The sequence below is a fragment of the Callospermophilus lateralis genome, chromosome 14 (genome assembly GCF_048772815.1).
Source record: "Callospermophilus lateralis isolate mCalLat2 chromosome 14, mCalLat2.hap1, whole genome shotgun sequence".
Classification (NCBI taxonomy): Eukaryota; Metazoa; Chordata; class Mammalia; order Rodentia; family Sciuridae; genus Callospermophilus; species Callospermophilus lateralis.
Window position 1 is genome coordinate 13,771,952 of NC_135318.1, and position 72,089 is coordinate 13,844,040.

Genomic DNA, 72,089 nt, shown 5'->3' on the forward strand with positions numbered 1-72,089 from the left:
CACAGGGGCTATTTTATGTCTGCATCTACCCTCCAACGTCTGGCATTTTGAAATTTTGTCATTTTAGCAAGAATAACAAGTACAAAGTTGCATCATGCTTAATTTTCACCTCTTAATTTTTTTGTTAGCCTCTTAGATTTTTTTCCCATGGTAACTTGATTGCACATATTCTTGGTTCTTTATCCTAGAACCAATCCTAGAAGCATTCCTGTCTTTTACATAGTGATTCCTGAGAATTCCTTTTCTGTCCTAGGTATGAATATCTTATCTACAATAGACACTGCAAGAATATTACCTCAATTTTTAAGCTGTTATTGATTTTATTCATGATGCCCTTATATCTAACATAATCAAATATATCAATTTTTGTCCCATACATTGCATTTTAAAGATTTTATTTAAGAAGTTCTTCTACCTCCTACTCTTCAAAAACATTCTTCTCTATCTTCTTCAATTAACATTATAGAATTTTCTTCTACATCTAAGTCTTTAGTCCACTAAACCTCACCTTTGCTAGTTGTCAGGTTTATTTTTTTTATATTATTAAAAAGTTTTCCCAAATTCAGCTACTGAACAACTAACTATACTCTTCACCCCTATCAATTTGTTCTGTGGGCTTTTTGTAATATTATGTTCTCAGAGATAACAGATTGTATAAGTATAAATATAGATGATATAGAGAAACAGGTATCAGGTCTCCATTGTTTCATTAAATTATTTGTTTCTTGTATGCAATACCATGCTTTGGAACATGTCTTAATATCCAGCTAGAAAAAAAATCCCTTCTTTTTTCTATTTTTTTTTTTTTTTGGTTGTCTTAGCAATTAATGGACCTTAATTCATTTATAAAATTTTTAGAATGTTTTTTGCAGATGTCTCAAAATATCTCACTGAATTTTTTTTTTAAACTGGGAATGGAAGCCATAGAACCTTCACCACTGAGCCACAACTCAGTTCTGTTTAAATTATTTTTACTTATTTTTTAATTTTATTTTAATGTTGAGACAGGGTCTTGCTAATTTGCTGAGCTTCTTGCTAAGCTGCCCAGGATGGCCCTGAACTTCAGATCCTACAGCTTTGTTTTCTCAAGTCGCTGGGACAACAAGTACAAAGTTGATTTTGGTTATTAATTGTCACTTAATGTTCATCTCTTCATTTATTTATCAGCCTTTTAGGTATGCACTATCACGTCTAGTTTCCCACTGAAATTTTAAATGAATTGTATTGAATTTATAAATTAATTCTGGGAGAAAACAGCCTGATGACACTAAGCCATTCCACACAACAACAAAGAGAGTCTCTCTCCATTTAAATAAATTGTCTTTTAAGTACTCTAATAGAATTTAATGGTTTTGCATGTAAATCTGTCACATACTGGGTTAAGCCAACTCCCACATACATTGTAATGTTATTGGTGTTATGAAACTTATATTCTTTTCTTATTATCTTCTATTCTTATTTATTTGATAGCTAATTATTTTTGGAGAAAATAGTATTGAATATATTTAAGTTGATGTAGAATCCTACAAACTTATTGAAATTTCTTATTCTAAGTTTCTAATTCTAAGTGCCTGGTTTTTTTTCTATATTTTTATGGAATTTTCTTTTTGTTTTATTTAATCAATTACTTCACTGAGTTACATAAAATATTCTTTTTGGGAATATTTTTATCTATATGGAGATTATAGATTTTTTAAATGAGTATTTTTAAAATAACTATATGGTAAATTATGGGAACCAAGAAGAGAGATCCAACTATATTTTAAAATGCAACATGTTTTACAGGAAAGCTACAATTGGAGGTAGACATTCCTTCTGGATCTTAGAGGGTTTTTGAATTCTGCTGACAACAAACCTATTTTTATCTCAAAGATGTATTCATGATGTTTCACGTAGATGATAAAAATGAGACATAAAGGTTATAGTAGGGTTTAAGAACTTTTCACAGCTTATGTTAAAGAAAATGTTGTATGAAAAAGGTGGATGAACATTTGTTACGCAGCAGAACTGACAGTTGCAAGCAGGAGAGTCATCCTTCTGAGTCCTGAGGACTTCCCCCAGTGCTCTCCTATCAAAACATGTCTGATGCCACACCGTGTCTTCTTCTCAGCTCTTCAGTTCTACATCCTTCATCCCTCGTCCTATTTACACCTCTGGCCACGGTACGTTCAGGTTAAAGTTCCTGAAACTGGAAATATTCATGGAAACTGTTCCAAGTTCATTGAACTTTTGTCCTTTGGGTAATGTGCAGTTTGTACAATGGCAGGTGTTTCCCTGTGCTATTCATAGGCCCCCTCGTGTTTCCACAAACCGGAAGAGCCCAGAAGTAATGAGAGCTATCTCTAGCTGAAGGCAGGAATATTATATCCTAAAATTCAAAAAAATTCCATTCAGAGGAAATTTGTCACAAGTTTCAAAATCCTTCCGTGAATTTTAAAGTGATGGTAGTGACCCTCATCACACAGAGGTCATTTGAAACAGTCATATTCTTTCACACTACTGAATCCTTTTCCTGCGTTTTTTTTTTTTTTTTTCCTTACTATCAAAGAACAGCTGGAAGACCTCTGTGGTTCCACCCAGAAGCAAACATGCCATGAGATTCCATGCCAGTTTGGACAAGCAGCCAAGAACCACCCCACTTTGGAGGAAGCAGAGGGGTCTGCCACCATCAAAACAGCTCTGGAAGGAATGAGCTACAGCAGGAGGGAGGGAGCAACTGGGTCTGGAACATGAATCTCGTTCAGCTCTTCTGAGACAGGCACATGCTACCACCTGGTTCCCATTACAGCCTCACTCTAGCGAGACTCACCCACTGAGGCACCCAGGTGGAGAGTGAAGCACAGGCGCTATGTGCTTAGAGCCCAGAGACTGTTCCCAGCATATCACAATTACAGAAACATCTGTGCCCAACATCTTTCTGCTGAACTGCTGTGAAAATTTACAGTGTTCGATTGCTTTCAGAATTTCTCACTTCTCAGCCTAAGGCAGGGTGGTCCCAAGGCTGCCAATGAATTGCAGCAGGAAGAGAGAGATCACAATTTCCAGGGTTTGGATGAAATGTGGCATAAGGGTGCGAGAGGTGAGCCTGGAGCCCCAAGTACTGTGGGCTTCCATCAGCTGATCCTGTTTTCCTTCCATTTTCAACTGACGTACACTTCCTAAGCATAATGTAAACTGACTTTGCAAGGATAAAAATCTAAATGTTGGTCCACACAGAGCCAAAGGCTTAGTGAGAAATGACCAGTGGGTGAAAATAATTCAAATACAGTGTATGATTCAGGTTGAAACTAAAAGACAACAATTATACAATTTATATAAACTTGGAAATAGATTCTATTGGTTTTAGAAACTCCACTTATAGCAGCACTAATCAAATAGAAATCCACAAACTAATCACATGAGCATTATCTGGCACCATGTCAGAAATGCAAATCTCTGATCCCTCCCATGTGGACCTACTATGTGAGAATAGGGCCCAGGAAATTGTGCATGCAAAAGCTCTCTGAATGATGCTCACTAAAAATTTTAGAAACATTGACCCAGAATCTAGACAAAAAAAAAAAAAAAAGCAACAATTCTGAGCATAAATTACCCAACACAACCTAACTTGCTTTTTCCAGAAGACCAGAAGAGACAAGCAATGAGGATGGACTGGTCAGGTCACTGCAGCCAAGAGTCAGAGCACGTGAGGGTAGGAGTGGACAAGGAGCCAGGCAATTAGGTTGCAGTAAGAGGCAGCGAGGGGTGAGTTGAGATTCTTGGAAAACCATGGATATTCTGCAAGAGAGTTCTTTCTTTACACACTTAGACTTTGTTAATTCTGATGTCATACGAAGACCTCTGGATAATTAAAAATTAAACTATGTTTAAACTTGTGCTTTTAGATAATGTCTGTGCATGGTTGGGAACATTGGCCGATCATGACCTCTGTCCCCAGTTACCTAATGTCCCCACAACCATGCCTACATTAGGAATCAAGACATTTTACTTTTCCCCTCTTTTAAATGTTGGAACCTTGTGTTAAAATGGTATTTGACCTGGAGGCAAACTGGGTAGTAGGGAGGCCAGCTGCTCCAGTTGAGGAAGGAACTAAGCCATTAAACCCTTTTATTTCCAGCTTTGAGAGGACTCATAAGAACTCATTATAACATGAAGTTAAAAGAAAATTCTGGGTGCTCTTCAAATACTCTGGTTCTGTCTTCAACCAACCCCCCACCCACTCAGTTCTATCCTGGTCAACCCTGAGGAAACAAGAGAGGCTGCCAGTTCCCAAATCATTCCACCATCTCTCCTATCCTCCCCATGGAGACCAAGTGCAATTATTTCACAATTTCACAAGTACAATTTATTTCCAATGTATTTCTAGGCCTCCTTTGGAAGAGAGAGGTCAATAATCCAGTTTTGTTTTTTTTTTTTTTTTTTTTTTTGAGGATTGGGTCCAATTCTCTGTTTTGGTCTCCATCTTGGTTCTGAGACCCGCAAGAAGCAGAAGCAAGACACCATACCTCTGGTGCAGAGTAGAACGTCATCCAAACAGAGTGTTTCCAAGAGACTCTTCAACCTCCACCACCCCCAACCCAGGCAGGATAACTGCTGCCCTGATGCAAAGCTCTCATCACAGGCATTTAGCAATTTTACACTAAATACAGCCTCACAAAGGATTACTGCACGCTTAACTATGGCCAAACCTCGAACTTTCCAGTTTCTCATTGCACCACCTTTTTCTTCTTTGCCTCCGAGTCCTAATCTAGTAAAGTGGCAACAAGGAGCAAAAGCTGGAATTGTGCAAGGAACGTTAGTTGCTGCTGGGTCAGCTCCTGACCTAGACTTGGTTCTTTTGTGGAAGTTCCGGTTTTGTTTTCTGTTGACTGGTTGCTTCACTGGTTGGAGGATTTTTGTTTTGTTTTGATTTTTTTGTTGTTGTCGCTTTTGAAAAGGTTGATCTGAAGCCAATTATGAGTTAGAGGCAATGATGAGGCCTCTAATAAATTAGGCTAAAAAAAATAAGAAACAAGAAGGATCTTTGTAAGTTTTGCATTTTTTCCTTGATTCTACAAGGAAATGTAGTAATAAAGAGAGAGACACCCTTATACAGCTTTAACTGAAAAGTCTGGATTCTGCCTGGTTATCAATACGTGCTCAACCTATAAATATGTGAGGGAATATATAAAAGAGGAAAAAGGAGGTCTTTTTAAAATATTGCCAGTGGAAATGTTAAAATAATTACTTAAAGACAAAAAATTCTCTTGGGCTCCTGTGGGAAAGACCTTTTTATACTGTTCTTGTATAGTGACCTGAAGGACAGGGCCTTGAACCTGTGTCAATCCCTGAGGCATAGGAAAGTATCCTGAAAAAAAGAACAGCCACACAAAAGAGCACAGCATTGGCTGCATCAAAATATCAGTTTGAATCTTGGAGCACAAAGCTGTAAGCCTCACTAAAGTGTTCCAGAACAATCTCACACTTAATAGATGGGGGGAAATGATACTAGAAAAGAATCAGGTAAAAAAAAAAATTAAAAATAAAAAAATTTTTAAGTAAAATAACAGGCACTTTACCTGAGAAAAAAACGCAAATAACCATAAACATGTAAAGTTGCTTAATTTATTGGAAATGAAATTTGCTAGTTAAAACAGCAATTACATAGATAGATAGATGATAGGGTTTTTGTTTTTTTTTGTTTGGGTACCGAAGATTGAACCCAGAAATGCTTTATCACTGAGCCACATCCCAAACCCATTCTTTTTTTTTTTTTTTTTGAGTCAGAGTCTAAGTTACTTAGGGCTCTGCTAACTTGGTGAGGCTGACCTTGAACTTGCAATCCTCCTGCCTCAGCCTCCCAAGCCACTGGGATTACAGGCATATATGCCATGACATGCAGCAGTATTTTACACTCACTACAAAGCAGACAAAAATTTAAGGTCCGACAATACCAATGTTGGTAAAGAAGTAGAGAAATGGAAACTCCCTACTCTGTCAGTCAGAAAAATATGTGGATTATAATTAATTTAGAAATCAGTTAGGCATGAAGTCAAGCATACATAATTCTGTCCATCCCATCTCTAAGACTGTATCTTAAAGAATTTTAACAGAGGTGTCCTGGGTTTACCTGCTGTCACCAATAAATACATACATACATACATACATACATACATACAATGCAATACACTGGGTAGTTATCAACAATAGAATTTTATTTCTCACAGTTCCAGAAGCCAGGAAGTGCAAAGTCATGATCCAACATGATCCAACGTAGACAGTTTCTGGCCAGGGCCCTCTCCTGGCTTGCTTGGTTACACACTTGGAAGAGACTAGCTAGCTCTATTGTGTCTCTAAACTATTCATGAGGGCTCCACTTTATGACCTAATCACCCCCTAAAAGCCCTACCTTTCAAAACTATTGCCTTGGGCTTGGGGTTTCAAAATATGAATTTGAAGGTGGACATAAATATTCAGACCATAGCGGGTACCCAGGACATAGCGGGTACCCGTATTTGTTTTATTATTCTATAAACTATCCACATTCCCTTTTGAGTGAATGTTTTTCATCATTAAAAAATAAAATTAAACCTGCAAATTTAACGCAACCAACATAGAGCAATACTCAAAAAGTGATTTTTCCAGATCACCCACAAATAAATGGCCAAACATAAACTTGAACTCAGATCATCAGAGTTGGGGAGTTTAATTACTGTGTTCTTTGGCTGATGGTTCTGCTGCACACAGTATGTTCTCACCTCACCAAATCTTATGTCATCATCTGTCAAATAGAAATTAAATATGTTTGTAAAATTCTAAGCACATTGCTCAGCCTCAAAGAATACTAAGAAGGAAGAGGAGAGGAAGGAAGGAAAGAAGAAGGGAGGGAAGGAGAAAGAAAGAAGTAAAAGGAGAGAAGAGAGAGAGAGAGAGAGAGAGAGAGCCCCAAATGAAGAAGGGTATCCTTCAGGAACTGCACATGCCCAACTTGAAAATACACAAAGTAGAAGTGTAAACTAGAAAATCTGTTTTCTCTTCATTGCTGCAGGCCCCAGAGCATCTGGCCTCATTAAAGGTGCAAAAGTCGAATATCCTATTGAAAATTCTCTTTGGTGTAGGAAATTAAGTTAAATTAAAAACATGACCTTTCTCTCAAACTGGCAAAAGTGATCTCGTGCTCCAAGCATGGTCATGCCCTTCAGCAGTACATCAAAACCAGACGTCGCCCTGGGACTTCTATGGCTGAGCCATCAACCTCCTCCGAGACTCTCGTTTATTTGGCTCCATTTAGGCAAAGAGATCAGGTTCTTTATAAAATCTAAAGGAAGAAGGTGATATCCGCCCAGGGAGGAGGGTTTTAAGCCTTCTCTAGCTTTTCACAGCCTTCCACCCGAAGACAGCTGCTCGGAGCCCAGAGAGTCCCTGCCCTCGCTCTTCATTTTGGAGAAAGTATGGGGGCCAAGGGGAATGCAGACAAGACTGCTCCTCTGGCTGAGGCTGAGTGGTGCGTTTGATTGTAAAGCCTAGCAAAGGAGAGGCCTGGAGTTCCCAGGAGGAATATGGACCCAGAGACTCAAAGCAGCCCCTCTCTCATTTTCCCTGTTTTGATGATTCTGTCTCCAGGCAGGGCCTATTTTTCCCTACCCAAGACCCGACAAAGCAAAGGAGTATTATTAGTCTGCTTCATCATCCAATCAACCCCAACTTTCCTGTTTCTGAAGACCTTCTGGAGTCCAGAGAGAAATCAAGGGGAAAACAGGACTCTCCAAGGAGCAGAGACGCTAGCTTGGACCAGACAGAAGCCCAGAGAAGCAGATGAACTTCTGTGGCCAGAATCTAAAGACATATTCATAAATGGAGATAAATAATTACGTAGAAGCACACCAGTTGCAGTACTATTTATAGAATCAATGAGTCTAAATCAATTTAGTTTCCAAGTCTAGAAGATGACTAAATAAATCAGGGTCTAACCTATATTCTACCACTTAAAATAGCCTATGACATGAAAATCTCCAATGAGAGTAGATTTTACAGTTAAACTGTTATACCTGTTAGTATTATAACCTGTACAGATATTAGCTAGGACAATACAATTTACAATGTGTCTTTCTTCTACTGAGTTTATCTCATTTAATCGATGAATGTATGAGCTAGGTTATTAATTATTCCCATTTCATAGATAAGAAAACACTGGATCAGAAAGAGTAAATAAATTGCCCAAGATCAGAACCCAATAAATAACAAATGATTTTCAAACCAAGGTTCTCAGACTCTGACACTGAAGCTCTTTCTACAAGGTTACACGTATCCCATCAGCAAGAGTTGGAAGGAGTAGGCACAACAAAAGGAGAAGCCCCATATGAAGGAGCTTTCCATAATCATTAAATGCACTGGAAAATGTATTTGATCAATATAAGGACTAAATGAGGTTTTTAATATGATTGTGCTGAAAGAAACATTTGCAACTCTGGGAAAGATTTTATCCCACACCCTTTAGAGTCATGATAGGCTAAATAAACATTAAAAGACAGGGTAGCTCTGTCTTAAATAAATAAGTAGTACTGGGGGAGAGGAGGAGGAGGAGAAAAGGAAGAAAAAAGGGAGCAAGATTAATAGTAGTAAATGAGTATTTATTTCACAATTTTCATAACAAGCACCTAACAACTGCTAAGAATCCCTTGTGGATTACATTATGAAAAACCAGAGTCACACCTAGCTATTTATTTCCTTAATGCTTTTAATTCTTTCAATATCCAAAAACTCTTCAGGGTAAAAATAACTACAGTCTCCTGATCCATCTTAGTTATTTTCTGGACTTGTTCCTACCAGGGATTGGATAGGAATCTGAAGTCAAAGACAGTCATTTAGAGGAAAGTGAAAAAACACACCATACCAACAGATATTGTTTCATGTAGATTAATAAATAATAATAATAATAAATACAGGAATAAAACAAACCATTCAAAAATGCATTGCGATAGCCGCAAAGAGAAAATTGTACTGCCAGACCATAGTATGAAATTATGAATTAGTGTATATGTATGCCTATATACTCGGGAAAAGGGGTAGTTAGGAAGAAAGAGAGGAAAATTACTTCTTAATTCCATGCAAGGATTAAAGCTACTGAACAAAAGATTGTCACACTGAGAGCTTTCAAACAGACCCCTCACTTCTGGAAATTGTCATCATTTCATATTTGTTCATCATCCCTTTCCAGTGGACCCATCTGCTACTCATGGAAACCTACAATTGTCGTTAATGAATCCAATGTTCTCTAAGTTTTCCATAAAGGGATCTTTTAAGGAAATGGAACGTGAGTAGTGCAACTGTTCTTAAAAGAATAGGCCGTCAGTTGTGCATTGTGACTTTCCCTGCACTCCTCCATGCTCTGAAGTCTTAATTAGAGCTACAGCTATCCTGAACTATTTTGGCCTTTGACTTTACAGCACAACATATAATTCCTATTGGAATAGTAAAGCAGTAACTTCAGTATTTGTGAAAACTGAAAAAATTTTATAAGCCTATCAAAATACCTCTTGTTTCTTGTAAATATTTACGAAACATTTCTGAAATATTTCTGAAAGTTAAGATCTTCAGAGTTAGCAGGATCCAAAGAGGGACCCCACTTTCCACCTTGCTTCCCTGCGAATGAAGCAAGTCCTGCACTCTGAAAGAGGCAAGGAGAGCCACAGGCATCCAGGAGGAGAGTCAGAGGAGATGGACTACAAGAGGAGGGGACAACAGGCCTCTCACAGCCATGTAGGCAGATGGCATGCTTTGACCATTAAAAGCTTAGCAGTCTCCATTAAAAATGGTGCCTGGATTCCCAAGAGATGTGAGAAATGAAATAGGAAGAGTGTGGTCTCGCTTCACATAGCAGCCTTTCATATATAGCCTTTACTTCTTATCCCTACACCATTTCTGAAAAATAAGTTCACATAATTGCTCTTTGGCAGGAATTTGAAATAATGCCTATGTGAAAGAAACTGACAAAATTTAGGGTCTCACCATAGATTCCAAAGGGCTACTGCTCCTTGTATAAGCTACTAAGATGGAAATTAGAGGGATAGCAGCTTCACTGAGTTGTGTTCATTAAATGAGAAAATTCATGAATACTTGGCATGGAATGAGAAAGAACTGGAACCTACTGTTATTAGGTGCTGCCGTTGTTCCTGTAGCCCTAAGAAGCTCTGCACGAGCCTGGGCTGCTTCCAGAGAAGCTCTGAGTGGTGCGGCCTTTTGCTGCTTCATACCTTCTTAGCTAGTTCTGAGAGATACTCACACCTTGATGCCTAGTTCTCTTTAGATTAATGTAGAATTTGTGAAACATTTCCACTAGAACAGCATAGCAATAACAAGAAGATTCGTGGTTACTCTTCGTGGTTACTCATGCTCGACCATTTGCAAACCATGAGGTTCCTTGACATGTCGCTTTAAAAGAGCTATTGTTACTTACCATTTCATTTCTCCTCCTTTTTTTCCTCTTTTGAACATAATTTAATCAGGCCTTTGGTTCACTGTTACACCAAAGCAGCTCTTATCAGGCCTCTTGTGATTTCCAGAACAACCTTCAACTCTCCCTCTCTGATGAAAGACATTTTTCTCTTAATACCACTCACTTGGTTCACCTCCAAATTCGTCACCTTTTCCTATGCCTGTTCCTTTACAAGTCTCTTCTCATCTTCCCAACTTCTAAATGATGAGTGTTCCAAAACTCTGCCCTGTGGACTTTTATTTTCTCTACAGCAATCTTTACAGACATGTGGCTTTAAATGCATTTTATATACCAGTGACTCCATAATGTGTATCTCCAGCCTGAATATCCAACTATTACTCCGTATTATCTCCACTGAAACACTAAACTGGTTACTTGAAATGTATCTTGCCCCAAATCAGATTTGGAATATTTACCTCAAAATCTGTTCCTCTCACTTTCCTTCAACTCAGTAACTGACAACCCTCTTTTTAGTTGCTAGGAAAAAAAATTCCTTGAACTTAAAGACTCTTCTCACACAGAGTCTGAACTGTCAGCATATTCAATAGGTTTTACCTTCAGAATATATAGAGAGAATATAACTTGTCATTAGCTCCACCATTACTCCCTAAATAAGTGCAATGGGAAACTATTCAGGGGACTGTGAGCAGAGAAATGGCCCGACATGATTTAGGTTTAAAGGGACCTCTGTCTTCATTGGTAATGAACTACAGAAGATCTATGGCAGAAACAGGAGTCAATCACAAGCCTATCTCATTGATCCAGATACTAGATAGTATTTATTGCTGCATCCTCCCCACAAGCTAGAACCATTTCTGGCTCATAATAAGTGTGAATAACTGTTGAATGAGGGAATAAATATCAGTGGATGGATTCAGGAGGGGCTGCAACAAAAGAGAGTTTATTATGATGGAAAGTAGATTAGACAAGGCATCCTCTTGGTGCAAAACACACCACAGAGCATCAAAGTATATCATATGCATTGCATGCTTGATAATTGTCTGTTTGGCAGATAGACTGATGAATTGACCAGGGGAAGACAAGAGAAGACAAGTTCGAATTGAAGGAGAATGGAGTAAGAAGACCCACAGAAAACAATCTATCCAGAATCATAGCCAAAATACTCAAGGAAAGCAATGTGAGGAAGACAGCTGGCCTTCAAAGTTTTTTTTTTTTTTTTTTTCAAAAAAAAAAATCTCACTACACTCAAAAACCATGTTTAAACATTCAGTATTTCATGACATTGGCCACAGTAGTTCTGGTAATGATTTTATTTGTTCTGTGACAGAATTAAAATTATAAATATTTTATCAAGCCAAACTTTTAAAATATTTATTAAAACACTGTTTTAACCCAACTGACCATGGCACCTTGCTTAAGCATGTCTTGTGGCTTTAAATGCCTTTTATATACCAATAACTCTAAAATGCGTGTCTCCAGCCTCAATATCCAGCTACTTACCCAGGTTCTGCTGACCATTCATATTGATTCTTCACATTCTTCACTGGACCAAACCTCTGTCACATGACACACACTTTACCTTTGTCAGCTATTTCAATCATGTAAGTTTGGACTTGCTCTTCGGCGATACAAATACCCCAAAAGACTAAAAAGTCTCTTTTTCTCTCCCAAGAAATTCTCAGTGGCATCAAATATTCACTGCTAGTTTTGCTTCTCTGCCATCTTGGTCATTTCATGGAGCGACCCTGATACAGAATTTCCTGGGAGAGGCTAAGCAGCCATCTCCCAGAGGCCTGGGCTTAGAAGCAACCACCAACCCCTGTGCAATGATAGTTCAGCACTACGGACAGCAATATGCTGTGTGTGTGCCCCCCCCCCCAGATGATTTTAAGCATGTTCTAACTATACCCAAAAGTACCCATCTTACGTTAGTGTGTGCCAAAAACTCCCATAACTATATCAGGTGAGATATATTAAATACTGGTATTTGTTAAGCATTGTACTAATCTATTTGGCCCCATAGTTTAGTTCTTTTAATAACCCTGCAAGATATGTATTTTTACTTTCATTTATGGATGAAGAATCTAAAATTCAGAGAGACTAAGCAACTTGCCAAACATCAACAACTAATAAGTCTCCAGAGTGGGTTCCTTGGTCCCTTTACCACACATGTCCCCCCACATACACACACACACACACACACACACACACACACACACTCCTCCTGGGAGTCTAGTGGAGGCCTCAGTTTCTCTAACTCACTTCTAGGTAAGAGCCAGTAAGAGGAAGGTCCTGTCTCAGGTGGGGAAAATACGGTAGCCATCAGAGACACACAAGGAAAGCCATCATTGTACATGAAAGAGAAGGGACTTCTGCAAACAGGTTTTACCTGGGCCCATCTACAAGTTACTCCTGAGGTCTGCGGGGTACAAAAACCACAATGATGGGCACATTCCATTTACAAACACTTAAATATTTTCCTTTTCATGCTTCTGATATTGACATTTTCCCCAAGCATCGCAGTTTCCTAATCAGTCCCGTGTGTCGTTCCCGACTGTGTTTCTGAGAGTCAGCCGGCCAAGCTGCAAAGTCCTTGGCCACAGTGGCACTGGCTTCCCAGGATGGCTGCCTCGTCATCTGAAAGCTGCAGAGGCTCTCTGATCTCCCACTTGGACGAGGCTGCAGCCAGGCCTTCCCCTCAGCACGCCCCTTCTCCAGAGGCTTCCCTTCCCTGGAACACACCTCCCGCCCCTCCTCTTCCACTGCGGCTCTGGCAGCATCCCTCTGTCTGGGTGCTCCTCACACCTCCGTGACACCTCCGGAGCTCTCGTCTCTTTACAAGGACAATGCCCTTCACACGGTTACTTAGCTTTTGCTCCTCACTGGTTTTTTCGTTGGCACTGGGGAATCCTGCACCCTTGGTTGGTGCTCTGCAGCCAGAGCAGAGGAATTTGTGCTGAGCAAGCAGATGTGGTGTGCCCTCCAGGTCCTGCCCTGTGGGCAGCCCTGCCACTGGCCTCACGAGGCCACCATATTCCAGCTTTGGGTTTCTAACCTGGATCTGAGAGAGGCATGCTTACAGGGTGCAGGCTTCCAGTCTTCTCTGTCCCCCTCCTCACATGGGACTACTGCATTCCACAAGAACTGAGAGCCATGGGCTTGTGCCTGCACTGATCTCTATAGAAGAGCGATACCTACTGGAGGTTCTGATGTGCTTGCCCATCACATGAATGGTCTTTTTCACTCTTCACAACTACTCAGTTACACTTAGACTTTCATTACCCTGTTTTACAAATAGCAAAAACAAAGGCGATTCTAGAACAGGAATTTCACAATGACTTTATCTTACATAGCTCTAACTCCAGGGCCTAGAACAGTGCCTCCACCAGTGCTCAAGAAGTAATTATTAAGTTCATGAATAATGAAGCCAAGGAAGACTCACTCAGCACAAGTAAATGTTAAATAATGTTCAGTTATTTGATTTGTCTTGGTTTAATTTGAGTTGTTTGGTACTGAAGATTGAAAAAGGAATACTTTTCCACTGAGCTACATCCCTAACCCTTTCTATTTTCTTATTCTGAGACAGAGTCTCACCAAGTTACTGAAGGTCTTGCTGTTATAGAGGCTGGCCTCAACTTTGCAGTTCTCCTGCCTCAGCCTCCCAAGTCACTGGGATCACAGATGTGTGCCACTGAACCAGGCTTAAAGAATATTTTTGGAAGTGGGACTTCTGTGTTCCTATACAATGTCCATGCTGACATTCTGTGAGTAGGTTCAAGGCAGTAGTCAACCTGGTAGTGTCAAGTGGGAGGTGAAGCTGGGAAGAACATGGACTTCAGCCCAGGTCCTGGATCCATGGTTTACTATGTCACTGGAGAAGTCATTTAAATTTCCTAATGTGCAAAATGAAAATAACATCATCTACTTTTTAATGTGTTATTTTAATGTATCTTGCAAAAGCAAAAGTATGCGAAGTCCTAGCAAATTGTCTCCTGTAGGATACATGCTCAACAGCCTGCAGTTATTGCATAATGATACTGAGCCTCACGAGGAAGCACAACATCATTTTAATGACACTCCTGCCAAGAACACACAATCCAAATCAAATCATGGGGTCACGTTTCACAAACCCTAAAGAGGAACATTTTACCATATAACTGTCCTATCATCTTCAGAAGTATCAAGATTAGGAAAGACATGGAAAGACTTGAGGAGCTGTTCAAGACCAAAAAGACCAGTGACAGATGACCACAAAATGCAACAGAGCATCAAGAATTGGATCCTCAGGAGTGGGGCTGTACATTCACTGAAATACAGAGTACTTGCCTCGCATGTATGAGGCACTGGGTTCAATCCTAAACACCACATAAAAACAAACAAATGAAATAAAGACATTCGGTCCATCTACAACTACAAAAGTTTTTTGTTTTTTTTTAATTTTAAAAAAAGAATTGGATCCTCTTTCTATAAAATCCATTGTTGGGAAAATTGGTAAAACTTGAATGAGCTCTAAGGATTAGATGGCAGTAATACATACGGATGTTAATTTCCTGGTTTTGATACTTGGAGGGAAAGTGTTTGTCAGAATTACACATGAAAGTTTTCAATGACGACAGGACATCATGTTGGCAACTTTCGTCATTTGATTCTGGGAATAAAAAATATTTGTAATAGTCCAGCAAACTTTCTATAAGCTTTAAATTTTACTAAAATAGAAAGAAAAAGAAAAATTTATTGAGGAACAAATATAAGAAAAATTTTAATAAATGGAGAGATATTCGATATTTCTAGAATGGAAAAAATATACATGGCAAAAAAGTCATTTTTTTCTAAATAAATTTTACAAAATCAATACACTTCAAATAAAATTTTATTTGAAGTCCTGTGGGTATAACTTAGTGTTGGAGCAACTGTCAGCTCATGCAAGACCCTAGATCCAATCCCCAGTACTGCAAACAAAATTTCAGAAAATTAAAAATTCCATTAGAAAGTTGAATTAATTCTAAAGTTCCTTCTGAAAGAATAGAGGTAAAAAGAGCCAATAAAATATGGAAATTAAACATTCCAGGGAGAAATTTTCATTACATGGAATTTGAATGTATTTCAAAGCTTTAAGAATCCTAAGAGCAAGGCACTGAGACCAGTCTATATAACAGAACAGTTCAACAAAATAAAAAGACACCAAAGAGTCAAGTACAAAGATAAGTATTAGGATCACAGGTAAATAATTTGGCAGGGGGAGGATATGAATATGTATTTAATATATAATAATTTTTTCAAAAAAAATATAAATTATAGAATATAATTTCCTTCAAATTCCATTTATATTAAAATTTAAATACAAATAATGAACACACGTGAATAATAGACACACAGATTAATATTTATAAAATCTTGAGGCATAAAAGAACTTTATAAATATGACACCAGAGGTAGGAACAAGAAGGAAAATATGGATAGAATTTCACAGGTACATCAAAAAGCACACAAAGAACCCATTCATTTCTACAATTAATATTCATGAAGAGTTATAATTTTTTAAAAAAATTTTTAGTTGTCAATGGACCTTAATTTTATTTATTGATACATGGTGCTGAGAATTGAATCTAGTGCCTCACACATGGTAGGCAAGCACTCTGCCACTGAGCCACAATTCCAGCCCAAGGGTTATAATTTTTTTAAAGAACATAAAGAAAGGTGAAATGTTTTTAACAAAAATAGCAGAAAATTCACAATCCTTACTATTTAAATAGCATTATATATCAATTAGAAAATATATACTTAGAAAAAATAAGGAATAATTATATAAGATGAAACATAAAGGGCCAATAGTCGAGCTATAGAACAAACCTAGGGGCCCTTCAACAGATGAATCAATACAGAAAATGTGGCATATATACACAACGGAGTATTACTCAGCCATGAAGAAGAATGACTCATGGCATTTGCCAGTAAATGGATGGAACTGACGACTATCACACTAAGTAAAATAATCCAGTCCCCCAAAGTTAAAGGTTGACTCTTTTCTCTGATATGTAGAAGCTAATACTAAATAAGGGATATGGGATACAAAAATAGAAGAAAGATCAGTGGGGTACACAAAGGGGGATGAAGGGAAAGGAGGAGGAATGGAATAGGGAAAGCCAGTGGAATGAATTGGACCTAACTTTCCTACGTACCTAGGTGAACACACCACCGAGCATCTCACCATGCACATCCACAAGACACTTATTTTTAAAATTTAAAAAAAAACACCTATAAGTAAATTGCAGTAAAATTGGTAGAGTAGAGGAAGGGAGAAGGGACAGGGAGGAGTGGAGGGTTAGGGGAAGTACTAGGGACTGAACTAAAACAAATCATATTCCATGCTTTTATAATTATGTCAAAATCACTTCTAATGTTATGTATGACTAAAAAGAACAAATAAAAAATAAAATAAGAAAAAAGTAAATACAAATGGCCAATAAACATATGAAATTTAATGTTGAACTTCTTTAGAAATAAAAGTGTAAATTATATTATTTCCAATTATCAAATTAACATTAATTACATCTCAATACAAGAACACTATTTAAAATACTAATAAAATATTGGAAGCCAGAACAATTTTTGAAAACAGGTAAACTGTAAAATAATTTATGATATTACGGTACACAGAAATACAAGGTGGTCTCCAGGATTTCTTGTCCCTGGTATATGTGCTCTGCAGACTAGTGAGGATTTTGAATGCAGTAGATTTTACTCCCCTGAAGAGGTGACATTGTCTGACACAGCTGACCTTTATGGGAGACTGTCCCACAGGCCTCACTTGATCATTTGAGCCCTTTAAGGTAGAGATTTCTCTCTAGCTGAACACAGGAGGGAGTCGGAGATTCAAACATAATGACTCAGTGCACGGCTGCTGTCAAGGAAGGCAGGTGGCCTTAAGCTGCTAAGAGTAGTCCCCAGCTAACAACCGGCAAGGAAACCAGGACCTCATCCCACACCCTCAGGGAACTGAAGTCTGCCAGGGAGACCAGCTTGGAAGCAGACCCTTCCCAGAGCCTCCAGATAAAAACTCAACCCAGACGACGCTGATTTCGGCCTTGGGACGGCCTGAACAGGAACCCAGGCATGCCATGTAGTCTTCTGCCTACAGAAATGCAAGTCAATAAGTGGGTATGAAGTTGCTAAATGTGTGGTCGTTTGTTACACATCAGTAGAACACTAACACAGATCGTTTGGGTTAGCTTTTTGTCGTGTGACCAAAAGAACAACTTAGAAGAGAAAGTTTACCATGGCTCACGGTTGGTTTCTGAAGTTCCATCCGTGTTTGGTCCACTCTGTATCTCTGGGCCTGAGGTGAGGCAGGTCATCATGGTGGAAGGGTGTAGCAGAAGAAAGAAGCCCAGGACACTACAGCCAGGAAGCATAGAGACAGTTGCTCTCACCAGGGACAAAACATAGACCCCAAAGACGTACCATGCAGTAACCTAACTCCTCCAGGACAGAGTTCCTGCCAGTGACCACCCAGTTAGTCCATATCAGTGGATTAATCCACTGATCAGCTTACAGCTCTCCTAATTCAATCTTTTCACTTTTGAACATTCTCGCACAGTCTCACACATGAGCTTTTGGGAGACACCTCGTATCTAAACCATAACGCACGATGATGCATTCACATTAAATATTTCATAGTGATCAAATATACTTTCCCTAGAGTACAAGAAAATTGGCTATTGTTTATGATATAATAGTTTTTTTAAAAAGGAAAATTGTATGATTGAAGTCTTATTTAATATGTATACACAGAAGAAAGAGTACATGGAAATATATCAGAATGGCATCAGAGCTAATATCTGGTGAAAGGACTGAGTATTTTAAATTTCTCCCTCATATTTTTCTGATCCAATTTCTCCAAAATGAAGGCATATTACTCTAACAAGCAGAAATAAAATCAGCAATACTTAAACAACTGCCAAGAACAAAGCATCTGGTTTTGAAGGGCTGCTAAAGTATTCCAGCTAGTTTATCAATAAGATGGAAAAGAACTCTTACACAGCATTTTTATACTAGAATTATGAATTAAACTCTGTTAGGGAATAAAAATACACAAACACAAGTCAAACACAATAGGACTGCTGTGCTTTTCTGATCACATGAGGGCCCGTCCCAGATGTGACATCAATTCTGAAGCCTGAGTCTGCCCCACTTGGCAGCCTTGCAAGTCCAGTTGGTCTCTGCTTCTGAGGGGAACTTTGGAAGCGCCACAATATTCGCCTTCACTGTTAATCCTGCTAATACACTCGCAATCTCCTTGACAGGCTGCCCATCACAGCCCTGTGTCAGGGCGCGCAGCCTTGGGAGGTGGCTGTGACGAGGGGATTACTGAGAGGACGCTGGGGGACACAGCAGCCCTCCCTCCACTGCATTCTGACCGGCTTTGTAGATAGGCCACATACCACGGAGGGCACCTGGCAGAGGCTGGTCTTCAGACCCCTTGGCACAGAGATATCAGAGGGACAAGTTCAACTATCCTCAGGGACAGCCAGGCCACTCCGAATATTGCTCATCAATAAAAGAGAATAGAATCATGGCATTTGCAGGTAAATGGATGGAGTTGGAGAAGATAATGCTAAGTGAAGTCAGCCAATCCCAAAAATACAAATGCCGAATATTTTCTCTGATATAAGGAGGCTGATTCATAGTGGGGTAGGGAAGGGGAGCATGGGAGGAATAAAGGAACTCTAGATAGGACAGAGGGGTGGGAGGGGAAGGGAGTGGGCAGGGGGTTAGCAATGATGGTGGAATGTGATGATCATTATTATCCAAAATACAGGTATGAAGACATGAATTGGTGTCAACATTCTTTATATACAAACAGAGATATGAAAAATTGTGCTCTATATGTGTAATAAGAATGGTAATACATTCCACTGTCATGTATTTAAAAAATAAAATCAAATATTAAAAAAATAATAAAGTTGAAGGAGAAATTCATAGCGATGAGGACCTGGGATTATTCCTTAATAGCAAAGACCCTTGCCCTCTGGAGGCGCTAGTCGCTAGAGCAAATGAGAAAAGATTTCCTGCCTCTAGGCATGAGTCATCATAAGGTACCTCTCCTCCTCCTTTTCCTCTGACCACCAGGTTCCTGGTGAGTGGTTGACACTTCATAAAAGCCGTCTTCACAGGCTTGTTTTCATTGAATTAGCAGGAATGCTCGGTTGGCTCTCTAAATTTTCAGGAATATCATTTGTAATGCCTCATTTTAAATACAAGGTAAGATGGAAAGCAAAAGGCATGGCCTTCATGCTAGCAGATTATAGTTATTTAAAAAAAAAAAAAAAAAAAAAAAAAGGCAGTACAGGGTTCATCCCAGAGCAATTTACTGTCAATTTGTGCAAACATATACTTCCTTCTGAAAATGTCCTCCCCATCTTAAAAAAAAAAAAAAAAAAAAAAAATGAGAATACTATTTGTAGTTATACTGCTCAGAATGATTTATACTTCAAAGAAGCAAATCAATATTACACATATAAAGAATACTTTTAGACACTGCTTTCCATGTTGCCTGCCAGTCAAAAGGATGTCTCAGAACCAGTTGTGAGATGACCTTGATATCCATAGCTAAAGTCCACATAGTTGTTACCTGGCTTAGATTCACTCCCTCATTTCAATCTGCGGAGTTAGTTCCTTGCCACATCTAAGAACCAGTGCAGAGATGGTGTTGGAACTCGGGGTGTTGGAACTCACGAGGTGTTGGAACTCCTTGTCTCATAAGGATGGTCTTAAGCAAAAATTCCCATTTTAATACCGAGTGTGGTTGATGTGTCCACTACAGGAACATCATGTGTCCACTACAAGGCTCTCTTCCTTGAAAGTGAGTTTTACTTCATTTGCCTCTCTAGAAACAGATATTTATAATTCAAAGCTCTAGGTAATTATTTTGAAATTTTTGTTTTGTCAGTGTTCTTACTTTAAAAACAGTTGGTTGGCTTTCATTGTGCTTCTGAAGCAAGTTAGAAAATTCATAAGCATGAGATTGATTTACTAATTATAGCTATTTTAATCTTCGTCTGTCTACGACACCATTCTCTCAACCATGTGCAAGACTTCTTTCTGCCTGAATCTATGTGGGTGATATAGCTAATCCCAGGATACCCAAAGAATCACAGTACCCAGGAGAGAAATATATATTTTTTTCTCACTCATAACAATCTAGTCAATCTTGGAAATTAAGCCTGAGGTGTGTGTGTGGGGGGGTGGGGGGTGCTTTTAAACCTATTTCAAACTTTCTTTTTGCACTAAGACTTTTTTTCAGTTTTACTTGTTGTTGTTATTGTTGTTTTTAATTAAACATGACAGTAGAATGTATTTTGGCAAATTATATATACACAGAGTGTAACTCATTCTATTTAGGATCCCACTCTTGGATTGTACATGATACAGAGTTACCCTGGTCGTGTATCCAAATATAAGGATAGGAAAGTTATCACCAGTTAATTCTACCTAGTCTTTCCTATTCCCTCCCCACCCCTTTCCTTAGTCTCTCTTTGTCTAATCCAATGGACTTCTATTCTTCCCCTGCCCACCTCCTTTGTTTGGGTTAACATCCACATATCAGAGAGAACATTCAGCCTTTGGTTTGTTGGGGAAAAAAAAAAATCTTAAAACACAGAAGAAACATCAGGAAGGAAGAAAGACCAGCAGAGAAAGCAAAATCATTCTTAGATATACTAATCTTTCCCTGACTTCCTGAATTATATACATTATTTTTGATGGTTGAAGCAAAAAGGATAGCATTGAATAGAAGATATAATCTGCAGAGTTAGTTCCTTGCCACATCTAAGAACCTGTGCAGTGTGGGTCTCAATGTATGCAGAAAAAAAGATTTAAGATAATTACTTCATACACAGGGAGAATAAAAGAACTCAAGGTTTCTATACTCAAACTGGTGAAATGCTGACACCAGAAGATCTTTGTGGTGGTTACAGGAACCTGTGTTTGTGATAAAATAGCAAAAAACAATATATGCACTTTGTACAAATAGTTTCCTGGTTATGCTATAGTATTATTATGCAAGACTTAAGCTGCTATGGTTTGAATATGGAAGTACTCAACAAGGCTCCATATCTAAAGGCTTGGCCCCAAATGGCAGTATTGGGAGGTGCTGTGGACCTTTAAGAGGTGGGGCTTAGTAGGAGGTCCTTAGGTTATGGAGGGTGGTGCCCAAAAGGGATTATGGGATCCTGGTCCTTCTTCCCTTTCTTCTTCCCTGTTGGAAATATGAACAATCATCCCAACATCATTTCTTGCCATTACCATCAACTGCCTTCATCAGAACTGTGAACCAAAATAAATCTCTCATTACTTCATAAGCAACCTGTGGCAGGTATTTTGCTGTAGTAATTAAAAAAAAATTCAAAAGGTTGGTAAATTTGAATGTAGATGAAATATTTGATCATAAAAATATTGCTATTTCACTCCAGTGTGATAATAATGTAAAATAACACCTTTATTTCTGAAATATGTGTGTCTCTTTGTCTGTTTTATATTGCTATAACAAAATATTTAAAGCTGGGTACTTAATGAAGAAAGGAAGTTTATTTAGCTGACAGTTTTGGAGATGAAAGTCCAAGATAAGGTGTCCTCATTCAGTATATCTAAAATGGTTTTCTGCAGTTCAGGGAGAATGATTTGATGTGTTGAAATCAAGGAACATGCCAGGCAGTGGCGCACATCTGTAATTCCAGCTGCTCAGGAGGCTGAGGTGAGAAGATCCTGAGCTCAAAGCCAGCCTAAGCAACTTACTGGGGTCCTAAGCAACTCAGTGAGATTGTCTCTAAGTCAAATATTAAAAAAAAAATAATAAAGGCTGGGGATGTGGCTCAGTGGTTGAGTGTCTCTGGGTTCAATCCCCTGTACCAAAAAAACCCAAAAACCAACCAAACAAGGAACATCAGTCCAAAGGCTCATCGTCTATAGAGCTGTGCAGACTGAAGCTCTCAACCTTGTTTTCTTAAAGCCAGCCTGTCTTGGTCCCCAATGTGGAAGTATTGGCAGGTGGTACCTTTGAGAGGTATTTGGGTCTATTAAGAGGAATTAATGCTTTCCTCACAGGAGTGAGTTCACACTATCCTGGGACTGGCTAGGTTACTGCAAGAATGAGTGGTTATGATATAAGCTTGGCTTCCTTGCTTCTTTCTTGCTTCCTCTTTCAATGTGTGTCCCTTCCACATGACCCCTCCCTGTGATGCTATCCACCATGAGCCCCCTCATGGAAATTTAATGCTGTGCTGTGTCCCCAGACCTCCAGAACTATGAGCTTAATAAACTTTTATCTACTTAAAAAAAAAAAAAAAAAGATAAGGTGTCCTCATCTGTTCAACTATGGTAGGGGCCTCCTTGGCTGAATTACAACATAGCAGAGAAGCAAGAAAGAAACCAGCCTGTGCAGAAAGGAGGGATTTGAAGTTAGTTATTCTACCAACCACTCTTCTCAGGAACTACCAGGATTCCACAAGAACTGCACTAATTCCTTCTCAGAGTGGTACCCCCAATGCCTGACTATGTTCTACCTCTCCAAGTTTCCACCACCTCAACACCATCATCCTGGAGATCCTGCTTCTAGCACATATACCATTGGGAGACAAACCATATCTAAACCATAGTGTGTGTGCTAAAGCATTTATAGGTGAAATATAATGAGGCCCGTAACTTTCAAATAGTTCAGAGAGAAGACCAAATTTTACAGAATAATGTTGATTATTACTCTATGAGTAAGATCTGAAGGAGTTCCTGGTACTAAACCTTCAATTATTCTCTATGTTTGTACAATTCCCCTTTTGGAGAAAAAAAAAAAAAAAAGGAAGGATGGCTTGAGAGATGGGTATGTGATAAAGCAAGTATAGCAAAAAAATTAATTGTGAAATATAGGTGGTGGGTCATTGGGTAGTAGTATAAAGTTCTTTCAATCTTTCTGTATGTTTGGAAATATTTAGTGGGAATATTGGGGTAGGGGACACTGGAGGAACCTATCACAACCCAGAGTCCTCTTCTAACATTTCCAATCCTCCTTGGCTCAGTTAAATACATACTTAAGACAATTAAAATAAAAATCAGCCTTTGCTAGGGATAACAGCTTGCCTGGCTTCCTAGCTGGATAAGCCCTACCACTACTTCACATTGTTCCCATAGTGATGATGCTCCAGCCACTGCAACTGTCCCAACCAAAACACTAAGGAGTCCCTACGAGTACTGTGGGTCATCAAGAAGAGACAAATCTGAGCTTGGTTGTGTTGACCTCGTGAATATTCTCCTTTTCCCTGCAGCTATGTGAAATATAAAAGATTAATGCCCCTTAGGCAAGCAGCCAAAACCAAGGAGTATTTAAAGAGTCAGGGAATTTGGAGTAACAAATAACTAGGGACCTTTTTAGGTGTTAAGTATATTCATTGTATTATTAAGGAGTCCAAGTGATATATCATTACTGAACTTGAAACCCTAAGCTAAGTAAATATGTTAAACATTTAAGAGCAATCACTCAAGAAATTGAGCTAAAACTAATCATTTTAATCAAAAGTCAAGAGTAGGGCATCAAAAGTTTTTCAAAACTTGAAATGTAAAATGGGATTATAGAAGTTAAACTGTAGAAAATATAAGTTAAACTGTAGAAAATATAATATTCTATTATATACATATAATAGAAAAATATACATTATCACAATAAATGTAAATAGGTTAAATAGTTATATATGCATATGAGTGTACTGACTAAAGTATCAAAGTTAGGAATTAACAAAGAAATTTTAAAAAAGGAAAACTAGAAGATATAAGTCTTATAACTGAAGAGATGGCTCTTATGAACACATGAACTTCTCTTAACAGTTATTAAAAACTCTCTAGTATCCACAATTATCTCAGGGTATCCCTGCTCAAATGTTTCAGTGTTGACCAATCTCTCCAATGACAAGGACATCCAGACGGTTCCTAATAGCTCCAGCACCACCCTTGCCTACCATAGACCTGGAAAAGGTGCTATAGATGCTTCAACATACTGAAGCAATTAACTGCACAACGACAGACATTCAGCCCTCAACATAGGTTAATAAGAAGCGGACCATCTTCCAAGTAAATTTCATTATTAAAGGCAAGTCAGCTTTTTTTCACTGTGAACAAACCAAGAACAACTTAGAGGAAGGAAAGGTTTCTTTTAGCTCACAGTTTCGGAGATGTCAGTTCGTGGTCAGACTGCAGAAACATCATGGCAGAAGGGGACTGCAGAGGAAAGCTGCTGAGTTCTCAGAAGCTGGAGAACAGAGAGAGAAAACAAAGGAAGGGACCAAGACAGGTATAGTCCCCAAGGCCATGCCCCCAGTGACTTACCTCCCCCGACCCTGCTCCACCTGCCTAGAGCTCATAATATTTCAGTTATTCATGAATGAATCCAGCAACTATATTAATTCACTAATGAGGTCAGAGTCCTAATCTTTGCTTAAAAGCCCCACCTCTGAACCTCGCTGCACTGAGAATCATGCTTTCAACACATGAGCTTGGGGGGATATTCAATATATAAACCATAAGAAGAAGGTCCAAATGCTCTGAAAATTCCTATTCTCTCTCTTGTCACTTGAGAGGTAAATAATCTAGCCATTCCTAGACTATATCTACTGATTTTATTCCACATCCCTATACTTTCTCATCTCATGTCACCATGCTCCAAGTGGTGCCCACTCCTTCCAATGACAGAGAGCAATCCATCCCTTTTTATCATGACAAAAGCCCTTATCTTATCTCCCTAGTAAAAGAGCAATCAAACCAAACATTTAAAATGAATTAATTGAACTTTATACATCCCCAGAGATGGCCTAACTGCTAAGAGCAAGTTCAGTGTTTGGAAAAGAGAAACAAAAACACTCAAACCAACATCCATCACATCACTTTTCTCGGTTAATCCTTTATCCTCATTGCTGGAACTGGAACTAGCAATGGCCAGGAAAACTGTCCAAGAATGGCAGCAAATATCTAGGACTAGGGTGACTGTGTAGAGGAATGTTTTGAAAGTTGCTACCATGTAATAGGGTTGTGTGACCTTCTTTTTCTTAAGCTAGCATGCTCATGCACAAGGCAAAAAACAAACAAACAAAAAAAAAAAGGCAAACTCACAGAGGGTGTTTCACTCTGCAGGTGTGTCTTTGAGCACATACCTATATAAGCAGATATTTTGCATGCTTAGGCCCTTGCCCTGTGGCACACCTCAGTCTGCCTGAGGTTGGTTTTTACTCCCTGAACATATGTTGCAATCCAGTAATGAGTAATGGCTCTTATAGGCTTTGACTCCCTTCCTAACCAAACATAATATGCAAATTGATTAAGCCACTTGTCCCCACAAAACTGGAAAAGTTTTTCCAGAGGTTTCAGGACCACCAGTTGAGGTGGCCTTCTCCCATTCTCATCGCTTGTCAGGATCCCTGAGTTATGACAGTGAAGATGGAGAGGCTGGATTATAAGGCAGCACAGGCGGCAGGTACCGCAGGATGCTGAGAGAAGCATTCTAATAATATATTTACATGATGTTTCACAAATGCCTACGACATTCCACCACACATCAAAGCGCACTTTTTGTTTCAAGTAATGAACATATTGACAGAATGTGTATGACTCTACATCAGCTGAATGAGGAAGAGCATTATTACAGGAAGAAAACCGGGGAACATTCCCAAAAGCTTTGTCTCCTGGTCCCTAGACTCGAAGAAAATACAGCTTCTAACTTTTCCTCTGCCACTGAGTTTGAATTCCAACGAAGTATTTCACGTCTGTCGTGCATTTTTCATCCGAAATAGATGCAAATTGGGCCTGTTTGGTTCTAAACAAAGTCGGATCGAATAGGTAGGAGACCAATGCTGTGCTTCCAAGTGTTCGGTGGGGCCGGAGGGGCCAAGACCTGTGTCTCAGCGACCCTAACATGCAGACCCCGCCTCTCCCTGCTGGCTCAGATCCCAAGGACTTCCCTCGGACTACTGCTGCGTGGGACTGCAGATGCCACCGTCTCAAGTCCAGGGTTTCCAGCCCGCGTTAACGCAAATCGACCCCCTCCGTCTGCATCTCTAGCGCTCACATAGACCAATGTCTGGATGCTGGATGCAGGCATTGGACCAGTGTTCCGTGGAGTTTGGGATCCCTAAAAGCAGAACGTGGAATTCGAAGGCGATTACCCAGGACCGCCGCAGAGCCCGAGCTCCTCCTGCAGCCACCGAACAGGCCAGTGAGTTCCTTCTGCGCCTGCGCGCTGAGCTTGCACTGTAGGCGGGGAGTCTGCCCCGGCAGGAGCCGGCCAAGGTGGGCGGGGCCGGCCAAGGTGGGCGGGGGCCGACCGAGGTGGGCGGGGCTGGCAGAGGTGGGCGGGGCCTGGCGAGGTGGGCGGGGCCCGGGTGGGCGGGGCGGCTGTGCAACTTCAACAGGTGCCAAAACTCGTTGCTGGTAGAGACCACTCTATGTCACTGGATTCAGCGGAGGGCGTGGCTGGCCACCGACATTCACTCAAGGCACCTGTCTGCTTTTCACGTCCGCGGATCCTGTTGGTGGGGACAAGACGATTCGTGGGTCTTATGAGGGCAGGATTCTCGAGGCGGGACTGGGAAGCCTGGATGTCGCGGCCCCGGGAAGGACATGTATGTGACGTCATAATGCTACGTAAATAGGTTACACTGTAGAAATGTGCCCTTGCGCTCTAGTCAGAGGTTTGTGTGACGCCACTGTGCCTGCTGGAGGAGGCTGTGACGTCACAGCGCCAACAGCGCCCTGGAAGTTGGGAAGGAGACGCCTTTGAGCCTGATAACAAGATAATAAAAGGCTTAGGGTATTACAGGTCCCACTTCCGCGGAGCTGAGGTGACCTCAGTATGATCCTCAGATCATACCAGGACGTCTTTCCCTTCCCCCTGTAAGCAATGAAGGAGGTACCTGGGAAAACTTCCCTTAGGGTGCCTCCAACCCCTACCTACATTCTGGAAGAAGGGACCAAAACTTGTTCTTTACCCAAGGCGCTCCTGGTCTCTTCACAGAGAGAACTCCAAGCTGCCCGCAGGGATTATCACTCCTCCTAATGTCCCTTGGGGAGATGATTCTTCAAGGCTGTGTATCTCCTCCGCCTCCTTCACATTAAAACCATAGGACAACTTTAGGATGGGCCCCAGCTGATTCCCAGCTGGCCAGCTCCACCAGCTTCTTTGCTCCTGAAACCCACCCCATCTCCTCTGGGCGCCCAGACAGACATTTGGATGCAAGAAGATTATTGTAGTGGGGAGTGGGGTCTTTCTAGGAGCACAGCATGGAGAGTTGTCACAGGCAAGAAAACCCAACTTGCTCTATTGAATTTTTTTGTTTGTTTGTTTTAATTTATATATGACAGTGGAATGCATTGAATGTGATTGTTTGTTTTAATTTATATATGACAGTGGAATGCATTGAATGTGATTATCATTATTATCCAAAGTACAGATATTGCATGTTTTTTGGACTCACACGGAATACCAGGGGTAAACTGCCCCAGCCACATCAGCTGGGAACTGCAGCCTCTAGGTGTCTGATGGCCCCCCAGCCACAGCCTGCCTTTAAACTGCATTTGCACAGCCAATGAATCACTGCAGGGGTCTACTCTGAGAAATGGTGGAGGATGATAGCAACCTTAGGTAGAGCAAGCAGAGGAGGACTTCTGAGTAGGCTGGGGATCTCTAGTTAGCACCCTGCCCCACTCCCCAACTCCTCTAAAATTTCTGCCCTGGGAATCCATTTCTTCCGAGGATGCACATAGGATACTGGAAATTTCTCCACAGTAAGGCCCAGGATAAGACCAGGTTTCACAGTGCTAGAGGTGAAGTGGGCCAGAAAGGAAAACATCCCAGGGCAAATTTCCCCATTTCAAAGCATTTATGATGTCCTGAGGCCTGGCTAGCTTCAGAGGCTCTTTGGCCCTGAGAAGAGGAGTGTTGAGGGTGGAGGGGGATGCAGGGGTAATCCCCAGGTAAGATGCTATACCAGAAAAGAGGCACAAGAGAGGGCTCCCTTTTCCCATGCCCTCAGAAGTGCCCACGGTGGTCCTTGGTGTCTCCGTGTGTATATACTTTAACAACTCACTTGTCTAGGAGCCACCATGGCCCTGCATAAGAGAAACTTTGTGGTCAATGCAGTTGGCCCTATCTCAAGCCATAACCAAGCACAGACCATCCCATGACCTGTGCTGGTTGACTCGGGCGCTGGACGCCCAAAACATACAGGCTAACTCTCCCTCCATGCACAACAGGTCCCAAGTCTCAGGAAAGGAATGTTCATCCTTGGACAGTCCTTGTGGACCCGGTGAAAGAGTGATTGAGCTCTTGTGTGAATAGTGGAGACCCCACAGGTCTGTTCTGGCCTGGCAACGCCCTTGCCCTCGGCCCTGGGACCAATCGAGAAGGTTGTGAGGGCTACACCAGGTACCTATGTGAATAGAGGACTGGGGTTGCCAAAGTTACTTTAGGCTGCGGGCCGGACACATGGGGTGCCTGGAGTCACGGGCCGCCCCTCCAGGCGTGTCCAGCAGGGGGCAGGGAGGATCACAACAAAAAAGGCAGGGCTATTCCGTGCGGTTTTGCAGTGACCACATTGCTAATTTAGGTTCCCGGATTAAGGAGTTCTATCCCGCACAGGGCCTGGGAGTGTTCCCAAAGAAAGTGGGAGGGGGCCGGCAGTGAAAGGCGGGAGCACTTTACCACCTGCAGCCCAGGCCCTTTTCGCAGTTCGCAGGGCCCTGTTGGAGGGAAGTGATGCAGGGAAGCGCAACTCAGTGGTCTCCGCGGCCGCGGCGGCGAGTGCTGAAGCCCATCAGGCAGCTCTTGCCTCGCGGAAGGCCGAGGGCGCCACCGCCTGCGTGCACCCGCGGTCAGGGCGCTGTACAAGCAGGCGCCCCGCCCCGCCTCTGAACAAGAGAGCTCCGAGTGACCTACCCTCCCTCTAACGGTGGGAAAACTAGACGTCCTGGGGGTGGTTCGACTTGTTGGGGGGGGGGGGAGACTCGGATTTCTCTTTCTAAACATCCCCAGCCTCCCAGGGCGCCCGCCCTCCCTCCCTATTGCTCAGACCGCTTTAAAACGGCAGAATATCTTCCCTGGTGTGGAGTCGCGATCCGAACAGGGTATAAACCCCATTGTGTAGCTGGGGGAGGGGCGGCGGGGAGAGAAGGATCATAAATAAGAGAAGGAGGGGAGGACGTAGTTTTGTGACTTTGGGGAGACAGCCTGCTGGGACCCAGAGAAACTGGGCGCAGCACTCATCTGAAGCTCTGTGAAAGCAGGTCTTTCCACTCCAAAGCATAAGCCAGAGGCCAGTAGGAAAGTTACTAGTTGGTGGTGGGGTGGGGTGAAGGGGAAGTTGGTATTCTGTCCCTTCAGCGAACACCAAACGACCCTGGCACTTGGAGATGCTGGGATTTCTCAGGGCCACGTGCGGCCTCCGACTCGGGTTCTTTTTAAACTCGCCGCTCTTGGGAAGTGAAGGGTGGAGACTGTGACCCCGACGCCGAAGCAGAGAATAGTAAGAAAATACAAAGTTGGGCAGAGGTAGACCAACACCCTAAAAACGGGTTTTCTCCCCGCATCCCCAGCCCCATCACCCCAAGACGACGAGGCGAGGGAAGTAGGACAGGTTGAAGTCAAGCAGAGAAACCTGATCCTCTCATAGAAAGGAGTGGTTTCCTGCGGTTCCAGAGGGAAATTACCCGTCCTGCGGTGCCTGTAAAATAACCGTTTATTTAATAGTTTAAAAAAAAAAAAAAAAACAACTCCAGTGATAAATGTCCGTTACCGATGGTCAGCATAAAGTGCCAGTCGCAATACAACGCCCGGCTCCTGGCCGGCTGCTCGCTCGCTGTGACGCGGCGGTGGAGCAAGGGAGCCGCGGCCGGGCTCCTCCCGACCCCGAGCGCGAGATCCCTGCCCGGCCATCCGAGTCCGGGAGCCCGCGGCCGGCTGCGCGGCAGCAGCGGGAGCCGGCGCTCCGGGCCCCGCGGTCCCTGGGGCCGGGCGGCTGAAGCAGATACACCGATTACACTTTTGCAGGCTCCCAGGATGGGGATGGGGACTGGAGGAGGCGTTAGAAGTTGCGGGCGCGCAGAACTTTTTTCCTCTCTCCTATCCGCAGTCAAGAGTTACAAGCTTATATGGTCAAAGGAAAAAAAAAAAAAAAAGAAAGAAAGAAAGAAAATGTATAAAATAACAATAGAAAAAGTAATACTTCTGGGAGAGGCGCCGCTGCGTCTCCACGGAGCTTTCGTTCTTATTTTAATGCAGTTTCCCTTCCGCCACGTGAGTACCGCCTTTTGGCCCAAAGTTAAGCCGCGTCCTGGGGGAGCCGCCCGGGCGGTCAGGGTCATGGCCCCGGGCAGGACTCTGTAGTGCCGCGTGTGCCGAGGACCCAGGGGACATTGTTGGGGTGGGGGGAAGTCCCAAGCGCCCCTCCCGCTGCCCGCCAGAGTCGCCTTCAGCTTCGGGTTCCTCCGGAGGAGGGGGCAGCGTGTCCAGGGTCCTGGTGGCCCAGAGGCTGTTTAGCATTTGATCTTGGAGGTTTTGAGCTCCTTCACCTGTGAGTGTAGCGTCTTGTGGACAGCGAGAGTCCTGGACTGGCAGAATCCCTTTCCACATTCTTGACATTTGAAAGGCTTCTCTTTGGAGTGAATGTATCTGAGGACAGAAACGACAATCAATCCTTGCAAAAGGATGCAATGTTATTGTAAACAGTTGTCCCAAGATCCCCTCCTATATTTATAAGGCACTTGCATTGTAGATGGGGAGGAGTGTGGGGTACCAAGTATGCAACTAGCATAATGCAGACTCTGGACAGAGCAAGGAGGTGACAGAGAACCTGGGCAACTTTGCTCCTTAAACAGGTCAAGGCAAACAGACCATCTGCCTTTCTGAGGAGGAAGGGCAGGCAGCAACCTTACAAGGCCTGATTCACCTAGAGGCCCATCAGGGAATTGGTTAACAGACCCTTCCTAGAGCTGCATTCTCCAAGACTGCCCACTGGTACATGTGGTTGATAATTAAAATTAAATAAAATTAAAAACAGTTTCCCAGGCTCACTAGTTGCACATTTCAAGTGTTCGGTTGTTTTGTCCATCATTGCAGGAACTTCACTATTGGACAACTCTGGGGATTGAGAAGGGGGCAGCAGCAACACTGCCAGTCTGGAGCTCCAATCTAGTCTTAGGTCCTATTCATACCCACATTTCCTCCCCAGGTGCTCCCAAACCTAATCCTGACCCTTCCAGCCTTGGTGAAATTCCCCGACCTATAGGCTTGAAGCCAGCAGGGGGTCCGTAGGGAGGAGGATGGTGAAACCCTAAGCAAGCTCTCTAGGGCCTCCCGCAGTGCCGCACCTGTGGTCTCTTAGGTGGTCTTGCCTCCGGAAGGCTTTGTGGCAGATGTCACAGGTGTAGGGCCGCTCATCCGTGTGCGTCCGCTCATGGATGAGTAGGTTATAGGACTTTGTGAAGTGGCGGCCACAAAACTTGCAGACGAATTCTTTCTTGGTCTTGGAAGGCAGGCGTCCCCTCGTGGGCTTCTTTTCTGGGGACAGCTTGGTCACATCCAGGAGGGCACCTAGCCCACCTGCGGGGGAGCCTGGGCCCTCCCCTCGGGCAAGTTTAGTGGGATCTTCTTGTGTGGCGGCCAGGGCCAGGTTGGCGAAATCAAAGCGAGGCTTGGTCTTGAGCGCTGGACCGCTGCCTCCAGCGGTGATCTCTGGCTTGGGCTGGATGACATGAGGGAACCAAGGAAAGGCCGGCAGCTGGAAGCGCGCGTCCACCAGGCTGGATACTGCACCCGGCACTTTGGAGAAAGAGGAGCGGGGCAAATGCATGGCTGGGTAACCTAGCGTCCACTGGTGCAAGTGCACAGCGTGCAGAGCACTGAAACCATACAGATTGGGCAAGTGGTCCGAGGGCACTGTGGGAAGGCCATTCACTGCCTGGAGGAAAGAGTAGTTGGTGAGCTGCAAGGATGGGTGGATGGGCACTGGGGCTGGCAAAGTTTTGCTGCCCATTGTGGTAGTTGCAGTGGTTCTCAATCTCGATCTGCAAAGAAAGGAAAAAAGAAGGGGAGGAGAGGGGGAAAAAAGTTCAGGGTAGGTTGCCTTCCTCCTGAAAACCAGCCCAGCCACACTTTCTCTGACTCACAGTGTAGAAGCTGGGAGTTTTAAGGTCCCACCCCCAACCCCCATTGCCCTCACCCAGAAGATGGGAAAGTAAGGTACAGGAGAGCCCTCTCCTTGAAAGACTTCCTGGTGTTAGGGCTCCCTCCAAATGGCCTTTGGCAGAGATACACACGTGATAAGAGGAACTAGTATGAAATTAAGTCTTTTGCAATACAACTAATTTTAAATAAGGACCAACTGCATACAGAACACCTTCTCTGAGGCACAAACCCAGAGCAACTGCAGGTAAAAACCTACATCCAGGGAAGCCAGGCCCTGCAAAGATAACAGAATTTGGAAGCAGACTTACACATTCAGGTGCAGATAAACATGAAAATGAACACTAACAGATAAACACAGATCCACAGGTTCTAATGCAAATGTGACAAGAATGTGCAAAAATAAACTGGGACAGTCAGTTTTATAGGACAACACTGGTCACAAAACACAGAGCCCATAACACATTCAAACACATACAGGGAATCACATCATACCCATGAAGAGCCTCCACAAACAGCAAGTATACACATAAAGACAAATGCACACATCTCCTGGTTTCTGCATATGAAGGTCTGACTGATCTTTGATTTGGTTTCCAGAAGCCGATGCTGTGTTACCTTCCTTCATCGAACCACAATTCGCTACCCTACCTTACAAGTAGGAGTGATACGTTGGGCAGCTCTCTTTTGGCAACTCCTTGCAGACCGAGTCCCTATTATAGTGCTTGGGGGTTGCCTTCATTTCAAAGAGAGTGCTGTGACCCACACATTCACTTATTCTATTAAACATCTGCAGTCACATAACCAGGAGACTCAAATGTCTTTTTTTTTTTTTCCTCAGAGGAAAAGGGAGCAGGGTCTTTGGATGCTAACAAATTTTATGTATATAAAGAACCCTGGGCAGGTGGGTATGTATATGGGCAAGAACACTGAAGTAAGGCTCCATTACTGTGGTCTGTATTCTATACTCTCCAGTTGGAAGGTTAGGATGCTTGAGCAACGCCACAGAGAAACCACAAGTGACCAAGATCTGTCATCTCCTGATCTCCTTTGTCAGGGTCTCCAACTTGCTTGGGAAGAAACCTTTAATCCTTGCCCCTCCCAAACACTCCTAATTAGGTTCTATCCCCTGGTGGGGGGAGGGGAGCCAAAAAGTAGCAGGGATCCACTCCTGGCTCCCAGCTTACTGGGAGCTACTCCAAAAAAAAAAAAAAAAAAAAAAAAAAAAAATCAATAACAGAGCCAGGTCACTAGGACCCTTTCACTTCTCCTCTTCTTAGGACCTCTCCTCTAACCCAGAGTAAAGTCCTTACCTGGGAGGTGCAGGCCACCACCTTGCTCCCTACGGCACAGCACACTCAGCCTTCCTAGGCCTGGCCAGCCCTCAAGTCCCAGTTCAAGGTCCAAGCCTTTTGCTTTAAAATTCTGGTCTTGTGCAGGGATGTGCACAAGACCAGAATTTTAAAGACAGACATGTTCTTGGAAGGTGTGAGAACAATCTTCAGAAAATCTTTCCCTCTAGAAGCTGACAGGAGGGTCACTGATTGTGTAGTGGGCTCTAAGGAAAGAGGTAGTGTCTAAATACCATGAGCCCCTAGAGAGTTGCCTACAGGAATTAAATTATCCATAGGATGAAAACCAAGTCTGATCACTGCCATTAATTCAGCTGCAGGGTAGAGGAGGCACATATCTGCAGCAATGAGACCTCAGAAGCAACAGCAATGGCCATGGTAGAGCTTCTGCAAGGGTCTTCTCTACTGCTCCCTGTCGCCAGTTCTGCCTTGGAAAAACCTAGTCCATCCCAAAACTCTGAAACAAGAACCAAGCAAAATAGGAACAGAGCTAAAGGAGAAGCTGGGACCGGTTCGTATGGGAAGTGGGAAGAGAAGACTGCCAACTTCAAAGGTCGCCTAGACTTAGGCAAGATGAGCACTCTTCGATTTGCTGTCACCTCTTCTTCCCCTCCAGGCACTAGAAATCAGATCCGTGTCTCCAGTCATCGGGAGCCCGCTGGGAGACCGGGAGGCCTGGGCTTGCTCCTCTCCAAGAGGCCTTAGCGGCAGGACTTGGAGCTGCACGCCGGCCCAAGCTTGGAGCTCAGGTGGGAGTCCCCACCAACCTCGCCTTGCCTTTCCTCACCTCCCTTCAAGGAGCAAAAAAGACCCAGCGGTCTTGGGGCTCCGTGGGGGGCCAGAGAGGGGGGATGCTGCCACCACAGCTCTTGGGAGCCAACCTTTCCGGGCTATCTGCCCAATCTTATTTCCCCCAACACTCCATTTATTTTCCTCGGCGGCCCGAGCAGTTTCTTATTTTCTGCAGCAGCATTCCGAGGCCAGGGCTCCCCAGGCTCCCGCCAATGACTTTCCGGCGGACGAAATTCGTTCGAAACGTGGCTCCCTTACACTAGTACCCAGAATGGGCGGGATGCACGATCTGGTTTCAGGCGGTCAGCTAGGAGAAAAACACAGTATCAACCTTGCTTCCCCAGCCAGAGAGGATGAGCGGGAAACCCGGCTTCTCCCGCTCTCGTTGTCCTAACCCCAAGACCCCAGTGCGAATGCTTTTGATCTTTTAACGCTAAACGAACACCTCTCCCCGAAGCCAGGCATTTACTCCACAAAGAGTCCGTGCCTCTGGCCTTGAGAAGCGGTAGCAAAGGTCTCGAGTAGCACAGTAAAGGCAATTCGCGCTCGGGTTCCTGCTCAGTTCAGGCACTCGCGTACCTCGCGCGGTGGAGCGCCAATTCCAGGTCTGCCGCAAGCCCTAAGCAGGGCATTAATGAAGTGTGCAGAGTCTATTAAAGTGGTTTATTCGGGGCTAATTGAGCGTGAGCGAGTTAACTGCTTGCATTAATAAGGATGGAGGGAACTACACGAGCTTGCGCCTGGAGGAGCCCAGCAGCAGCCCAAGATAATCATCCTCCACATTGCATCCCCAACTGGAATGGTGACAGGCGTCCGGACGCCCGAGGAGAGGTTGACCAACACCTGATACTTCGGTTACATTCTCCCCAGAAACAAGATCGATCGAAACTATTGGTGAGGCGTCCATCCTGCTGCACTGAAATGCCCGTTGCGTCTTCGGGGATCTATCTGCTCTCGGGTCTTAATGAAACTGCATTTACTTCCAGGAGCCTGGGAAGGTCCATCTATACACCAGTAGCTTCCCCTCTCGGCCAGCCCTTCTCTCCCCTAGGAGGCTGTGAACCCGGGAGACTAGCTTTGCACGTGGTTCTGTTCCTAAGAGTCAAGGTATAGCAATAAGTCTGGGTGAAATTTGTCGAATTATTGCAACAAAGAAACTCTTGAAGCTGGTTTGTTCTCCGGAGACCCACTCTGCTACTACCTAGGCTGCTGAAAAAGGACTGGATGTGGGTTTTCATTCTTATTAGACATTTCATGGGACAAATTAGTTCAGCAGGCATTTTCTCACTTCTGTCCCTCTCTCCTCAGGCTTTCACTTCTCTCCAGAAAGCTGGATTAGGGGACAGTCAGGGGAGCATAAGAATTCTTTTCTACCAATCCCCAGCCCCGAGACACTTGAACCTCCACAGTGTTTATGCTACTGCGGCATGCGGTCTCGAACTGAGAAGAAGGCCTGTGCCCCGCATGCCTGGGAAAGTCCATGCCTAACTGCACCTGGGCAATCGAGGGTTACGCTCCAGGCCTTAACACCATGGAGAAATCTACCGTATAGAGAGTCTTCCCAAGTCAGAGTTCCGGGGCGAAGCTGACTTCAGAAATGCAGCAGTGAGCACCAGGGTCTAGCCGGCCTGGAACCTGAGCAGAACTCGGTAAAAGTCAAACTAAAGCGCCACCAGGCTGGGATGTGCACCTGTCCCTGGAGTTGTGGACTGTGGCGATGGCTATCCACTCTCTCCTTCCCTTTCATCAACTAAGGCAAATCAGCCTGAGCTAGGATCGCGCCTGCCAAAGTTTGTGCCTGCTGAAGTCGCTCCGGTTTCTTAATGCGGGCCCACAGACTGACTTGCGAAGTCCGTGGGCACCTTGACCCGGATTCCGAGTAGCCCAGCGCGATTGGGGGCGATGACTGAGGCCCGCCCCCTTATTCTCCCGAGGTCAGAGGCCCAGGACCCTGCGTGCAAAGTCCCTGAGTCAGCACCCCCTACCCTGGGCTGCAGTCGCTCTCACTTTCACAAAGGTTCTACAGCTTTCGCTTGGCCAGAGGAGCTTCCTTCACGACAATGAGAGACACGGAGAGAGAGACAGGGACAGAGGCGGGGAGAGGGAGCAGGACCGCCGCGCTGTGACAAGGAACCCTGCAGTACTGCCTTCACTCGGGCTGCTGAGCCCCAGAGCCCAGGGCTGTAGTTACCTCGTTCCGCGGTGGTCCTGCTGCTGAGCGCGTCTCTGGGGCTCGCTGCGCGGGACCCGGGAAGCCACAGGAGCTGAAGCCCACAGACACGCCTGATGTTTTGGAGTCCTGACCCCTCTCCAGCCGCGGGGACTCGGAGCGCCCCACACGCGGGAGCGCTCAGCAGCCCGGGAGTCCTACCCGCCGGGGGATCGTGAGCCTCGCTCCGGGTTCCCTCGCTGGTTCTGAACCGAAGCTGCTGGGAACGTGCTGGGGAGAGGCCGAGCTCCGACTCACTCATCCCTTAGCACCGAGCCGCCTACTTATTTTAATCCACCACCCTCCCTCCTCCCCAGCCCCCCCGCCCCTTGCCTCAGGATTCCTCCCCTCCCTCCCCTGCCCCCCCAACCCTGCCTTGCGCCTGCGCACTGAGAGACAAAGTTTTGCTGACCCGGGCAGCCAACTTTGGCAGCGGCGCTCGCCGGGCCCCGCTTCTACCAAACCTGCGTCCCCTGCTCTCCGGTTCCACACGACCCTTTCTGCGTTTTTAGGACCACAAGGGCACACCCGGCGCGCTACAGGAAACAGCTCCCAGCAGATGAGAACCGGCTGGAACCGCGCGTTTCTTCAAGCGCTCCTAGGGCACAGCTGGTGCCCTGGAAGGTGGCAGAGGCGGGTGGGGAGGAGCTCTGTGTACCGCGATGCCGGCCCCGCAGCTTAGGCTCCAGAGCGCTTTGTAGGCTACCAGAGTTGCCCCTCCTGCCAGAATCGCTTTCAGACGCGGAAGACCCCGCGCGTGGAGCAGCTCCTGCACACCCAAGCGTACTCGAGTCCAGGGCGATAACCCAGGCAGCATTAGCTACTTCCTGGTGCTCGTGGGCCAGGATTACTAACTCCAGCAAGCTGAAACATTTGAATGCCTAAATCTGACCCCAGGTCCTGGGCTGAGGAGTTCAGTAGAAAGACCAGAGGTAGATCATTGGGGAAGGAGATCAGGAGTTATTTTCCTGGAACCCAGAACTCTCTGGGATTCCGCCTCTAAGCACAGTCGCACACTCTAATCACATATTTGTTTCAGGATGGATGAGACTTTGGAGAGCTGCACAGGCATACAAGCCAAGCTCCGAAGTTGTCAACCCCAAGGCCTCTGTCAAAGAACTGGTTCCGATGGAATCTGAAATCTAAAAGGCTCTGGTGAAGAAAAATTCTGTCTTCACTGCCTAGGCCTTATGGAAGGTACCAGAACTGTCTTGACTGCTTAGCTTCTAGAAGCTACCTTCAGCTGACCCCAGCCTTGACCCTCCTATCTGCCACCTGTCTGGAACACCTTGCCTGGGTTTCCTACAAGAGGAGGTGTTTGTATATAGTGACTTGGATGGGTCCAGATTCATAGCTCACAACCCCACACTCCCTTCCAGAGATTGGGACCAGATCCTGGCCTCCATGGGTCTTTACCATATTGGTACAGCATCTCTTCAGAGCAACTTTCATCCTGTCCAGCTTTGGTTTGTAAAGCCAGCCTGATTTTCTTGAGATGGGTGAGAATTTGATCCTTGACCTAGGAAGACGGTCATGGATAAAGGCATAGTTGGAAGAGATTCTTCTGTGTATCCCTAAGCCTCCAGCCCTGATGATTTTTGGTTTGTTCAGGAGGAGGAGGAGAGGAGCAGATCTTTGCCCAAAAGATGGATTTTACCCCATTCTACAGGTTAGTGTAGGAGCAAAAGGCCCACATTAATTTGCCTGTGCGTCTGGAATCTCAGAAACTGTCAATATGGAGTGATACCCTTAGTCAGAGTGAGGCCCCTTGGAGTCAAAGGAAACTGAGATCACCCCCTTCCAAGAGAGTCCAGGGCGGCAAGACTTCAGAGCAGGGGAAGACCTGGTAGGAAAATTCAATCAAAGCATGATTGGCCTTCACTGATTCCAAATTTGGGTAAAGGAGTTTGTACAGACAAGCCTCAGCCTCCCCAGGTAGTCAAAGCTTGGGGAACCTCCACATCAGCAGTGAACATATCCAAAAAGAGATAGACACAATAGGACCTCTGGCTGTCAGACACTTAGGAAGAGTGACTGGAAGTTCCTAAGGCATGGTGTATAGACACCATCTCCTGCTCTGACTTTCTCCATGCTCACCTGTGTTTCCTCCACATTTCTACTTGTCTCTCTCTTCAAAAACTGGCCCTTCAACCAACATGCCTCAGGACATCTAAAAAGCTCCAAGTAGTAGGATCCCCAAAGAACTCTTGGTGAAAAAGTGTCCATTATTCTAAGGGAAGGAATATGGAACTGGACTTTTAAATTAAGCTTTTGCTAGGCTTTCTGGAAACTTGATCCTGACTCAAGTCAAACCCCTAAACTTAATGGATGTGGGGCAGGGTAGAGAAGCAAGGTTTAGTGCAAGGTCTTCAGGACCCAGGGTCCCAAACTTTGCTGCCTGAAGCCCATCATAATGCAGAAAAGGACTGTGATAAAAAGTCTATGTGCCTGCTGGTGTTCCTGAGCCTCTGCAAGGGCTCCCTGTTTCAGACTTCAAAGTTGCTGCCTCCTAGGTAGCCCACAACTGCACAACTTCAGAAAGGCAGCAAAACGAAATATGAGACTGGCTAGGAGCGGAAAGGTCCTCCATCCCACTGAGGTCCTAAGTAAAGGACCCCCAAACATTGGCCTCCATCAGAGTCCAGATTCCCTATGAAGCAAGGCCAGCAGGAAGCAGCCCAGGAAGCTAGGGACCCCCCTGCCCCTGAGAACAAGGGAGAGCAACTGGTGGAATCCTTTCCCCCCTCCTAGTTAAGAGAAATTGATCAGATCATGTAGGGCCTACATCTTAAAGCTGTATCGGGATTGCGACCAGGATGATCCAGGAGGACTGGACCCAGGACACCCAAGAGCTACCAAAGCACTTTTTTAGCAAAGTCAAATCCTTTGAGACTCCAGAGGACCTCAGGTTTCAAATTTGGTAAATGCCTTCGGTAGTTTGGACCCACCCAACGGTCCTGTCCTCCCAGGAGCCCAGCGCACTCCTGTCCACACGCCCGCCTCACTCCTGGGGGTCCAGCGCACTCAGCAACCGAGCGCAGTCTGCCACACGCGGCTGCTGGCAGCCTCTGCTCTAGAGCCTTCGGAATCCAGCCCGCGATCAGACCCGGAGCGAAAGCCGCGGCTCCTGGCTCTCTCGCCCATTGCCTGCCCGGCAGAACCAAAGACATCCGAGGGATCCCAGACTCAGCTGGACCTGGCATTCTTGAGAAGAGTCCCCCCGACCACAGGAACCAGAACTCCAGGTCCGGGTCCCTCGCTGCACTCTACAACCCGCGTGTCCCGGTGGAGTCCAGCAGGAGTGTGATCCCCAATTCAACCCCTAGCCTCCTGGTCACTGACCCACTGATCTCAGCTAGTCCGCTGCTTTTCTGGGTCACACTGGGAAGCTAAGAACGTTTGCTTTTCTTCACTCCCCAACTCCAGCCCTTCTCCAGCTCACTGGGAAAGAAAGAGCCCTAGTCTGTCTTTGGAGTGAAAATTGAGCAGCTTCCAGAAAATTAACTAGAAAGTGGCCTATATTGCTTTGGGTTGTTTGGGATTAAAAAAATTAAATGAACCCTACCTCTCTGCACTCCCCAGACACACGAACATGACCTCATTCTTTTAAGTGGAATTTACTTAACACTTGCAGCTTTTTTGCTTCCAAAGCAAGTTTTCCTGTAACTACTCCGTGGACATTTGGGTGTCTACTGATTAACCACCACCACCCCCCTTTCCCATGTACAGAGCTTTCAAATAATCGGGAGATTTAGGTGTCCCTCTGTATTCATTTAGATGATGGATTGTAATGGCTCAATAGTTCCTCTGGAACCATTACGGTCAATCAGGTCAAAATCCAGCTTGGGGAGGGGAAAGTTCTGGAGGTAGGTAACAACCTGACTTCCACGAACGTTTGTGGCTGTAACACCTCTGAGAATGTACACCCAGTGCAGGGTCCTGAGTCACAGAGAAGCCAGATGAACGTAAAAGCGGGTGTTTATTGTTGTGACATGGACATACAAGTTACAGTATCAAAACTGAAAGGGAAAGTGAATTGCAATTTTTTTTTTCTGGGCAGTTCCCGTTTCGTAAGTTCTTTATGAGCACATACGTAGTTTGTCATTATTTGCCACCTGAATAAGTGAAATAATGCACACACGCTCTTATCTACCTTTCCTTTTTGAGAAGAATACTCAGAAAACATGGGTGTTTGTATGGAATTGCATTTACCATTACCATAAAATGTAAGGATAATGACTCGTGAGGCTCACACATAAAATATGTGCAAAAGGCAAGGTAAATTTTTTATTATTATTTTGGTGAAAATTTGAGTTGTCAAAATTATTTTTTTTTTACATGTAACAGATGTGTTCTAGGGTCACTGAACTTTTTCTTTATCCAAGGTGGAAGTAAGTGCATCGAAAACGACCCAGCGTCTAATAAACTGAGGATGATGAAGGAAAGTTATTTGAACGGAATTGTTCGTAGTTGGAGTGAAACTGCACATAGAGTCACCTTCCCTGGCAGCGCTGCATCCTAGATGGGCTCTGTCTGCGGCGGTCCGCGCTGAAGGAAAGCACGTTCGCGGTAATTAAACATTTCCAGACACTGGAGGGTTATTATCTGCGGAGCGATTTCCGGCAGGGGACTCTGAGCAAGTCTGGTTGCGAGGTTTTAACAAGAAATTCCCTGACCCAATCTTAAAGAAAACGTGCCCCCTGCTGGTGAGCAAGCGACATGTCCCGGTGCCCCTTCCTCGAAAAGTCACAAATCCAGCTATCCCCATTTCATTTTACCTACGAGGGATTTTTATTTCCTTGAACATTTATTTTCTCAGTTACGAAATTTACTTTCGTTTGTTTAAAACTAGGCGTGCTCTTACTCTACCAGAGATCCAAGCGAGGAATTCCCTCTCGCTAGGGAATTTCTGTTTCCCTGCTCCAAGCCTTTTATATCTGTGAGGACATTTTTTTCCCCCCAATAATCGGAAATCCGTAGAAACTATTTACTACCATCAGCTTCTGACCCTAAGATGAGCCAAGATCTACTGGGAACCCTTCAGTAGGCATACCTCCCCTACGCAGGGCGCAGGGCGCAGGGTGGCATGGGATTGGCTGGTGAAAGGGCCTTGCTGTCCCATGGATTCGCTCTCTCCCCAGCTCCAGGTACCCCTTTGGTACCCAGCCTCCTGCGGATTCAGATGCCCAGCTCTCAAAAGAAGTGATGGAATGGACAGTCTGTTGCTTTGAATCAGTTTCACTGAAATGCATGCGGCTTCCTGTCCCTTCCTTTCTCCTAGATCATTTTTTGTTGATTTCTTTCCCTCTTGGGGAATTCCTTCAGGGTATAGTCAAACCCTCTCCTCTCTTTGTCATCAAAGCTTGGGCTCCCCTATAGAGACCTGAAGAGAGAAACCTTAAGAATTTACCGGATAAGCTCTAACTCTTTGATAGGTCCTCTGCCTACAGAGGAACGCCTGGGCTCAGAGATCCTCCAGGATCTTTGGTTGTGCTGTGCTCACTTGCCTGGATCCACACTCCTTCCTAGCACTTTTGGAAGCTAGAGCAGAAATCACACTTTCTAAAAGAAAGAACACAGAGGCCGAGAGCAAGGTTGGGTCAAGTCACACTGCATAGTCTGGGCAGAAGCATCACTTACTATATCCTTGGTTTCTCCAATTTCATTTGGCAGCTCTTACTCCAGTCATTGGAGCAAAGTCTTCACAACATCCGCAGGGAAAACAAGCCAGGGACAAGGGAAAGACCCACTCTCTGCCCTGCTCCAGGAAGTTAGAGAAAGGTAGTGTACTTCTGCCACCCATCCACCATTCATTGCTCCCTTAAGAGGTAGAATCTCCCAGTTGCACATCCTGAGCTTTTCATAAGGGGGGGAAGGAACCCAACCTACACACTCTAGACAACTGCTACATTCACCAACCCTCTGTAAGTGATACAAAGCCACATTGTGCCTCACCCTGGTGTACAAATAACTACTTACAGAATGGAAGGGGACTGGGTCATTTGCCTCTTTAGTGCTTATAGGGGGCTTCCTCTCTTCAGACTGTTGAGTGGTAGAGGTGCTGGGTCCCCATGTGGTAGTCCAAGAGGAAGAGGAGCTTTTTCTCCTGGGAACCTGGTGGAATCCTATCTGATTCTGTGCTGCTATCTGATGTTTCTCCATTAAGTGCAACTTGAACCCAATACTAGATTTTAAGAGATGTGGGAGTTAAGGTAGGGTGAGGGATTGGAATTAAGGATGCTCCCCTGTGGGGACAAATCCAGAGCAACCAGCAATCTGGAAGAAAACTATTCTCTCTGCTAGAAGAAACCTCATTGCTCATTTCTAGAAAGTGAGACTCCTAAATGGGAGATATATTTATGGATCTGTGTTACACCGTAATGTAGTGGAATATCTGCACAGACCAAGGAAACATAGTCCCTTATTGTAGCCATCCACAAGGGCCAGGCACCCTTTTCTCAGGGTCTAAGATAAAAGCTATTTCTTGTATTTGGAATGGCAATCCCAACACAGTCCCCTACCCCTTGGGCGACTCCAGGCAAATTAATTTGTCAGTCATGAATCTAATTCCCTAATTCCCTTTTCACTTAAGAGAAGCATTTACTGAAACATTTGAGCAAATACAAAAATAGAAAACGGATACTCTATTAGCATGTGATTTTTATTTCAAAATCACTAATGGTTGGGTTCTTTTGGTCCATTTAGATATAAGTTTGCATATTACATGTCAGCAATAAGGAAATGTGGAGAAAACTTAAAAGTAAAGTGTTGGTATCTATCTATTTCAGATGAAGAGTTTCTGGAATTACGACTTTGACAAAAATTCAGTCTGTAGCAAACATTTCAGGAGATCCATCTAAAGAGAAATAAGGCATGTATTGTAGTGGGCATTATTCATTCATTCCCTGAGAAGATAGCCAGGAGGATCTGCAAAGGGCCACCAGGCTTGAATGGGTGGCAAAAGGGCTTAGTTCTCAGCACCCAGGGTCATGCACAGGCAGTAACATAACTGTGAACTGGGTGCCCAAGCTGGATGCCTGTCATGGGACATCTCAATCTTAGCCAACCTAGCACAAGGGCCACCCACTGAAGAAAGGCTGAGCTGGGCTAATGTCCCCAGCTCAGTTCAAAAACAGCTCAGTCAACTACTTCTGGCTGGGATGGTAACTGAGCATTAAGGTGTTCATGTTTTAAGAAGGTCCTTGTCAAAAATATTGTGCCACAAAATCCCTCAGAGAGCTTGGGAAAATGCAGGTTCTCAAGCTCTTTCTTTGGCACCTCTCATTTGGGAGACCTACAGTGACTCTGGGAGTTTGCCTTTTGAAAAGCCCTACAGATTATTCTGATAACAGAAAACTTTAGAACACAAGGATTCCAAGAACACAGGCAACTAACGGTTCCACAGAGTAGTGTCTGGGTTTTGATAAGAATCCTAAGGATGGAAAAGATAGCAAGATTCAAAGACATGGCTCCTCACTAAAGCCTTTCACACACTTGAGTAGGTGTTTCTTGTTGCAAATCTCCCTTTCTTTATCTATAGGAGAAGGAGATTCAACCTGATACTCATCAAAAGCCTTTTCAACTCCTAAATTTTAAGACTCCGCTACCTACTAGTAGAATAAAGAGTGATCTGAGGGCAAGGTACTAGGGTTTGTTCCCAGTCACCTCATGTAGGGGCTCTCCTGATGCCTACGTGTAGATTTATCTGAATGTGTGAACCACCCAAGGTCTTGGAAAAATACCCACGGTAGTCCAAAGAGAACAAGTCACTTTTGCAAGAGTGCTGTCTTGGGAATACAAGAGAGAATCAGTGAACAAACCTGTCCCCTTAAACATTGGTCAAATGGAGGAGAGTAGTTTCAGGCCAGCAGGTGTTAGCTCGAATGCTGGAAATCTAGCCACATTGTGAAAGAAGCTGGGAACAAGAGATCTCTGACTCTGTTTAGAAGGCTGAATAGAGGTACTAGGACAGCTGATCATGCCTGTTTGTGTTTCTTGGGATCAGAATATTACACACTAGCCAATAGATATGTTTGTTTTTCAAATAGTTTTATTTTGACAGTACTTTTTTCAATTTTGGTGTGGTAAAATTTCACTTTACATATCTATTCATTTTAAAAGTAGCATAAACTTGATCTCTAGTAAATGTTTTAGTCATCTGTCATGTGCATAGATGAGGTAATAATATACATAAATGTGAAGCATTTAGAAGGATTTTCTTAGATTAGGTATATGTATACAGTTTAATAGAAAGGAACCATGCTTTCAATCCTTTGCACTATTTAAGTCACTTTACCAATGAAAGAGACAAAGTCACTTGAGAAAACATGGCTGTACTATGCTGCACCTTCAGATGGAGACATCATTCTGTTACTCTTATTTTATTAGCAAGGTTCGGGGGCCTTCCTGTGGCTGGGCCAGCCTCCTGAGTAGAGTCCTGGAAATGGAATGAAGCCTTGAGACGGGGACAGCCATAGGGCTTCTCTGGACTCTCTCTTCTCCAGAGCTTGGCAGGCACTGTGGACCTGCCAAAACTCTGTGAATTCTTTCAGCAAAATGAAGAGTACAATACGATGATTATTTTCAATTTACGTCTGAAGATGCTGTGGTTTAGACGTGGTATGCAACTTCTCCCAGTCACGCAGCTGGAGCCAGGATCGAAACCCAGATATGTTCAATTCCAAAGCCTAAGTTTCTAATGGAGGCCCCCTGGATACTTGGTATGGTCTGCTGGTGACATCAGCTTCACCTGGGAACTTTCTAGAAATGCAGAAACACAGGCCTTCCTTGGCCCAGACCTACTGATTTAGCATTTGTGTTTTTACAAGATCTGGGCCCCATAGGGAGGCATGTGAATGTTTGCAACACATACCATTCTGATTCCCATGCCTAGGCATCAGTCCTGCTCAGTGTCTTTGCTTTAATCTCAGCTTCTAGAACAAAAAAAAAATAGAAAAAAAAATACAAAATCAAACCAAAGGCTTATAGACTACAAGTGCTCGGAAAAAAAAAAAAAAAAAAAAAAGGAATGGTGATGCCAGCCACAGGTACCCTATGGAGCCACAGGTACCCTATGGAGCCACAAGCCCAAAATCTGCTGCCACTTCTACTCTGGCCTGACAGGAAGGAGTTTATCTGGCCAGCAACTTGGCTTTGACTCTTCCATGTGGTCACTCCTTTCCCGTGGCACCAGAAGTCAGAGTGAGTAAGCACAGAGTCACTGACAGGGACAGGTGAGCAGCTTCTCTGTAAGACTAGGCTTCAGGGCTTGTTTCCTGGATAATGAGGGCTGCAGCTGAACCTGGCAGTACCTGGGGGTGGAGGACAATGGCACCTGCCTTTACCCCCCACCTCCTAGTGGAAGAGGAAATAAGAAAGAGCTCATGCATTTACACAATAATATACATGTTGATGATATTTGCACATTAATTATGCATTGTTCCTGTGTAATCTTAGCACAGTTAACATTTTTAAGTTCAAAAGGTATTGATAGTTAATGATACCATGAGAAAATTATGCAAAGGCTCAATGCTTTGAAGATCAGGAAGCTTGAAAATATGTACTCTTATCTGATTATATCCGCCAAACTAGTTATCATATCATTGCCAGTTGACTACCAACATTCAACTTCCTTACCAACAAAAGGAAGCCCATTACAAGAAGTATCCTTTTCAGACCTCTCTCTTGACAATTAAATGCAGAAAGTGCCTAGGTGGAGGCAAAGTGGCGAGTGTCCAACTGTGTGAAGCAGCTACAGAGCAGCACAAGGTCAGCATAAGGGTCTACACAACAACGTCATGGTCTCCCTCTTTACATGGGCCTTTCTGTCTGGAAACCCAGTGCTTTCAGGCTGGTCTGAATCTGCTTTCAGAATCTTTCTTATTCTGAGCTTGGAGGGGTAGCAAGCATCATCACATCCCGGAGATGTGCTTGTAAAGAGGAGGGTCAGAAAAAAGAATCATGTTTAACTTAGAGGATTGACATAGAAACAGTGATACGGCCTCTCTCTTAAAAAGCTCAAAGCAGAAAATATTGAAGAAACCTTACTTAGCATCTTTGATATTCCCATGTCACCGATGAGAAATTCAACTCTGGAAATACAGTTCACCCTGTACAACTGAAACTCAGAGCCCGCTTACCTGACAGTCACTAGGGGCTTTGTGCATTTTGCTCCCTGTTCCCAATTTTGTGACTTAGGACTTGAAGGAAGGTGCTTTACCCAGGGCCTCTCTTTGTTTCGTGTCTTCAAAGGACAAAGCCAGCATTCCTCAGTGATGTTTCAGGTACGATGCCCTTCACAGACCTACATGCACACCAGGGCATCCAGACCTATGCCTGGGCCGGGTTTGGATGATTGCTGCTCAGTGTAGCAGCTTTATGAAAACATTAAATGTCATTACTCATTTCTTCATGTTCAGAATATATACTTCAACATTTTTTTCTCTGCAGACAAGTGTCACTTTTACTGCAATCTTCAGGCCAGATGTTCTTGATATAAGTGGTAACAGCTGCCACGCTGGCAGGAGTGTGGCTCCAGCCAAGTCACTTTCCAAAAGAGCCCAAAAGCCCTTTGTGTAAGAACACTGATGTGACAGGAGAAACCCATACCTGGCCCTCCAGAGCTGCTCAGGAAACCCCTGTGAAGGCTGGAACAAGGGCACTGGGGAGGGCTACCTGCCAAGCTGCGGACTGCATTTCCTTCTTCCTCGGTGACGAGTTGGAGACCCAGGGTAGGGAGAGCAACTGCCTCCTTCCCTCAGGCTCCTTTCAAAGCAGTGTTTGGAATGCCATCACCCATTATCCACATCCTCATTTGTCTGGGGACCAAGTTACTACCCTTGCTTTCTGTCACACTCCCCACAGCCTTCTGTGATCTTAAGTTGACATGCTATTGTTTTTGAATTTTGCTCCAGTTGCAGACGCCTGGTAGCATTTATCTTCTCAGTTCCCTTGGGCCTTGGTGAATTCCTCAATAAGGTCCCATCTCAGCGTCAGCATTTCCAGAAACTACAAGCACAATTTACTTCCATCTTCAGCTAAGACTGGAGACTGGATTCAGCCAAAAAGTAACTTATTGCCTTTGCAATGTTTGGCTCTTGGATGAATGGCCCGTTATCCAAGAATCTCATCATGTTGAGTAAGGTTGAATACATAAGATCCACAAAGACATGGACAGACAGTCAGGCACGCTCTGCTCTCTCCACACACTACCTAACACAGCTGTGGGTGGCTGCAGCGTGGCCCTTCTTCCAAGAGGTGGCGAGCTCATTCTGACTAAGTCCTGGCTCCTTCCCATGGGAGTGAGGCCAGTCTTTGGCAGGAGTAAATCACTTTTGGTGTTGAGTCTGGCTGAATGTGAACTTCAAGAATGGATGCCCTCCTGAGCTTGAGTTTTCAAGAAGCCAGTGGTCAGCAGAGGTCATTTGGCCAATGACTTCCAGGGGTGGTCCATTCACTGTCCCTCCATCCAGGATCATGGGCCTCTGCCCTGAAGAAGCAGCATGCTGCCTGCAAACCAAGAGGTGCAGGAGATAGCTGGGCTTTGGGATCACATTGGACAGTTTCTAGTCCTGACCTTGCCTCTTATCAGCTACTTGGTCTTGGACAAGCAGCTTAACCACTTGAAATTTCCATTTCCTCATCTATAAAAGGGGATGAACACCTGTTTTATGGGATTGTTGTGATTAATGAACCGACATTCAGAAAGCTCCTGGCATCAAGAAAAGAGCTGATAAATGCTCTTTCTTTATTCAACAGGGACCAGATTGTGGTTTATTCATTTTTGAGCCAAGCAGACTTTTGGGGGAAGCCCTGCCCCACATTCAGGAAAGGTTTTAAGCCTGACACTGCAAGTATAGTCAGGGCAACTGTACCTATTATTACGCCAGGGTTGCCCAGTTCTTCACCCACTTTTCCACACTCTGCCTCGTGCCCTGGGGCTGAAGCCCTGAAAACTACATTCCTCTTGACTGCTGCCATGCAGTTAGACTTGAGATAGAGGGCGTGGCATGGAGGAGAGACTGGAACGTGGTTTGCTCCTGCTTTTGTCATTGTTACCCTAACGATGGCCCTTCACTGGGCATCACCAACAGGTTCTAGTCTCCAATTTCTCCAACACACCTAGAACAAGTTTCATCCAGCCCTGGGAAGATGCTGCCACCTGCTGTCTGGGCAATGCCCTGTCCCCGAGTAGAGTCTCTACTCCATGGACTTCCTATTCTGAGGTCTGAACCTTTCAGAACTGGCAGGGAAATGCTCCCTCCTCAAGAGGCTGAGCACGGATCCCCCTGAGTTCTAGACTGTAATAACTTCACCCCCCCACACACACACCTTTGGGTTCCCATCCTCACTCTAGTTCTCTTGCTCTCTCAGACTCCCTCATCTGTTGAGCACATTTTCTACATTAAATTCTACCTGTTGAAATGCCTAGCATGGCCTCTGTCTTCCTGGAGGGACCCTGACTGTCACAGAGACCATATGCCCCAGTTTGCTCTGCCTCTTCAAACTTGTTTTCCTGCCATCTTATCTGATCTAGTATTTGTCCCCGACAAAATTGTTCTGGTTTTCATGATCAATTGTAAGGCCGATTTAGGTCTAGTTGACCCCCACAACAACAGGCCGGGGGGAAGGAGTTTAAGCACCTGTGTTTATTAGGCTTCTTGCTGTAGATTTCTTTAATTTCTCTTTCATCTGGAGCCAAATATGTATTTTCCACATTTTCCACATTGGGACAGGGCATTCCCCTGATGGTTTAGAAAGAGGGAGCTCTTTGATCATGACCCACTGTCAGAGCTACACAAACATTGCCCATCTTGTCTCTCTTGTAATTCTGTAGTTAGCCCATGAGTCCTGTCTTCATGGTCCCTTTCCAGGCTGACCTCTCAGGGAAGAGATTTGTCCCATTTAGAATATTTTATATATGAATACCCTAGTTTTTGTTGGTGTTGTTTGTTCATTTGTTTACTTGCTTTGTAGTATTTTTTTTTCCCCGTGGGTTTTTTGATTTGTTTGTTCATTTTGTTTGGTTTGGTATTTTTTCAATGTAGGGTTCGCTCCCATGCAATCCTCAAGTGACTAGAGTTCATGGCGTCTCTGAGCCTTTGAGCAAGGTGCTCTGTTTCCTTGGGGTGACATTCTATTGATTCTCAACCTACTCACTCATTGTCCCCTCTCTGCTCAGGCAGGGCCACCTCCTTGAGCCCTTCCCCAGTGTGTCCCCCATCCCATCAACCCATGCCATGTCATTCTCCGGCTCACTTGGGCCCTTGCCTCTTATGATTGGGCTTCGTGTCTTTCAGGGCTCTCCTAGTTTTAAATGCATTTTATCAGTTGGAACAGTTGGTAAGCACCTTGATAGAACGTTCTGTACTTTTCTTAACTCCCTCTCAGAACATATCAGTTTTCTTTTGCACTCCAGTGATCCCCAGGTTCTTCTTGTTCGTGCCTGCTATCCGTGGCCTTTCTTTCCCCTTCTCTACTTCCTAACCTCACATGCTCTGGGATCTCTTACACGTTTGTGTTTTTGCTCGTGTTGTTTGCTCAGCTTGGAGCTCACCTTCCTCTGCAACCTACGCTTCCTTCATGTGCTTCCTTTGTTACTCCAGGTTGAGCTCAGTATCCTTCTGGACCGTCATTGTCCTCTCTCACGACCCCTATCACTGCACTTGCCACATTTTGCTGAAACCATCTCTTTTATGCCAGTCTCTTCCAGTGGGCTTCTCCATAAGCTCCAAGGATGAATGATGTGTCTTGGGTGCCTCAGGACTCACAGTGCGTAATATAATGCCTGTCACACAGGAGGCACTTGATAAATGTCTGTTGACCTAAACTTAATACATATTTGCTGAATGATTGAGTGACATGGAGGCAGTGATTCCATGAGTTGCCATTTTTTTTTCTCCCCTGGACCCATATTTATCTCCTTCTTCTCCTGCCAAAACCCCAAAGATTGCTTCACTGTGCTGTATAATCTTTCTGTCAGGTCTCTGACACAGAAAACACATGTAATCATTCCATTATGAGGCCTGGCACTAAGTTTAAGCTGAATGTGCAGATTTATTAGATCTTGTACCAGGAAACCAGTGAGGCAGGGATTTAGGGGGATATCCCAAGGGGATGCCTCATGTACTTTGAGGCAATTCTATGCTCCATTGGGAGCCTCAGCTGTCCTTACAGATTGTGTTTCTGCATCTTCCTTTGAGATATGTGGGCTGGCTACTGCTTTGAGCTGACATGTAACCAGCAACCTGCACGTTGAACATTTATGGCAGCCCCACGAATTGACTAGAATGTGCTCTACTATGGACCTTGTACTTTAGTGCAAACGCAACTTGCGAACAATTTAAACATCTGTTCACTTGAAAGTGCACGTTGCATTCTGGCTACTTTGCTGCACTGATTTGCTTATGAACTCCTCTTCTTGGAAAGAAAAGATGTTGGTTGCAGATAGCAAGTACCTAGCAGGTATTCTCCAAGTGTTTGTCTGTCCCTGTTCATTCAGGAATGTGACTGATCAAACCCTCTCCAAACTGTAAGACTCCACTAAATCCTGCCTCCTCTAGAAAGCTTTTTCAACCATTCTGGTTCAAGGCCTTTCTCTTGGAGCTCTGAAGATGAATGATGCCCAAGTTCAGGACTTCAGTGTATTGTCTTAAAGGGACATGTTAGTGCTTAAGAGCTCTGGCTGGGAATCATAAAACTCAAATACTGGTCCAGGTACCTTTGTGATGTTGGCTGAGTCACTCAATTCAGTGAGCTTTGTCCCCTTCCCTTCTCTTTCATCTTCTCCTCTTTCTTCTCCTTCCCTTGTCTCTCCCTCTCTTATGTAACGCTGCCTCCTCAGTTTTATGGGGACCATCAAATGACATAAACGTGAAAATACTGTGAAGACTATAAAATACATGAGAGCAAAGGTCATTGAATAAAAAGGAAGGATAGTAGATATCCTTATTCCGTAGGCTCTGGATGCCACCAGGAGCTGGTGGCAGCAGGAGGCAGTGGGTGATTTCAAAAAGCCAGATTTCGGAGGATTCATTCCTCCTATAGATGGAGGTCAAGTTTGAATTGAATGGGCAACTATTGCCAAAACATTCATCAAAGGGGCCTAAAATCAAGGGAACCAAGGGGTCCAAATCTTAGAAACAACCAGAGCAATGGCCCATTCTTTCGCTTGTTCAAGGTACAGTTACCAAGTATCACTAAGTACCAGACACTGTGTGCTGTGGTCTGTACGTTGGAGCCCCCACCTCCAATGTGATGATATTTGGAGATGGTGCCTTTGATAAATGCCTTTGTCCATTTTGTGTTGCTGTAACAGAATATCTGATGCTGGAAAATATATAAAGAACAGGTTTATTTGGCCCAAGAGTCTGGTGACTGGAGAGTCCAAATAGCAAAGAATCTGGGAAGGGCCCCCAGGAAGCCTCACAACATGATGGAGAAGCAGAGGGGAAGTACACAGGTGTGAAAGAGAGGCAGCAGGATGGTGAGAGGGGATGCAAGACAGGGGAAGGCCGGGCTTGCTCACTTCTTTATACCAACCCATTCTCAGGGGGACAAATCCAGTTGTGAGACCAGCACTGGTTCCTCCCTGAGGGCCATCCGGACACAGACCACACGAGTTTCGACAGGGACGAACCACAGCCAAAGCAGAGCAGGAAAATAATTAGGTTTTGATTAGATCAAGAGGGTGAAGCTTTCATGATGGGACTCAGGTCCTCATAAGCGGAGAGACCCACACGTACACCCAGGCACCAAGGAAAGGTCATGTGACACAGTGAGATGGTGACCTGCTTTCCAGGAAGAAGATCCCCACCAGAACCCATCCACACTGACAGCCTAATCTCAGAACAGTGAGACAGTGAGAAATGACCATCTGTCTCCTCAGCCACATGGTTTAGTGGTGTCCTGTCATGGCAGTCATGCAGTGAGGCCCTGCATGGGCCCCAGGAGACCCTGTAGTGAAGCAGGCACAGTCCCTGTCCCTCCCGAGTCTCTAACCCACTGGGGAGTGAGACTAGGAGAAAGGCAGGTGATGCACAGAGGCATGGATTATAAGGGGAGCACTACCAGGGGACAGGAGAGCTCCTAACTGGGTGCTGGGGTGTGCCAGGAGGGTCTTCAAGAACGAAGTGACATCACACTCAGGAATGAAGGTTGCAAATGAAGAACAAATATAAAAAGTTCAAGAGCAGGGATCTGAGGACTCTCTAGGGAGAGACAACAAGTAAATAAATAAAACACTTTAAAAAAAATGTCCTATTTTGTGAGTTTTTCTCATTTTCAGTAAAAGACAGGCCTTGAGTGTCAGTCCTCCCACTGGTCTAGACACTCTTCAGGACCCTGGTAGGGGTCCCAGCAGTGTGCAATATGGCCTTCCTCTAGGTCACCCCTTCCTTCATGAAGGGAAAGCTTCTAGAAAGAGTGACTCCTATATCCACTCTGCACAAAAACCAGATACCAAGACATGAAAGTGAAGACCAGAGACACATGTATGTGGGTAGAGGGAAAAAAATTACATATACGGGGACAGAAATTAGCCTATCCGAAAATTCTTTCAGATCTCAAAGCTCTTTACGGCCCACATGTGATAGATAAATTCTTACAAATTTATGATACTGCCAACAGCCAGTGTAAAAATAAAGTTGCTTAATGTATCAATGGCAAAACTAAATTTCAATCACTCATGACAGAGGAAAGACTTATCTTTCTACTCTCTGTATAAAATTTTTCTCACAGGAAAAGAGATTAAAGAGTATACAGCCAAAAATATAGGGAAAATTCATTATCAGGCAATTAACTAATAATAAAAATATTGTTTATATTTTATAATGTATTTGTCATTTTTTAAAAAACAATGTCCTATTTTGTGAGTTTTTCTCATATTAAGTAAATATTCACTTATGCCTTATTTTGTTTTATAATTTTCTGTTCTTTTTCTCAACGAAGGCCTCACAAATCACATAAGCTTCTGGGTCTTCCAAACCTAGGCATATCCTGGTTAACCAAATGAGTTCCTTGAATTGCTGGAACTCATTTCTCCTGGAACTGAGAGTTTCTCCAGAAATGTTAGTTTTTGCTTGGTGTGTAGATCCGGGCCCTGAGGCATGTGTTTCTCCTACAGCTAGTGTGCCCTGCAATGACTGCAATGACTGTAAGCCACTGGTGCCCTCCACCTTGTAGTTGAGCCAACGAGGAGATACTTGAAGGCCTATTTTCCTTCCCAGAAAGAATTCTATATTCTGAGAAGAGTCAGTTAGAGGCCAAAGGCCTGATAGAGTACTGGTTTGTGCAACTGGAGACCAGAGAGTGTCCACTTCTGCATTTTGTTGCCTGTCTTAGTCAGTGTATGCTGCTATAACAAATGCCATAAAGCTGGGTACCTCATAAACAACAGAAATTCATTTCTCACAGTTCTAGGAAGTCCCAATATCAAGACACTAGCAAAATTGGTTCTTAGTAAGGGCTGTTTTCTGCTTGTAAAATGGTACAATGATGTTGCATACTTTGAGAGGAGGTGACCACTGTGTCCTCCTAAAGTGGAAGAAACAGAAAGCGAAAAAGGACCTAGTAGTTCCCTTTATAAGTGGAGCCCTCCTGGCTTCATCTCTCCTTCAGGCCCCACCTCTGGATACCAGTGCACTGTGGATTATTTCAACATAAATTCTGTAGTGACACAAATGACCAAACCAGAGCATTTCCCTGCACAAGATTTTGGATGAAGAACCTCCAGTGACGTGGGGAATGTAACAAGAGCCCCAGGCTAGATGGGGGTGATATGGGAACTCAGAAGGGCAGAAGGAAGGGAAAGGCTTTTTAAAATCAGGCAAAGAGGGCTGGGGATGTGGCTCAAGCGGTAGCGCGCTCGCCTGGCATGCGTGCAGCCCGGGTTCGATCCTCAGCACCACATGCAAACAAAGATGTTGTGTCAGCCAATAACTAAAAAAAATAAATATTAAAATTCTCTCTCTCTCTCCCTCTCTCACTCTCTCTTAAAAAAAAAAAAATTAAATAAAATCAGGCAAAGAGGCCCCTGTGAATATCACCAAACCACTTCCAGATCCAAGAACAGAGGTGTGAGCAGCACCTAGTGGAGCTATGGGTAATGCATGACACCAGCCCGTGGTCTCACAATGGACAAGCTGGCCACAGCCTCTAAGTAATGGAAAATTGGAGACACATGGCAGCAACAATTGAGAAAAGCATGGTGGGAGCCATCAGCCAGACCTGGAAAAGCTCGGTCCACACGGGGATTGGTTGTCTATTTACAAGGGCAAATACTCTTAAGCACCTGACTCTTTTGTTTTCCTTTTTGGTCAAATGCCTACAGTGCACTTTGGACATTGATAAAACAAAGGCAAAGACTCCTGGATTAGGTAGAGTTCTCTAGAGAAACAGAACAAATGTCTTCTAATAAAGAATTGGCCCGTGCAATCGAGGAAGCTGACAAGTTTCAAGATCTGCAGTCATCACGCTGGCGACCCTGGAGAGCCGATGCTGTAGTTCTAGTCCAAGTCCAAAAACCCAAACACCAAGGAAACTGATGGTGTCATTTCCATCCAAAAGCCAGCAGACTCAGGACTGAAAAGAGCCATTTTTTTTTTTTTTCAGTCTTAGGTGGGAAAAGACCAGTGTCCTAGCTGGAGCAGTCACCAGGGAGTATACTTATTCAGTCTTTCTGTTCCATCCAGGTTTTTAACTGATTGGATGAGGCCCATCCAAATTAGGGAAGACAATTCAAATGTTAACCTCACTGAGAAAAACCCACACAGACATACCCAGAGTAATGTTTGACGAAGTGTCTAGAACCTTGTGGCCCAATCAAGTTGACACATAAAATAAACCATCACAACCCTCAACTGCTTTTGTCTTATCTCTTGGAAAGCAAAAAAGAAATGAGGAAGAAAATGAGGAAAAATTTTAAACTGTATTTTTAGGACCTGGTGAAACAGAGGTTTTCCTACCTTACCTAAAAAACAAAACAAAAAAACAAAAACCAAATCCATTAGTGTGGGTGGGTACATCAAAGATTAGGTAGAAGCAGGGATTTTTCCAAGGGGTGTTTGGTATCCCAAACACAAGAAATTCTGCTAGGTTTACCCTTTCTTCATACTTCTTATATTCACAATAAGACTTAAAGTTCTCTGAAGGCAAAAGACTCCGCCTTTCTTCATGTACACCATTCACTCAACGCTGAACTTACTAATTGCTGAATAACTTGCAGGCAAAGCCCTAGGTCTCAGGTAGCCTCCTACAGGAAAGATTTGTTGCTCTTTAATGGAGAATTATCGCCTTTCTATAATCCAGTTCTACAGGGAGTGCACAAAAAGATTAAACCCTCAAATATTGAGGAATAAAATCAAACCCACACATTCATCACTTAAATTAATCATTCTTTAATGATGTCCTGTGGTGTCTCCATCACAGGGATTCATACAGGAAAGCATTGTCTAAATCCAGATCCAACATCCTTAGCAGAAAATTCAGATAAAGCCATGAGAAATTCAAGGATATAATTGTGGAATGAGCATTAACTATTTTAACAAAGAAAGATGAGTTCAACTAAAATAAATTATCATACTTACTTGAATACATCTAAATAAATCCAAATTTTAATAATTTTACTTTTTTTCTGCCCAAATAAGGCCTTAGCTATGCAGATAAATAGCATGTCAATCTTTAAAATATCATATCAATCCATTTTTAAATTTTTTATCTTATTTTTTTTAAAGTGGCTATGTTTTAAAATCCCCTTTTATATAAAGACATTGAGATAAATGTTTTCTTCTTTTTATATGTATACACTCAAAAAATAAATATTGAGGGTCAATCCCTGCAGCCCAGATCCACCCACACTGGCCTATGTGGGACCCAGGCTCACAGTAGGCCCGGGTCCATCCTCCATAGGCAGACACTCACCTTGGGCACGGGACCACCTCTTCGGACCAGCAGACTATTGCAGGAGCCCAGGCCCAGCCCAGATCTGCCCACACCAACTTGTTCAGGACCCAGGTCCAGGGTAGGTCTGAGTTTGGGCCCCATACCCCACCTGAGAGCCTAAGCCTAACCCACTTTCATCTTGGGACACTGCAGTCATCGCCATAGCCTTCCCCACACAGTAGCCCCTAACTTTTTGACAACAGATAAGGCCTAGAAGCAGCTGCATCTCAGAGCAGGCATCCCAAAGAGAATGCGAGAACCACCCTTTCAGCCCCATCTCTGTAAGACATTGCACCCATCTTGGGGCACCTCCACTATTATTTAAAGTTACCTCAGCTATTGCCACCACCACCTTTAGTTCCAGTGGCATACACTGAGGGACATCAGAAGGGTCTGGAAGCCCAACATTAAGGTGAGGTACAGACAATCTGCATGGGTACTACAATATAGGGTAGAAACTGTAATATCTCAGATGCACCCTGCAAGAAAGGAAGACACATAACAACTGAAAAAACAAAGGAGGAAAGTGCCCCCAAACAAACCAGGATACTATAGTAATAGAACCCATGTATAGTGAAGTTGATGAAATGTCAGAGAAGGAGTTCAGAAGAATCATAATTAAAATGATCTGTGAATTAAAGAATGACCTAAATGAGCAAATACAGGAAAAAATTGATCACTCCAACAAAGAAATAAGAGAACAAATACAGGTAGCAAAAAATTACTCCAAGAAAGAGATAGAGACTCTGAAAAATAACCAGTCAGAAATCTTTGAAATGAAGGATACAATAAACCAAATAAAAAACTCAATAGAAAGCATAACCAACAGACTAGATGACTTGGAAGAAAGAATATCAGATAATGAAGACAAAGTATACAATCTGGAAAATAAAGTTGATCATGCAGTGAAGATAATAAGAAACCATGAACAGAACATCCAAGAATTATTGGACAGCATCAAAAGACCAAATCTAAGAGTTATTAGGATAGAGGAAGGCGCAGAGTTTCAAACCAAAGCAATGCACAATCTCTTCATTGAGATAATATCAGAAAATTTCCCAAGCATAAAGAACAAATTGGAAAACCAAATACAAGAGGCTTACAGGACACCAAATGTACAAAATTACAACAGACCTACACCAAGGCACATTATAATGAAAATGCCTTGCATGTAGAATAAGGATAGAATCTTAAAAGCTGCAAGAGAGAGGAATCAGATCACATATAGGGGAGACAAATTCATATCTCAGCAGATTTTTCAATTCAGACCCTCAAAGTCAGGAGGTCATGGAACGACATATACCAAGCTCTGAAAGAAAATGGATGTCAACCAAGAATCATATCCAGCAAAACTAAGCTTTAGATTTGATGTTGAAAAAAAAACCATCCATGATAAACAAAAGTTAAAAGAATTTACAACTAGAAAGCCTACACTGCAGAACATCCTCAGCAAAGTATTCCACACAGAGGAAATGAAAAACAATGATGAAAATCAGCAGAAGGAGGTATTACACTAAAGGAAAATCTAATCCGAGGAGAAACCAAGTCACGTTAATTACCAAAAATAAATGAAAATAGCTGGTAATACAAATCATGTCTCAATAATAACCCTGAATGTTAATAGCCTAAACTCACCAGTTAAAAGACATAGACTAGCAGCTTGGATCAAAAAAAAATACCAACACTATGCTGCCTCTAAGAGACTTATCTCATATAACAAAGACATCACAGACTGAAGTGGAGGGTTGGGACAAATCATACCACTCACATGGACTACAGAAGAAGCATGGGTCTCCATCCTCATATCAAATAAACTACACTTCAAGCTAAAGTCAATCAAAAAGTATAAAGAAGGACAATACATGCTGCTCAAGGGAACTATACACCAACAAGACTTAACAATTATAAATATATATGCCCCAAACAAGGGAGCATCTACATTCATCAAACTCTTCTCAAATTCAAGTGCAAGTAGACCACAACACAATAATTTTGGGTGACTTTAACACACCCTTTGCACCATTGGATAGATCTTCCAAACAAAAGCTGAACAAAGAAACTATAGAACTCAATAACACAATCAATAACTTAGACTTAACTGACATATACAGAATATTTCATAGTTCAGCAAGCAAATACACTTTCTTCTCAGCAGCACATGGATCCTTCTCTATATATTATGCCACAAAGCAAATCATAGCAAATATAAAAAAGTAGAGATACTACCCTGCATTCTATCAGATCATAATGAAGTGAAGTTAGAAATCAATGATAAAATAAGAAATAAAATCTACTCCAACACCTGGAGACTAAATAATATGCTACTGAATGAACAATGGGTTGCAGAAGACATCAAGGAGGAGATTAAAATTTTTTAGAGGTGAATGAGAACACAGATACAACATATCAAAATCTCAGGGACACTATGAAAGCCATTCTAAGAGGAAAGTTCATTGCATGGAGTTCATTTCTTAAAAGAAGAAAAAGTCAACAAATAAATGACCTAACATTACATCTCAAAGCCCTAGAAAAAGAAGAACAAATCAACACCAAAAGCAGTAGAAGGCAGGAAATAATTAAAATCAGAGCTGAAATCAATGAATTTGAAACAAAAGAAAAAAATTTAAAAAATTGACAGAACAAAAAGTTGGCCCTTTGAAAAAGTAAATAAAATTGACAGATCCTTAGCCATGCTAATGAAGAGAAGGAGAGAGAAACTCAAATTACTAACATACATGATGAAAAAGAAAATATCACAACAGACACCACAGAAATACAGAAGATGATTAGAAATTATTTTTTAAAAATTTGTACTCCAATAAAATAGAAAATATCAAAGGCGTCGACAAATTTCTAGAGGCATATAATTTGCTCATATTGAATGAGGATGATATACACAATGTAAACAGATCAATTTCAAGTGACTAAGTAGAAGATGCCATCAGAAGTCTCCCAACCAAGAAAAGCTCAGGACGGGATAGATACACAGCTGAGTCCTACAAGTCTGTTAAAGAAGAACTAATACCAATACTCTTCCATTTATTCCAGAAAATTGAAAAAGATGGAGCACTTCCAAACTCATTCTATGAGGACAATATCACCCTGATTCCCAAATGAGACAAAGACACATTAAAAAAAAAAGAAAGAAAGAAAAAAAGAAAAGAAAAGAAGACTTCATACCAATATCTCTAACATAGATGCAAAAATTCTCAACAAAATTCCGGAAAATCAAATACAAAAACATATCAAAAAGACAGTGCACCCCTTAATGTTCAAAACACTAGAAATATTAGGGGTAACAGGAACATATCTCAACATCATCAAAGCTGTCTATGCTAAACCCCAGGCCAACGTCATTCTAAATGGAGAAAAATTGAAGGCATTCCCTCTAAGAGTTAGAACAAGACAGGGATACCCTCTTTCACCACTTCTATTTAACATAGTTCTTGAAACACTGGCCAGAGCAATTAGACGAAAGAAATTAAAGGCTTACACATAGGAGAAAAACTCAAATTGGCACTATTTGCTGATGATATGATTCTTTACCTAGAAGACCCAAAAAATTCCACCAGAAAACTTCAGCAAAGTAGCAGGATATAAAATCAACACTCATAAATCAAATGCATTTCTGTATATCAGTGACAAATCCTTAGAAAGGGAAATGGGAAAACTACCGCATTTACAATAACCTCAAAAAGAAACAGAATACTTGGGAATCAACTTAACAAAAGAGGTGAAAGATCTATATAATGAAAATTACAGAACCCTAAAGAAAGAATGGATCAAGGACCTAGGAATAAAACCAGAGACCCTGCATCTAATAGAAGAAAAACTAGGCCCTAATCTCCATCATGGGGGATTAGGCCCCAACTTTCTTAATAAGACTCTTTTGGTGCAAGAATTAAAATCAAGAATCAATAAATGGGATGGATTCAAACTAAAACGTTTCTTCTCAGCAAAAGAAACAATCAGTGAGGTGAATAGAGAACCTACATCTTGGGAGAAAATTTTTACCCTTCACACATCAGATATAGCACTAATCTCTAGAGTATATAAAGAACTCAAAAAGCTAAGCACCAAAAAATAAATAGAAATAAATAACCCAATCAATAAATGGGCCAAGGACCTGAACAGATACTTCTCAGAAGTATACAATCAATCAATCAACAAATATATGAAAAAATGTTCATCATCACTAGCAATTAGAGAAATGCAAATCAAAATTACTCTCTTTTCATTTCACTCCAGTCAGAATGGTAGCTATTATGAATATAAACAACAATAAGTGTTGGTGAGGATGTGGGGAAAAAGGTACATTCATACATTGCTGGTGGAACTGCAAATTGGTGCAGTCAATATGGAAAGCAGTATGGAGATTTCTTGGAAAATTGGGAATGGAACCACAATTTGACCCAGCTATCCCTCTCCTTGGTCTATACCCAAAGGACTTAAAAACAGCATACCACAGGGACACAGCCACATCAATGTTTATAGCAGCACAATTCACAATAGCTAAACTGTGGAACCAACCTACATACCCTTCAATAGATGAATGGATAAAAAAATGTGGCATATATACACAATGGAATATTACTCAGCAATAAAAGAGAATTAAATCATGGCATTTGCAAGTAAATGTATGGAGTTAGAGAAGATAATTCTAAGTGAAGTTAGCCAATCCCCAAAAACAAAATGCCAAATGTTTTCTATGATAGAAGGAGGCTGATTCATAGAGGATTAGGGAGGGGGAGCATGGGAGGAATAGAAGAACTCTAGGGCAGAGTGGTAGGAGGGGAAGAGAGGGGGCATGTGGTTAGAAATGATGGTGGAATGTGATGGATATTATTATCCAAAGCACAGGTATGAAGACATGAATTGGTGTGAATATACTTTGTATACAACCAGAGATATGAAAAATTGTACTGTATATGTATAATAAGAATTGTAATGCATTCCAATGTCATATATAAATAAAAAATTAATTTAAAAAAGAAAATAAACATTGAAGATATTTAGTAGGCAACTTTGCTTTAAATTTATCAGAAGAAAAGTTATTGGAGAAAATGGAGGCCATGGCATGGAAAAGTTACCAATTCAAATCCTTCTGTTTGTGCTTAAAAAAAAAAGACTTTGGATTCTGCATGAAGCAAGAGTCTCAGAAGGTAACTCTAAGATCACATTGGGACACTTAAATTTCAGAGCACAAAAGGAAGTGATGTGAGAATTCTTCAGGATAGAATAGTAGATATTTGGTTCCAATGAGTGATATTTGTCCAGTGCAGGTAAGTGCTTACTTAGAATTTGGAATGATGGGTTGCAGACATCAGCACTCTGACCCCCTGCTAGAAGAGAGCTAATTCATTTACACTGTACCTCCTGGGCCAAGAGAATGAGATGCATAGGGAAGAATGGGACTCTGGCCCTCAGTGAGGATTTTTGAATCAGAATGGTCTCCAATGGCCAAGGTCAGCAACTGTCCATCTATTCTGTCCTGGGCTATTCCTTTACCATTTAGCCCTGACTTCTTTCATAAATTTTTGGCCTCAGCATCTATTGAATGGTTTCTATCTTCCCAGATCCTGACCTTAGTGAATGCATCCAGAAGCCAACATGCATATACTGCTCTTGCTGGATTATCTGCTGATACATATTTTGATGAACCCAGAAATACCCCTTGTGCTGACAGTGTAGCTCCACTTGTAGATGAGATTTGGAGTATTATATTGCCAAGAAAAAGTGGCATTATAGATCTTTCTTTGTTTCCCTGTTTGTCTTACATAATGATACTACCTCACAACAGTTTGAGACTCCCCAAGTCAGGGTACTTACTGGCCAGTTTTTGATGTAACTAAATCTGGGATCACTGGAGACTAAAAAGAAAAAAAGGGAAAGAAACAGTCTCATATGCCCCATACAGACATTTCTCTTTCTAGCTGCTCACTTCCAGAGAGTTTTGCCAAGTGAAAAATTCCAGAACATCAGGCTTTGACAGGACCCTTGAGATTTTATTAACCCCTAACTTTATAGTTTAGAATACTGAGAGCAGGAGAGATAAATTTTCTAAGCTTAGGATGCTAGAGAGTGTCTGAGCCGCGGCTGGTCTGGATGACTCCCTGCCCAGTGCTCTTCCTGCTCTCACCAGGCTGCATCTTTCAATAGTTCTTGCCTTAAGAACATCGTCAAGGCAACTTTGAACATGCACATTCTTAATGAGAAAAATTCTGGGCAGAATGTTACTTTGTTCAAGGACTTGGGTACTATTTCGAGGTCTCTCTCTGGTAATTTTCTGGGGAGGAAGCACCTAGGGCGATCGCTTACGTAAAACCACAGTAGGCAGAAATTTCTAGCTTATTTTAACCTCTTACCCTTTTAAATAACTTCATTTGTACTTCTGATACATGAAATGGTTAACCCTGTCGAAGGAGAGCTAGAGACAGAACCTAATCCCAGCTTGATGCAATTACTTTAACATGAATTTAAAATGAAATTAAAGTTAACAGTTTAAACTGATGTTTGAGGGTTTTAAAAAGATTTAGTTTCCTTTGGAACCACTGTGTTATTTGATCCAGTACAATCTTTTTGAGCTCCATGCATAACATCTTTACCCAAGTACCATTACTACCAGATTATGCCCATAGGTTGAGTTACAAACGTCTAAAAATCTTAAAATTATTAAGCTCAGATTAGAGTGTTCAAAGACTATGGTGTTATTTTAGTCTCCTGCCATATCCTCCATTTACTATAAACTTGTTATATTGGCATTCAAATAAAATGTCATAAAGCAAGTATGTAAGGAGGTGTTTGGGGTTTGTTTCAGGCCTCTGCGAGCCAAGTTTGCATGGCAACCAAGATGTATAACAGAAACACTCAAATGGTCTTCATAAAAAGAAATGCTGAGCAGAGCTCGAGTCAGGCAACTCTAAGTCAGGGCAGACTATTAGAGCTGGTCAGAGTTGCAACCGAGGGCACGGGTAGGGACAGCCTGTTATCCCGTGTTGCTCAGTGGAACTTCACGTCCCTTTTTCCTGCGGCCACCAAGTTCCAAGGCCTCCGAGGTCAAGCCTCCAGAGATGAATTTGCAGACATTACAGTTGGGAGAATCCCTCCACACCACCTTAACCAAACCCCTTGTTTTATAGATGAGGAGATGGGGATCCAGAGCTAGGATTTGTTCAGCTTCAGTGGTCTGTTTGCACAGCAGAAGCACATGAGTATGCTCTAACCGTGTCCCCTGTTTTTCCAATTGAACATAAATTGCAATCGTTCTGAGTTAGAATACAGAAAGCAAGTGTCGGGGCACAGGCTTCCACTTGGGAATTGCCTCTGCACTACAGTAGGGAAAGTTGTTTTTTTCATTTTTTTGTACATAGATCATGGACCTCCCAGATCCAGTAGCTCCCTCCCTAGAAGGTTCCCCTCATAAAAGCAAGTCAATGGCACTTTGTTTCCACCGTGGAGAAGAGATTCATCAGAGCTGAATGAACTTGCATGGCACCCAGAGAAAGGGAGACTCTCTCCTTTGAGACTCTTTGCTTTGTGTTCCTGAAACCTGGATGAAGGATGCAAGAGAAGTGACCAGAACAAGGGGAGGTAGGATCCACAAATTGGGAACTAATGTATTAGTAACGACCGAAGAGGATGCAGTCTATGTGCACAGCTCCAGAGCTGTCCATCCATTTCTAAAGATTCTGACAGCCCTCAGGGTGTCTCTACCCAGCACTGCTAAGAGACAAGCTGATTAAGACCTATGATAAAGATCATCCATGAGTACCTCTGAAAGCACAGAGTGAAATAGGATGAGAAGCCAGAAAATCAATGTTTGGCACTACTGGGAAATGGTACTTCATTATAAAAGAATTTATTGTATGCATGCCTAGAATTACTTTACAGGGTTATCAATTTGTCTCTTCTCTTACCTAAAGTACTTCCATCACTTAGATTCTGTTTGAAATTTGTAGTTTCCAGTGATGAAGGAGATCTAACTGTCAATCAATTAGGATTTGGTCAGAGAAGCAGAGAAACTATGAGTGATATAGAATCAGGGATTTATTGTGGGAATTAGACCTTATACAGTTCTGAGAGCTGGTTATGCCATGGACATAAGACTCTTGTCTCTGAATCTAGTATTTTCTCCAAAGTTCATAGGGCCCATGGATGGATATGAAATGGGCAGAGGGGAACAAAGACAAGCCAGAACCCCATCTGATTCTTCATGCCTCCAGTCTTGATGGTGTGGGTGATGGAGGGTGGTAGAGGTATGTTGGCACATTTTCCATAGAGATGTTTATGCACCTGACTTAGGGAAAAGAAGATTCTTTGGAAGCTGGAAAAGCTATGGGCCCAGCTGCGGCTTCATCAGCAAAGTGAGCCAGCTGATCATGGACAATGTTTGTGAGCTGTACCTGAAGCACACAGATCTTCTAAGTGTGAAAGGACTGTACCTTCACCTCTGCTTCCAATCTTAAGCAGATGCTTCTTGTGCCCAAGTTTATCCTGGAACCATTCAGAGAAAGAAACTCTTAAAAATGTACTTCAAGGTCAGCTAGGTTGACACAATACAAAATCACCACACAGGGCTGGGGTTGTGGCTCAGTGATAGAACACTGGCCTAGCACGTGTGAGGCACTGGGTTTGATCCTCAGCACCACATAAAAAAAAGTAACCTAATAAAATTAAGTTAAAAAAAATTCACCATAACAGCCCTAAAACTTCCACCATGGTGAATTTGAGATATAGTTGCAAATAGTTTGATGGTGTCAATCTTTTTATTTTAACCAATTCTGATGTTGTATAATAGTATCTCATTGAAGATTTAACATACATTACTGGATAACTAAGAAGACTGGGCACTTTATTATGTGTTAACTGGCCTTTGGGGTACCTTTTTTTTTTTTTTTTGGTGACGTTCCCATTCAAGTCTCTTGCCCATTTTTCAATTTGTCTGTTTTGCTTTTTGTTGTAGTTGTTTTGTATGAGCCCCTTTTATACATGTGTTCTAGATACGTTTTTTTTTTCAAATATATATATTAAAATATTCTCTCCCATATGTGGCATGCCTTTTTGACCTGTTATTGATGTCTTTTCATTATTAATTATAGTATAGATACAATATAACATTTTTATTGGTCTATTTGGTGTCCCATTTAAGAAATCTTTTCTTACCTCAAGATCACAAAGTTATTTACTTATGTTGTATTCTAGAAACCTTATATATTTACCTGCTGTAGTGCTTTACGTTTATTTAGATATGTTTTGTCTGTTTCTCTAGCTGTTTTTGGTAGAAGGGCAATCCCCATAGCAGTTCATTCATCTTTCCCATATAAAGGCAGGTGTGTGCTTGGCTTTTTATGTCTTTGCTCTGGGCAACTTAACCTTTAAAAAAAAACGCCTTGAGAGGAAAATTGATGGGTGTTGGGAACCTCACATCTTTTCAGGGTCTTGGCTTCTCAAGTTCTGGCTGCCTTCTGACTCTCAAACTCCAATTGTTGTCTCCTAATCTCATGAGATTGCTAAAACTCTGCTGGATTCTCTACTGAGCAGCCATGCTCCAGGAGGCTTCAACCTGCTCCAAAAATTAGCAACTGAAGAAAAGAAACGTGATGGATAGTATGTTAGTGCACTTCTTTCTCTCTGAGACCTTTGCCACCCAAATCAAAAATCACCTCCTGATGCCTTCACAAAGTTTTCTCTCCCATTTTATCTGGGTGTGACAGTCCTTCTATACTCTTTATAGTTCCAACAAATGGAGTCCATGTAAATTGATTTATGCTCTTGATGTTTTTGCTGATTCTAGCACTTCATGATTTTTTTTCTTCTTTGTATACTGTTTGAGTTTCTCCAGAGAAACAGAACCAATGGGATAAATATTTGTGTGTTTGTTTGATTGCTTGTTTTAAGGAATTGACTTATGCAATTTTGGAGGCTGACAAGTCCAAAATTCTACAGGATGAGTTGGCAACCTGGAGACCCAAGAGAGCTGGTGGTATGGTTTCAGTCTGGAGACCAGAGGGCTCAAAAACCAGGAGCAAGTCAATGTCCCAGCTCAAGGGTAGTAAAAGAAAATATCTTATCATTCTTGGCAGATAGTCAGCTTTTTTGTTCTATTCAGTCCTTCAATGGACTGTATGAAGTCTACCCCTTCTAGAAACATCAATCTGCTTTGCTCAGGCTACTCATTAAAATGGTAATCTCGCACAAAACAGCTCCCCAAACTACCCAGAATAACGTTTGACCAAATATTTGGATACTCTGTGGCCCAGTCAAGGTGACACTTGAAATTAATTTCCACAAATAATAATTATTGCCTGGGGGTCTGCCATTTAATAGGGAGACTTACTTGTGGACTATTTGCCACGTCTTCAGTGAGGTTTATTTTTTTCCCAAGGACTTTGTGTTTGCTTCTTTAGATAGTCAGACCATTTTAAATTGAGGACATGGTTTGTGGGGTTTTGAATCCACCCATATTGTAAGATTTGGGGTACAACAACATCAAGGGCTGATTTGTAACAACAGCTTCCAAGACACATTTTACTTCTGCTTTGCTCTTTACTAAGGCAGTTCTATGGGCTTGGAGGTGGTAGGCAGGCTTAATCTTTGTTCATTTATATACTGAGATATATCACTCAGCATTTCAAATTCCTAATTTTATAGTGAAGAAATTTTACTACTAAATCCTTTACCTTGGGTTATTGATGTTTTCTGTCCTTACAATGCACAAGGCTAAGAAAATTTAAACAAGTTTATTTGGTTGTACAAATGGTCTTGTAGCTAAAATGTTTTACTTTCTGCATACTTCTTTGGTTTTCCATCTTTACTAATTTTGGGCTTGAAAAATTCTTACCATCTTACCAACTCCCAGCATGTGAAGCAAGTTTAAGAATACTTAATCAAATATTTATATATTGTTATATAGTTATTCAGACTGTATATTTTATTTGTATTATATCATGTCATACATATCATATTGTAATATATCTATTACACAATACATATTATATATCATACTATATAATGTAATTCAATATTATGATTACATAATAAAATGCTTATATAAGGCAATTTTATATTATATCATATTACATTATATTTTTATGGGTCTGGCAAGGTGCCTGGACTGACCATCTTATAGAACATAACTAAAAATCTTGAACAAAATATTAAAAGTAAATCCATATTTAAGCCTCTCAAATTGGGCTAGGGATGTGGCTCAAGTGGTAGTGCGCTCGCCTGGCATGCGTGCGGCCCAGGTTTGATCCTCAGCACCACATACAAAGAAAGATGTTGTGTCCGCCGAGAACTAAAAAATAAATATTAAAAAATTCTCTCTCTCTCTCTCTCTCTCTCTCTCTCTCTCTCTCTCTCTCTCTCTCTCTCCCACTCTCTCTTTAAAAAAAAAAAGCTTCTCAAATTGAAAATCATTAACAGATTTTATAATCCTTATTTTTTGTGAAGACAAATGCAATTTCTTGCAGAGGTTAACTGATATTCTGCAATCCTATCCTCTCCCCCATCTTCCCTAGGGCCAACCTCATGATGGTCTGCCAGTATCCAAGTTTTATGTCTTTACATGTATGTATAAGAATGGACTCTTTAGGTACATTTTTCCCAGATTTATATATTTTTTTCACTTACCATTACAGTTAAAAGAGAATCTATACCCTTGGCCTCACGTTTCCATATTAAACATCCTCCATCACAGTACCTCTTCACATTTTTACTCATTACTTATCATGGGATGAGATGTGAATTACCTAAGAGGTGAGTTTGGAAAAAGCAATCTTGTTGGTCTCTGTCTGTGTTGGGCATAGAGCTTCTCTAGAATGTCAGCATTGAGTTCTGCCCTCCATCATGTGGTCAGAGTTCTATTCTTTATGGAGAAGGCCCATGGGCCCATGACTGTGAACTATGTCAGTAAATTATGCAAAACTGCATAATTCATGGAAAGTGCTAGGAACCTCATTTTGACTACAGATCTGAGCCATAGTCTTTCAATCAGTAACATTAACCATATCTATCTACATGTGTGTGTGTTTGTGTGTGTGTGTGTGTGTGTGTGTGTGTAGATTTTGAGAAAGAACATGATATGAGGTGGAGATTGTTGATACATCTGGACAGATGGAGCTGAACTAAACTCCTGAGGTCCTGCATCAGACCAACACAGCAGTGCAGTGATATTAGCACAGCCAATATATTAGCACTGTGCTTTGCAGAGAGAACCATCACACTGGGTCAGACCCTGCTGGGGAGGCATGGCTGAGATCTGTGTGTATTTATGAGATTGTCTTAGGGAATGTCAAATGATGGACACAGGGACCTAGAGAGGCAACAACCCCACCTTCTTCTTTTGATTCTACAAAGTCCAGGAGAAAGAACAGAAAGTAAGATTTTGGCACCCCTAACTTTGCAAACTAATATTTGCCATCTACGCAGATTCCTTTGGGATTTTTAAAAATGCATATCTCCATAACAAATGGGTCCCAACCCCAGCCCAGATGTAGAACCAAGTCATTTGCTGCTGTGAGAACAGGGTGTATAGAGATCAGGACTCAGAACAGGGTGTATAGAGATCAGGACTCAGTAGACCGGGACCTGTTTCAGAAAGAGCAGTAGGTGGTCTGGAAGCATGTTCTGAAAGCATTTAGAGTCGTTTTCCTGGGTGGACACAACACTACTGCCCACAGAGGAGAGGGCAAGAATGCTTTGTTGGGATCAGTGGATGAGACCCCTAATTACTAGAAGCAGAACCTTTTCCTGGAGAGAAAAGGATGGTTTTGTCCACAGTCAGCAGAAGCCATTCTATCCACAAAATCAGTGCACTCCTTAACCAGCTGCAGATGCCCATGTTCATCAACTTAGTCTTCAACTCAGTAATCAAAATGTTTGGGCTCCTTCTTTCACTATGGCAGAGCATAATTTGTCATTAAGCTGCAAACAGATGATTCTGCACTGACATGAGGGAGACCCCTTAACTGACTGTCACTGAATCAATTGACTGGTTTAATTAACACCTCCCACTTTTCTCTTTCTATTTGTGTTTTTATCAGCTTTTTATTATGAAAAATTTCAAACATATTCAAAAGTCCAGAGAATCATATTATGAGCCCTCAAGTACCCTGAGAAGTGAAATTCCTGCGTCAAAAGGTAAGTGCACCAGTGATTACATTGGATGTGACCGATTTCCTCCTGGTGGGATTCTTTAGATTAATCTAAAGAATCTTTGTTATAAGATCTAAAGAATCTTATAACAAATAAGAGTGTTTATTTCCTCACAGAACCAACAAAACATATATTGTCGACACTTAAAATGTTAGCTGAAATAATGAGTGAGAAATGGTTATCTCACTGCAGTTTAATATATATTTTCTTTCAATGAGTAAGGTTAAACAATTTTCAAATGGGTTGAAAGTTATGTGTATTTCTTTTTTCCTGTGAACTGGGCCATATCTCTGTACTATGATTCTACAGAGTTATTGACATTGTAATTCTCTTTGTAGATGTTCTTAATATATTAAGTATAAATTGCCATTCTTATACATCAAGAATCACATATTGACAGTTTGATAAGGTTGAACCAAATGTTAGATATGTGACCCTTTTATCATTCGTGGAGTTGACAATATTGGTTACTCATATTTCTACTTTTCTTCTTTTCTCCTGAAAAAGTTTTAAAAATTATTTTAAGTAATCAAATTTATGTTTTTTCATCATTACTCATTACTATTGGATGTTGAGTCTAGGATAGTTTCTCCCATGGACACAGAGTGAGGAAGTTAACTAAATCTGCTTTTAGTACTTGCTATGGTTTCACTATCATTTTTAAAAATATTTAAAATGCCTGACCATTTTGGACTTCATACTGATAATTTATCCTGGCACGTGGAGTGGGAAATAAATCCAACTTGACCTTTATCTACGTCCTTATCCAGTGAGCTCGATACTAGTTATTAGAAAATTCCTTGGCTCACCTGAGACGCCACTGCTACCACACAGTATTTTTAAAAAACAATTTCTGGAGATTTTATTCATTTCCATTAATCTGCTTATTCATGCACTATCTCTGAGAGCCATCTCCACATTGCTTGCTTTTTTTTTTCTTTTCCAGGTGCCTCCTAGACATTCTTACTTAATTATTCCTGCAAATTTATTTAAAAATCAATTTGTCTACTAGGCCCAGAAAATTGTTTTTCATGATCCCTTTTATTTTTATTTTTTTGGTAAAGGGGATTAAACCCAGGGATGCTTAACAATTAAGCCACATCCCCAGCCCTTTTTTTTTTTATTTTTTGAGACAGGATCTCCCTAAGGGTCTTAGGGCCTAAGTCGCTGAGGCTGGTTTTGAACCTGTGATCCTCCTGCCTCAGCTTCTCAAGCTGTGGGCATTATGGGTGTGCACCATCATGCCTGGCTCATGATTATTGAGATACACTTAATTTATAAATTATCTCAGGGAAAAGACCTGACGTATTTATGGTGCTTTCTTCCTATCTGAGAATTAGCTATTTTTCCATTTAATTCACTTTAAAAAGTTTTATGAACATTTAGTTCAATTTTGTGTATGTTTTGATTGATTCTGGTCAATTTTACACATGGGTACTTTAGTCATTTATTTAATTAATGTTATCGGTTTTCCTAAATAGTGGTCTATTTTTTCACTATATCACCTAAGTGATACTTATTTATGTATTTGAAGTTCTTTTTAAAGTTATGCTTTATTTTTCATTTACTACATTTCCATAATTGCTTATAGTAGTTTTTCCATTTCTTCATTTTGAGTTTTTCTGATATATATTAATATCATCTACAGAGACAGTGTATATCTTATTTAATTCTTATATCACTAGTTGTTTCCTCTTTTTAAAATTGCATTTATTGATGCATCCAATAGACTGTTAAAAAACAGCAGAGATGAGCCATCTCTAGTTTGTTCCTGACTTGGGTAGAAAAAGTTCTATTGTTTTCCCTTTAACATAGGTGCTGGATTTGGGGTCAAGATATATATAAGTGCATACATATGTCTATATCTATGTATCTAAATATTATTTATCTTTATAAAATTAATCAATTTTACATAAATGAGTATTTAATTGATTGCTTTTTAACATATCTATTCTTCTCTTAAACATGTCAATTGATACTCAGTGCATGCTTCATCCTCCT

General features: G+C 42.5%; 1 protein-coding gene and 1 long non-coding RNA gene across 2 annotated transcripts; both read right to left on the reverse strand.

The window, feature by feature from the left end:
* Positions 1 to 17,726: 17,726 nt before the first annotated feature.
* LOC143379931 (uncharacterized) lies at positions 17,727 to 26,682 on the reverse strand. Its single transcript, XR_013088582.1, has 3 exons — positions 26,632 to 26,682; positions 24,639 to 24,725; positions 17,727 to 17,830 (listed from the first exon to the last, which is right to left on the reverse strand). It is a non-coding gene; the product is annotated as an uncharacterized LOC143379931 (long non-coding RNA).
* Positions 26,683 to 30,192: 3,510 nt separating this feature from the next.
* Osr1 (odd-skipped related transcription factor 1) lies at positions 30,193 to 37,253 on the reverse strand. Its single transcript, XM_076833351.2, has 3 exons — positions 36,978 to 37,253; positions 31,829 to 32,524; positions 30,193 to 31,130 (listed from the first exon to the last, which is right to left on the reverse strand). The coding sequence occupies exons 2-3, from the start codon at positions 32,491 to 32,493 to the stop codon at positions 30,995 to 30,997; spliced, it is 801 nt and encodes a 266-aa protein (XP_076689466.1). The 5' UTR covers positions 32,494 to 32,524; positions 36,978 to 37,253; the 3' UTR covers positions 30,193 to 30,994.
* Positions 37,254 to 72,089: the final 34,836 nt, after the last annotated feature.

What these genes read in the sequence shown, in the direction of transcription:
- Osr1 (XM_076833351.2), bottom strand. Translation starts at nt 32,493, where the DNA reads ATGGGCAGCAAAACTTTGCCAGCCCCAGTGCCCATCCACCCATCCTTG. An exon ending in GACCACCTAAGAGACCACAG is followed by an intron (nt 31,131 to 31,828) that starts GTGCGGCACTGC and finishes TTCTGTCCTCAG; the next exon opens with ATACATTCACTCCAAAGAGA.